Here is a 72089-nt window from a genome sequence, read left to right on the forward strand (position 1 = left end):
ATTAATTAATTAATTATTTAATTAATTAAATTTCACGGGTCTTAAATCTACGACCAGATTCAACGAACCTACCTTCCTCATTTCACCTTCCCAAGAGAACTATGAAAAAACACCAAAAAGAAGACTGAGATTTATTCCTTTTTCTTTAGGCAAGGTTTGAACTACAACCTCGATGTTCCATGCAACACTCCAAACCAATGAGACTATAACATTTATCTTATCAACCATATGCACAACAAACATTTCAATAATATCCACATAATAAAACATGTCAAATAAATTACAAATAATTAATAAATGGAAGCCACACCAAAGACACCCACAAATACATCCAAAATAATTATAAAGACAATATTTAAATATAAACACTCCAAATGCGCACATTAGGAATCAAACCCTTGGCCATCAACCCATGGCAAGGCTCTAACCCATTGTATTATACTTCACTTTTGTAAAATTGTTTATTTATTAATTTAAATAATATATCACGTCCAATTACCACCTTTGAATTAATAATTATTTTTCTCAGGTCTTACAAAAAACACAAGTGTATGAACTCAAAATTATCAACCCTTTTACAAGCTTATGAATACCCCTTATATAGAGAGTTTTAGGGACCTATAGGAAATAAACAAATGTTCTAAAAAGCACCTAAGCAAATACCTAACCTTAGTTTCTAGAAGAATCTTTTAAGAGTGGCACAAACTAAAGGATGGTGGGCAACCCTAACAAGATTCTCAGCCAAGATAAGGAATGTCTCTACAAAAGGCCAAAAATTACCAAAGGTGAAAAAGAGACAATAGGTACAAAGGTACATTTGCTTTATGTTTTACTCTCTTTATGTGTCATCTTCTTTTTACCACTAGGAATGTGCCACATCCTTCAAGCCTTCATAACCTAATTAAACCTACAAAACCCATAAACAGATTAGAATGTTGGTTTAAGTAAACTTAACTCTATTCAACAAGTCAAACATAATCAAAGGTCAACAAGTCAACTAAGGTTGAGTCAACTAAGTCAACTCAGGGAAATCACATAATGAAATGCAAAACAAGGATAAAGATGAAGGACTATAAGTTTCCCTTAAAGACATGCTCTTTGTTATCCATCTTGGGAGAGCCTCCATTGCAACTTGTGTGGTCAAACCTTCATCACTTGCCAATTGGTTTCTCGAGGGTTTTGGTTTGATGTTATTCTCAATGTTAATTAATTAACCAAATCAACTCGATATGAGTTCTTTTGTAGTTGGCTAACAAGCTTGTATTTTGAATCTAAATTAAAGTGTTTAAGTATTTATAAGTCCACTACCAAGATGAACTTGATGAACAATTCACTTACATTGTGAATTAGAGTTACAAACATTTTCAAATTACTTAATTATTTCTTAACATAAATCTTGATCAATGGTTTGTTCATTTCTCTCCAACAATCATATTTTTGGCACTCATTTTTTTTTTACAAGCGTAATGATGGATGAATCAGAAAGATAAATTGGAGGATACAAGATGAAGAAGAGAATGAATATGAAGGTTTTGCAAGAATGTAAATTGCAATAAAGTAAACTACTAAGCATTTAACAAGAACTTGTAAAGTAAATCAACAAAAGTGATAATCCAAATTTCAACAACAAACACTAGATTAATCATTTTTTTAGCTCGCGGTGTTATGAAACTATTTGAAATTGTATGGACAACTTGTCACCCTTTTCTTACATATTACCTATATATTTATATTTTTTTTCCTTTTTCTAACAATTAATAAAGAAATAAAATAAAGGAAAAATACATAAATGAAGTAACTGTCTTGAACTACCCATATCGCACAAGATGTTCTTGTTATTTCCATGCTTTGCAACCATTATTGTATATAACTTCTTTCTCGGTCTAACTTGATGTGACCCCACCAAGCTCAATTGCACCTTCAAGCCCAAGCCCAAGCCCAAGCCCATTAAAAGGTCCAATTACAAGATCAATGATGAAAAAGATTCAAAAGGGCCTCCCATTAGATGATCACAAATTCAATGGGCTTCTCACATTCTTTACATGGGCCAAAGAGATCACAAAGACTTGAAGAAGTGCATGTAAATCTAGTAGTGTAGATTTAAATTGGGCCATTGTTTGGGCTTTGCTTTCCAATAATACATAAGACATGAAAGGAACATAGGATGGGTTCAAATTGTGCTCGGCCCAATTCTCTTCATACATGGCCGAGATTATCAAGACAAGGAGGCTTCTTTGCTTCATGATTTGACTAAGGTTGGTCATCACATCTCTTATTCTTCAAGCCAAGATCCAAGGGACGTGATCTTGTCTCCTTCTCCAAGCTTGATCTAAGGGCCAAGATCAAGGCCCACTCCATCCAATGGCTCTCCTTTCTCATGTGTAAATGGCTTCATATAAAAGCCAAAATTTCACTCATTTGTAGACACTCTTGAAATTTTAAGCAATAGATGCAACTTGAGTTGAGAGCACTCCTCCCTCTATTGCCTTTGAGAGTCACCCCTTTCTAGAGATTTCCTCTCTCTACCTCTAGCCACCTTCCTTAGGCTAGCATAGATTAGGAAATCCTATCACCTCTCTCACCTTCCATTGCTTGCAAGTGGCTTCCAACTTGCCTCCATTCCTTCATCCATTTCCGCTGCCCATGGAGCTCTTCATGCACCTTTGGAGCTCCACCATAACTTCAGACCTTGTCCCAATTGTCATTTTCATGATGTTTTTTTGCCTAGATCAAGCTTTTCTCAATGTCTTTTTGCCTCAATCAGGTTTTTCTTGATGTCTTAATAAGACTTCCTCGATTCCTTTCCTCGATCCTACTTGTCTCGATACATTTCTTTTCACCATTTTCTTCGACCTCTATCTATCCGTTTACTTCTTTATTCCTTGGATTGATTTATTACTTGGTACACTCAATATAATCATTATATTTGAGATATAATTTGGTTTAAATATTTTAGATATTGTCTATTTTAAAGTCTAAAACTCTTTTATGCTTTTTAAAAATACTTGAAAAAATTAAAAAGAGAAATAGATATTTAAATTATCTTTTTTCCTCGGTCATCAACTAACGTGAAACTTTGAGATGTATAAGAAGATATGGTATTAGGATAACAAAGTGTTCCAATAAAAGGGAAACTAATGCTCAACATTGTGTTTCAATAAAAACACCATAGCTGGAAATGAGCAAGTGGCAGATAACTTACTCCTTTACGTGCTGACTTATTATCACAATCTGATGCACTATGGTTTTCACATATGTGTGGCTCTGTGCGATTTGTAAGTGTCAATTAACTGTGTAGTATTATAATTGTAAAGATGGGCCCAACTTGAAAATCATACTTTACCAACTACTATATACGGAATTAATTCTGTGCACTTGTTAACTGTTGAAGAAACTCAGTTGTTAGAACCCTGAATAGTATTTTTTTTTTAATTGCTTGGATTCACTAAAGTGAGACTATATAGAGAATCTTAAAAGGGATCATAGATTAATTAATCAAGGGAGGTGACTAGAAAATAAAGAAGAAAAAGGGAAAAGATGCGTCAAAAAAAGAATATTAATTTTTAGATTGTTAAAATTAGACATTAAAATGGATAGTTGCACACAACTTTCAGTTTGAAATATTATTAGGACCCATAAGATTACCAACTTCCTATCCTAATATTTTTTTTTCAACCTAACCATTATCAAAAACTTTTTTCAGTCAATTTTCATATATTTATTATGTGAAGAAGTATTTCGTATTATGAGAGTATATATTATAATTTCTTTTACTTTAACCTTTTTTCTCATCTTTAATCCTATCTTCTCTTTTCACTTCTACTCTCCTCTCATCATAGGTTTAACTAAGATTTCTTTTAACAACTTTTTTTTAAGATTATATAAATGTATAGCTATTTTTTAATAAAATTATATTAATTTTTTATCACAACATAAATTATAGTTAATACCAAATTGAATTAAAACAAATAATAATGTAATATCCCAATTTAGTAGATTTATACTACAAATTGAATTAATACAATTTAGAGATCAATTTTCTATTTAGGGATCGATTTCTTTGGTAGCCAAAACTTTGATAACTAATGTTAGTGACAAATTTAAAAGATCAATTCATAATAGACAAGATTTTAGTTATCAATTTAGAGACCACTTATAACTTTTTATTCATAATATAAACTATTTTAGTTACCAATAATTTGTAGTGTATAAACTGGTATCTAAATTAGTCACTATATTGATTAATTATTTTTTGGCACTAAAATTGGTAATTATTTAGGAATTTTCCTATAGCGATGTATTTAAAGTCCTCCTTGAAACTCAAGAAAATTCTCAAAATATATACAACACTAGTGCAGGGAAGGGAAATGACAGCGGTTATTTCCAATTTTTAGCTTCGGGTCCGCAACCGAGGCATATACAGCCGAGGTAAAAAGGTAGTTCTTTATGCCTCAGTTACAAACTCGAGGCATATTTAATACTTACTGCCTCGGTTAGTATGACAACTGAGGCATAAAAGGTCCCTTTTATTACAAAAATGCCACCGCGTTTTTATATCCAGCGGGTGCACAGGAACCGAGGCATATACTATGATGTAGAAACTCTAAAATGCACTAGTGCAACAACTATATACATACGCAAATGGCTATATTTAATTGTCCATTAGCAGTCTCACTCCTAGAGCTCTCGTTCTCAAAGGGTGTTCAAACTACCTACACATACATCATATCACATATCTAATCATATCATTACGATCACAACTAAAGAAAGATTCACTTTAAGTATTTTGAGTCATATGCATGGATCTTAGTACCATATGTGCCTCAAAACGCTAAACTAACTCTAAAAGATAAAACAAGAAGTGAATTTACACTGTTTTAGATTTTGATCAACCAAATGTGAAGACTTATTCATCATGAATTTATTGGTGTTCTCTGATATGAGAAACGAACTCAGAAAGTTAGAGAGAATAAGAGAGGAAGTACTAGAAATAGTTTGTATAGAGATAATGATTTTTATTAAAGGAAACTCTATTAACATCAAATCTATTTATATTTAACTTTTTATCAATAAAATAATTAAATGCCACCTTTAAAATCATTACCATTGTTGAACTATTTTTTAGGTACTTAAAAATAGTACTAAATTTATACACTTTCAAATGGATATTTCGAAACAAATACCAATTAAATAGATGAAATATTGAAAAATAAAAATATATAATAATGTCTAATACTTTAAGATTGGATTTCAAATAATAATTCTCTATTGTAATATTAGTGTCTTACTTGGTCTTTCATCAAAAATAAAAATCCCTTATATCATAATATTGTATAAAAATAATGTAAGATCGAACTTTAAAAATTTAATAGTTTAATTATATCAATATGATAGAAAACAAAATCAATAATATGGATTGATGTCAAAAATACAAAATTATTATTATAGAAGTATTAGAAAGTAAACAATAATAGGAAAAACATGTTGGTGTTATAAATTTTGTTCCGTTTTCTTTTATTAAGAAGTTATGTATGTCTTCTTAATTTATTCACTTGTTTTTTTTCTTATTCTTCTCATTTTCACTTTTTTTTTTGTCACAATTATATAATACTTAATTTAAATTACCCTACATATAAATTTAGATTGGTTAGTTCTTGATGCTGGAAAAAGTCAAAAGAACTCATTAAATCATTACGAAGTGCTCATTTATCTTAAATAAGAAATTATTTTTATATATGAAAATATTGGTAGATACGATTCTTTTTGCTACTTAATTATAATAACTTTTCAATGTTTTTGTCAGTAATATTCGTCATGAGAAAGTAAATATTAAAATAAGTGAGAAAATTAATAAACAAAACAAAATAGTATAACCATTGAATTGATACTATTTAAATATCAACTACTCTCTTTTATAATATATATATATATATATATATATATATATATATATATATATATATATATATATATATATATATATATAGTAAGCATTAGAAAATAATTTCGAATAATTATTATATACTTAGGCCTAATCACAAACTATAGAAGAACAGATAACTACTTATATATGTCTGACAAATTCCTGCAGATACTTCAACAATTAAAGATATATGTTTCAGCTCATTTTTGTAATGTATAATTTAATATAAAAAAAATATAATTTATAAAGTAAATTACGTTTTCATATTTTTCAATTTTTAATTGTTTTAAAAACCATACACAAACATATCTGAATTACAAAAAATTAACCGCAAAAGAATTGATGAAAGATATTCAATTTCTATGTAGGTAAAAAGTGAAGAAACAACAACAGAGATATTTAAGTTTTGTACTATCAATTAAACATGAACAATTACAGAGAGCCGCATAAGCATTTTAGTTCTATAGAGTTATAAAATTTCGTCTTCTGAAATACCAGCTGCAACACGAAGATTTCAGCATTATTTTTAAAAATTTGGCTCAACCTTTCATGTGTAACACTAGAAAGATTTGTATGAACAATTTTTTATATAACTTTTTAAAAATGTATTTTTAATTTATATTTAAGTTAAATTTAATTTTGAAAAAGTTTATATATATATATATATATATATATATATATATATATATATATATATATATATATATATATATATATCGTGAGAAATTGGTATAATCATATTTTTGTTTGGTAAAGTATATATCACTTAATTCTAGAATTCATTACCTGTTCCTGTTCCTGCAGAGAACAAACAAGATAAGTTAGGTACAAGCGTCACCTTACCCATATAGTTCGTTATCTTCTCAGTTGGCTTCTTCCCGGTTGGTACATGTCTGCTTGGACCCAGGAAGGGTTACCTGCAGAAGGGACTCCGAAGCTCAAGTGAGTCAAAACTCTCAAAAAGTCAAATCAGGTGATGAATGGAGTAATGAATGCGTACCTTTAATTACTGGGGTCCACGCGTATTTATAGAGTATTAATTATGTTTGGCCACGTCATGGGCTAGGCCCTAGTTTGGGCTGTAGGTTGGCCTGCACCCTGGCCCAAGCCCTTAGTTGGATTATTGTGGGCTTATTGGATATTAGGGGTTTTTAATTTTGCTAAGCCTTTTCGAATGGTCCGATCTAGTTACTTCTCTAGTTGGCTTATGGCATCTTTGTTTGTGTACTGTCCTAGGTTGGCCTATGGCGTCTTTGTCCGTGCACTGTTCCATGTTGGCCACTCCATTCGCAGCCTTTATTATGAGTTTAGGCTGGCTTAGGTCTATGCCGGCCTGAGGCGTGTACTTTAGCTGTTTCCGACATATATGTTGTTATTTATATGGTTAAGTTGGCCAGGTACGGTACACTAGTCCCCTAGCCTTTGTCGATATAGTATGTTGGTGAAGGATGATATGTGCTGATGTACTAGTCGTGACCGGCTAGGTGTGATACACCAGTCCCCCAACCTTTAAATGTGATGAACAATGTTAAGGCTAAAAGATATCAAGGAATTTCGAGTAGGTGAAGGGGTTTGGGGTAGCTGAAAGGATTTGTGGTAGGTGAAAGGGTTTGTGGCAGGTGAAAGGGTGTCAGAAGTTTGATTTAGGGAGGTTTGGCGCCACCATTTTGATACTTTGTGATGATTGAAATGAGTTTTTTGGCGGGAAAGGGTTATGACGTTTGAGATTCGTGTGTATAAATGAGGATAATGTTGGCAGTGCATTCACTTTGTCTCATTTGCAAAAAATCTGTTCGCGTGCGTTTTAGAGCTATCTGATATCTTCCTTTCCTCCTCCGTCATCTTTTCTAAAAGAATCAGGTATGTCTAGTAGTAGCGATAGGGTTTCGTTGTCAGATTTGTGTAGTGAGCGGTCTAGGGATAGTGGAAGTAGTCGAGATTATACTAGTGATAGGGAAGAGATGGGTAGTATAGGGAGAATTCCAATGGAGAGGGTGGTTGAAGTCAGGGAAGATCTGCCTGATGAGTTGGCGGAAAGCAATTGGCCAGCGAAGACCGGGTACGAATGGGTGGCGGCAGACGTGGGGACACAGCGATCGTTGTTCCGGTGGTCGCGTTTGTTAAGGTCGTGGTGGAACTGCACGACTGTTTTTGAGAAGGGGGTGCAGAGGGATATAGTTGCTCCAGAGCGGGTGACCGCTGTGGAATGTGTGTGCCATGGTCAAGAAGGATCAACCGAAGAATTCTTTTATATGTATATGTGCCATTTCTTGCAGTTGCACATCCGGCTACCGTTCGACGAATTCACCATGGGATTGTTGCGATTATTGAACGTCGCCCCTACTCACCTTCATCCGAACAGCTGGGCGTACTTACAAGCTTTCCGATTATTATGCATGGCGCTGTATTTGGAACCGTCTCCTCGAGCGTTCCTATACTTTTTTATTACGAGGCTGAAGAGTCCGATAACATGGTTGTCGCTAATCAGCCGGCCTGGTCTCAACAGATTAGACGCTTTCACTCAATCGTTCAAGCATTTTAAAGATGGATTCTTCAAGGTTGTAGTGAAACTAGCTGGTCAGTCACACTTCTACACAGCTGATGGTAATACTAAATTTCCGTTCTTCTGGACCGACAACCCTTGGAGATATAAGGTGATATCGAGGGAGGATCTGTCAGTGGTGGAGAAGGATGTGGTGGATACTTTGATGCAATTTAGCGATAAGATGCCCACTAAGGGCTTAGTTAGGGTGTATAATTCGGTTCACCCAATTATAGATATTGAAGGTATTTTTTTGAAACTTTGAGCATTGTTATACGTTCGAGTATTTTAACAATTTGTGTGTTGTGTACTTCAGGGCATATGGCGCAGCTGGGCAAGAAAAACTTGACATTTTTCCAAGCCTTGCACAAGGAAAAGGCCGTGAAGGCTAGAGCTGCAGGGAACACTGAGGTCCCTAATCTGCAAGATTCTTTGGTAGACGTCCACGTGCAGTGTGGTACCAAAAGAAAGGCAGAGTTGCCGACTAGGCCAGGAAAAGGTAAAGACGTGAAGAAAGTGCGAGCTGTTGTGATGGGAGTAGGCTCGGAAAGTGGGGTGAAGGGGTCAGAAGCTGGGTTGATTGAGCTTCCGGAGACTACCGTTTGAAAGGATATCGAGATTAATGTGCCGGAGTCGCTGATGGATTCCATTTTTAATATGGAGCCGAAAGCTTTGGTGAAGGCTATGGTGGAGTTTAGCAGTAAGACCTTGCTACTTAGTCGACGTGTGGGATCTTTATATGAGAAGGAGTTGAAGGAAGGAAACCAGACTAAGGTGGAAGAGTTGCAGGATAAGGTGGACAAGCACGCTGAAGAAAAAGAAGCTTGGAAGAAGGAAAAGGAGGAGTGGGAAGCGGAGAGGAAGAGACTTGCTACTTGGAAGGTGCGCTGCCTTGATTCTGAGGAAAAGCTGAAGGGTCGAATTGCAGATCTCGAGGCCGACTATGATGATATCAAGGAAAAACATGATGGGCTGGAGGGTGAACTAGAGGACTTGAAGAGTTGCATAATACAAGAACATATCAATGGCTTTCAAAAGAGTGTTCGACAAGCGTAATTTTTTTATGAGAATGTTGATGCTAGTGACGTTAGGTTTGATGTGAACAAGGATGTTGTCGATGGTGTGCTTATAGATGAGGCGAAATCTAGCCCAGAAGAGGCTGGGGAGAAGGAGGCAGTTGACGCTGATGCTGGTGGTAACGAGGTGGTGGCGGAGGACGTCGAGCAGAAGACAACTTAGGATTTTTAATTTAATATTTCCAATTTGGTTTAATGATTCTAAGTCTGTAATAACTCGTACATTGCTCTATTTTAATCTTTGCTATGGATGCTGGTTACTTGTGGGTTAATTGCTCTTTATATTTGTGTATGTATGGAATGTTTGCGTACGCTTATTTTATGTATAAGGGTGTTCGACCCAGGCCGCTTACTTGTGGTAAGGGTGGGGAACTTAAACGAGTAAACCAATAAGTTAAGGGTGTTCGACCCAGGACGCTTACTTATGGTAAGGGTGGGGAACTTAAATGAGTAAACCAATAAGTTAAGGGTGTTCGACCCAGGCCGCTTACTTGTGGTAAGGGTGGGGAATTTAAATGAATTAACAAACGTATTAAGGGTATTCGACCCAGGCCGCTTACTTGTGGTAAGGGTGGGGAACTTAAACGAATTAACCAACGTATTAAGGGTGTTCGACCCAGGCCACTTACTTTTGGTAAGGGTGGGGAACTTAAACGAATTAACCAACGTATTAAGGGTGTTCGACCCAGGCCGCTTACTTGTGGTAAGGGTGGGGAACTTAAACGAGTTAACATCAAGTTAAGGGTGTTCGACCGAGGCCGCTTAGTTCTAGTAAGGGTGGGGAACTTAAACGAATTAACCAACATATTAAGGGTGTTCGACCCAGGCCGCTTACTTGTGGTAAGGGTGGGGAACTTAAGCGAATTAACCAACGTATTAAGGGTGTTCGACCCAGGCCGCTTACTTATGGTAAGGATGGGGAACTTAAACAAGTTAACATCAAGTTAAGGGTGTTCGACCCAGGTCGCTTATTTTGTGTAAGGGTGGGGAATTTAAACGAGTTAACATCAAGTTAAGGGTGTTCGACATAGGCCGCTTATTTGTGGTAAGGGTGGGAAACTTAAATGAGTAATGAGAAGTTAAATAAAGAGTAGTCGTAAAGTTGGAAACCCTTTGTATTATTCATTGAATCTGGGGTGCCTCGTTAAAACCTCCCTGGCCAAAACCCTCCTTAGGGAAAAAAGACCAGGTGAGGAAAAGCAGTACACCCAGGGTTACAAGTGTTTTTATGTAATACAATACATGTTTAACTGAAGTAAAACTTAAGGTGGGACACATTCCATGTATTGGGTATTTCCTCCCTAGATAAATGCTTCAGGCGATATGCTCCTCCTCTTGCGTCTTCACGTATGCGATATGGGCCGTCCCAATTGGCGGAGAACTTGTCATCCTTCTTTCTTGCACTACTGGCCATTCTCCATACTAAGTCTCCGCTTACAAATGATCGTGGACATAGGTTTGCGTTATACTTTCTGGCAGCTCTTTGTTTGGTGGCTAAGTTGCGTATCTGGATTTTTTCTCTGAGTTCGGATAGGAGGTCTAGATGAGTGGCCATGTTTTGATGGTTACAGGTCGGGTCGTATAGTTCTCGGCGCAGGGATGGTTCACCAATTTTGACTGGTATCATGGCGTTTGCACCGTAAACTAGGCTGAATGGGAATTCGTTTGTTGATGACTGAGGGGTGCACCAGTAAGCCCATAGCACTTCTACCAGTTCTTCGGGCCATCGGCCTTTGGCGCTATCTAATCTCTTGCGGAGTTCTACTAGGATCACTTTGTTGGTCGCCTCTGCCTGTCCATTTGTTTGTGGGTGCTTTACGAAACTTGTTATGTGTTTGATGACCAGACCGGTGTAGAACTTGGCTAGCTCCGTATCTATAAATTGTCGGCCATTATCGGTGATGATGGTATGTGGAACACCATATCTGCATATGATATCTTTCCATACAAACTGCTGTACTTGTTAGGCTGTGATAGTGGTCAGTGGTTTGACTTTTATCCATTTGGTGAAATAATCAACGGCTACTGTCAGGAATTTCACCTTCCCCTTGTCGGGGTAGAAGGGGCCAAGGATATCCATTCCCCATTTAGCAAAGGGCCATGGGGATAGTATGGAATGAAGTTGTTCTTGTTTCTGGTGGATGAGGTTGCCATGTTTCTGGTAGGGTTTGCACTTTCTGACGTAGTCCTGGTAGTCTGCTTCTATTGTCAGCCAGAAGTAACCGGCTCGAAGGATTCTAGTGGACATAGTGCGTGCACCGGAATGGTAGCCGCAAATGCCTTCATGTAGCTCTTTAATGATATACTCCGCTTGTTCTGTAGTGACACATTTGAGGAGCGGTTGGCCGTATCCGCGTTTGTAGAGGTCATCGCCTATCATGTTATACCTGCCGGCCCTAGCAAGCCATGTTTTGTCAGCATCTTGTGGGGGGTTGCCGGTTTGGAGATATTGGATATAGGGGGTGGTCCAGTTGTGGATTTGAGGAGGGGTAGTATTGTTGGCTGGGGAGTGGGTTAGGTTGTGGCAGGTATTTGTGATGGAAGGTGTAGATAATGTTTGCTGTAATAGGGATCGGTGGCGGCTTTTTAATTTGGTGCTGGCTAATTTGGAGAGGATGTCTACTCTGATGTTGTCGGTCTTGGGGATGTGTTTGATGCGGACTTGTTCAAAGGCGGATTGAATGACTGGGTAGACCAGATGGTAATATTGTAGAAGGATGGGGTCTTTAGTATGGAATTCGTCATTTAGGTGTCCTACAGTGAGCTTAGAGTCGGTTTTGCACGTTAACGTTTTGACACCAACTTCGCGAGCAAGGGAAAGGCCAGCGAGGATGACTTCGTATTCAGCTTGGTTGTTTGATGTTTTGAAGGCAAAGTGGAGGGATTTCTCAATGAGGATATCGTTGGGCCCTTCTAAGATGATGCCAGCTTGGGCACCTTTCGGATTCGAGGAACCATCTACTTGAAGCGTCCACTGGTCCTCTATGGGTGTTTGCTGGAGGTCATTAACAAAATCTAGGAGGCATTGGGCTTTGATGGGGCCATGGGGTTCGTAACGAATGTTGAATTCCAACAGCTCGACGGCCCAGGATGACATTCGTCCTGCTAGGTCTGGTTTTTGCAATATTTTTTGGATTGGGTAGTCGGTTTTGACGGTGATACTGGGGTTTTGGAAGTGTGGGCGTAGGCGGCGAGCTGCATGGACCAAGGACAGGGCTAACTTCTCCATCATTTGATACCTGGTTTCAGGATTCTGCAGCATCCTGCTAACGAAGTAGACAGGATGATGCGTGCCCTCTATGTTCTGGACAAGCGCGGCGCTGACGGTGTGGTCGGTGGCGTGATGTATACTAGCAGGGGTTGGTGAGTGTCCGGCTTGTGGAGAATAGGTGGTGAGGTAAGAGTGGTTTTGGGTTTCTGAAATATTTGTTCACAGTCATCCGTCCATGTGAATCGGGCAGATTTCTTGAGGAGTTGGACTATGGTTGGGTTTGTTCAGCCAGTTTGGGCAGGAAGCGGGAAATGGCTGTAAGGCAGCCTATGAGGCGTTGGACCTCTTTGATGGTAGTGAGACTTCGCATTTCGATAATTGCCTTGCACTTTTCAAGATTGGCCTCTATACCGCGCTGGGTTAACATGAATCCGAGAAATTTGCCGCGGTCGACGCCGAATACACACTTGTCAGGGTTGAGGCCAAGGTTGTATTGGCATAATGCAGAGAAGACCGTCGAGAGGTCCTGGGCATGTTGGTGGTGGCTTGGAGACTTGACAACCATGTCGTCAACGTATACTTCGACACACTGTCCCATTAGATGGTTGAAAACTTTATCCATCAACCGGTTGTAGGTTGCTCTAGCATTCTTAAGACAAAAGGGCATAACTCTGTAAAAGTGGTTGGCGTCGTCTGTGATGAAGGCGGTCTTGTTCATGTCAGATGTGGCCATAGGGATCTGGTTGTATCCAGAATATGCATCCAAGAAACTAAGTACTTTATTCCCTGCCGCGACATCAACAAGTCGGTTGATATTGGGTAAGGGGTAGGCATCTCGAGGACATGCCTTGTTTAGATCTGTGTAGTTTACGCACATCCGCCATTTGCCATTGGCTTTCTTCACCAAGACTACATTAGAAAGCCAAGTGGTGTATTAAGCTTCTTCAATGAATCCTGTGCTCAGTAACTTGTCGGCCTCAGCCTTAGCTGCTAGGCGTCGTTCTTCGCTGAGTTTGCGTATTTTCTGGGAGATGTAGCGGACTTCTTTGTAGATGGATAGCTTGTGGGATGCTACTAGAGGGTCTACCTCAGGTAAGTCAGCGGGTGACCAAGCGAAAAGGTCCATGTTGTTGACAAGGATAGGTGTGATGATGGCACGCTCGTCAGAGTTCAAACCGGTGCCTAAGTTGATGGAGTGGCCATTGGGAAGTTCTAGAGGGGAGGTTTCTTCAACAGGTTCAAAACGAACATCCCGGTCCATGCTAGGGTCTAGATCTTCGCCTGATAGAGCGATGTCGGAGCCAGGTGGTCGCTCAATGTGGTTGATTTGCTGGATTGGGAGTTGTGGGCGTAGGCTGGCCATGTAGCATTCGCGTGCCAGTCGTTGGTCGCAATGGACGGTGCGGATGTCACTAGAAGGGGAAAGGAACTTCAAGGCCAGATGAGGAGTGGAAACGACAGCGCCGAGGGTGTTGAGCGAAGGGCGGCCAAGGAGGACATTGTAGGATGTGGGCGCGTCGATGATAAGGAAGCGGATGGGAATGGTTTTGGTTTGGATTCCATCGCGAAACACGGTGTGAAGGTCAATGTAGCCGCGGGTGGAAACTTGTTCGCCAGAGAAGCCATAGATTGGCTCGTCATATGGAACCATGGCAGTATCCGGGAGCTGGAGTTTTTGATAGGTGGCCCAGTATAGGATGTCGACAGAGCTGCCCTGGTCGACAAGGACTTTCTTAATGGCGTAGTTTTCGATTTCAACAATGATGACCATGGGGTCGTCTTGTTGGTGGTCGAGGCCGTGAAAGTCGTTATCTATGAAGATGATAGGAGACATGCGGCGTCTGTGATGGGAATGGGTAATGTGGTTGATGGATTGAATATGGCGGAGGTGTTTCTTCCTGGCAGAAGAGGTGGATCCTCCACTAGCGAAGCCATCAGAAATGATGTTGATAGTGCCACGTAGGGGAGGATCGGCGGGGTGATGTCGGTGCGGGCCGGTTGGGGATCCTAGTTAGCGGGTTGGGCGGGGCGTCTGTCGTGGTGAGAGTCGTGGTGAGAGTCGTGTGGGGGGCGTCTGTGGTCAGATTGAGGGGGTTACGGGATCGAGAGGGATGATCATCTCTATGGAAGAAGCGGCGAAAGTGACCAGCACGTACTATATTCGCTTTCTTCTTCTTTGGGCTGGAAGGCCTGGGACCTTGCAGCCTCAAATGCCTCCTTGGCTTTCCTTTCAGGTTGGGATCAGCTTCGATCTTTCGCCTGAGGCGAGAATTCTCTTACCGTAGCGCCTCCATCCCATCAGTGTTGCGTTTCATCAGATCTGCCAACTCTTGTTGCATTTTAGCCTAGCCGTCTAGGATGGCAGCTAGGTCAGGGGTGATGTTAGCGGGTCCTGAGGGACCAGCATCAACCTGCTTGTTCACTCCAGCTCTGCTGCGGGTTGAAACCATCTTCAGAGAAAAACGGGTACTAAGGTGTTGTCTCGTGCCCCACGGTGGGCGCCAAGTGTTCCTGCAGAGAACAAACAAGATAAGTTAGGCACAAGCGTCACCTTACCCATGCAGTCCGTTATCTCCTCAGTTGGCCTCTTCCCGGTTGGTACATGTCTGCTTGGACCAGGAGGGGTTACCTGCAGAAGGGACTCCGAAGCTCAAGTGAGTCAAAGCTCTCAAAAAGTCAAATCAGGTGATTAATGGAGTATTAAATGCGTACCTTTAATTACTGGGGTCCACGCGTATTTATAGAGTATTAATTATGTTTGGCCACGTCATGGGTTGGGCCCTAGTTTGGGCTGTAGGTGGGCCTAGACCCTGGCCCAGGCCCTTAGTTGGATTATTGTGGGCTTATTGGATATTAGGGGGTTTTGATTTCGCTAGTCTTTTGGAATGGTTCGATCTGGTTACTTCTCTAGTTGGCTTATGGCATCTTTGTCCGTGTACTGTCCTAGGTTGGCCTATGGCGTCTTTGTCCGTGCACTGTTCCATGTTGGCCGCTCCATTAGCAGCCTTTGTTATGAGTTTAGGCTGGCTTAGGTCTATGCCGGCCTGAGGCGTGTACTTTAGCTGTTTCCGGCATATATGTTGTTATTTATATGGTTAAGTTGGCCAGGTACGGTACATGACCCTTTGTTGGTTGTTGATTATTTCAATGTAGATGCAAAATTTGTTGGGACCCAAAACTTGGACCAAGTCATGTGGACTTAGGTTTTCATCATCTGAACTTAAGGTTTGTGGCTTTGCTCAAAGTTCCTATTCATTGACAGCATCTCCATATCTTTCATGCATGCTAATATGTGGTATCATTACTCTAGAAAAAAGAACAACTTTTAGTTAATATTAGTCAAAGATTGCAGCATTAAGTTTTCCATTCTTTATTCTATATTTATGGAGATCAGATGAGAACAATTTTGACCATTTTAAAATCTCCTAAAACATGGAGCATCAGAAAACATGACCTTGGGTGCCAAATCACATGCATATTTGTTTTTTCATTTATGTCTAAGTAAGAATTAAGTGCAGACATAACATAATCTTTTAAGTGAGAAAAAGCCTTAATAAATGTTTATTTATAGTTTTCAAGCTACTTTAATCACGTATGGACCATATTTTGTGATTAACTAGATGATCTTAGTTTGCCTCGGGATGAGATCATCTATATTCAATTTTTTTTTCTCTGCATAAGAAAATAGCACTAGTGCATAATGGGTTTTTTACAATGCCCTATATGCCTCGGTTCACTTCCAAACGAGACATATGAAGACGCGGTGGCACTTTTGTAATTTTTTCAAACTTTTATGCCTCGGTTGTACTTAGAACCGAGGCATAAACCCCTTAAAATTTTTATTTTTCCCGCTACATTGATATTTTTAAACTGGTGACAGACTTTTATGCCTCGGGTCAATTCTAACCGAGGCAGATAAATGTTTATGCCTCTGGTCTATTTTAACCGAGGCATATTTGACTGCTTTTCAAGTGGAATACGCCTCGGGTCACATCTAACCGAGGCAGATAGATGTTTATGCCTCGGTTTAAAATCAACCGAGGCCTTCTTAGGGTTTAAAATAAATCGTGCCAATGTTCATCTTCTTCGCGTGGAGTAACAACCATTTTTCTCTCTTCCATTTTCGAACGCCATTGTTCCAGATCACAAAGGTTCCTTCTTCCACGTAGTAGCAGTTTCGTCTCTCCACCACCGGTCCGCCGTTGAACGAGCCTCCTCCATTGTTGTCATCGCAGAGGTTGCAAAACCGCCTCCATTGTCGTCATTCAATCTCGCTTGTAGGTATGTGTTTCTCCTTTTTCAAATCGTAAGACTCTTCTCTGGGTTTTGAACGTCGATGTGTGTGTCGAAGTCGCGATTTGGCTCACGATGGTTAGTCGTGGGATGTTTCCGTTCAAATATGATAGTGAAGAGAGGGTGTTCTGCGTCGCCAGTGAGATGAATGAAGGCGTCGTGAAGTTGTTCCGGCGTGATGCAGTGGTCGAAGATGGTGGTCACGACACACTGACGACATTTAGGGTTTGAATGGTGGCTAGGGTTTCTGATTTGGGAGAAGGTTGAAGATGATGATGTGGCACACTGTGATTGGTGTAGGTGTGTGTACAAGGATCATGGCTACGTGTGATGCTGTTATTGGGTCAGAAAATACTTTTTTTTTAAATCTGCGATGCACATTAGGCCTCGGTTCCCTCTAGAACCGAGGCAGTAACCCTCGCATATGCCTCGGTTCATAACCGAGGCATAAACATGTCTTTTTTTACCTCGCCAACATATGTCTCGGGTGTAAAACCGAAGCCAAAAAGTCAAAATAACCGTGGCATAATCTATTTCCTGCACTAGTGTAGACATGGTTAAAATTTATATCTGCATAATATGCAGCAACTCTTGTATATTTGTTCATATCTTGATGCTTGGATGAATATTCCTTATGTAATAAAACATTAATACATGTCATTTATAATTTAGTTAATAATTATTTGTAGCATAATCCAATCTTAAAATATTCAACTTTTTTTTTAAAAAAAAATTATAATTATAATCATTAAAAACATTATTAATAATCATTCTATAGACAATACATGTATTTAAACAGAACCCAACTTTACACTGTTTAACACTCCTAATAAGACATTATGTTTTATCAATGTCATTTTTTATTTTCAGTTATAGAAAAAAGTCACATATTACTAATATTAATGATGACTAATGTTAACATCTATTTTCCTCTTAATACCATACTTTTCATTTAATTACCTTTTAAAACCCTCCATGGTTGGAATCAAATAAAGGAAATCCAAACTAAACTTGAATTTTGTTGGTCTATATCTTTGAGAAAATTATAGGGATTTTAGCATACAAGAACTTTGTTGTTATCTTTCTGTAAAATGGTTAAAGCACCAAGTGCTTTCTATTAATTTATTTTTTGCTAAAAAAAATACTTGGCTTTTGTGTTCTTATTTGATATTGTGGATGATTGAATCTTGTGTTTTGATACCAGAAAAATCTTTGACATATATTTATAGAAAATTTGGATGAAGTATTTGTTTTGTATATGTTACAAGTTGAACTATATTATATAAAATATTGTTCTATTTAGTCATGTTAAATAGAAATAATAACATCAATAACATATAAAAGGAACTATTCATAAACTTATTGAATTTTAGGAATTTTAATTGTTGGTAACAATTATATAATAGTATTAATGTTAAAGAAGACTCAAGTTAACATTTATGTGTTAATGGTGTTCGAACCCGACCCAAGTTCGTTTGGCAGCCATCATTAGCAACAACCACTGCATCTTCGAGGTATTGTCTGCTTTGGAGAGTGGAGCTCCGTTACGGTTTTGTCCTTAAAAGGCATCTTAAGAGGGTAGAAGGAGGAAGGAGTATTTAAATTACGCTTGACCTCGACTCCTAATCGATGTTGGACTTATTAGGTATATCAGAACAAGCACCCTAGTCGACGACAAGGAGAATTATCATTTCCACAGACGGTGCCAATGTTCCAACCCGACCCAAGTTCCTCCAGCAGCATCGTTAGGAACAACCATTGTGTTCCCAAGCATGAGAAAATGATGTTGCTAGCGTAGGGGACAAGGGGGGGGGGGTACAAACAACCCAAGGTACAATCGACCCAGGACACAGTCAGCCTAGTGACACATGAGAAAACGATGTTGCTACATAGGGGCAAAAAAGGTGATGAGGTCGGCAATGCCGTTAATCGGCAGGAACTTGCTGCAATTGACGGTGAATCATCGGAACGACCTCTGATGTTGATTCCTTCGGTGGAATCAATTGAAACTGTAGCGGAAACTCTCAATTGGAATGAATCACTCTCGTTCTCACACGGAACTCACACACTCACGGTGTTTGGGGCAACCTGACGAGATGAAATCTCAACTAGGGTTTAGGGTTTGAGCCAGACGAAGATTGGGGGAGAAAACTGAACTACTCTAATATTCATCAAAGCTACCATACATGAAGTTGGTTTGCCTTTATATAGGTGGAAAGGCAGCCGAGAAGCAAAGACAAAGAGGAAGCCATTTAACAGATTCCTAACGACAACAAAAGGAAAAACGTGACAAGCATTCCTATCTAATGGTGGAAGGATCGCGTGATGGATGAAAGGAAAAACTCTAGCAGCTAATAGAATTGGGTTTGGACAGAAACCTAAAGAAAGGGGCGCAACCCTCTCATGAACCCTAGCGATTGGTGATGAAACCTAGCTGCGGTGTGGGTGGGTTTTAGGCGGATAGGAATAGAGCGCGAGGTAGAATCTTGATTGCATTTGATGGTTGTTGTAATGGACACATAATGGGCTTTAAACAATCCATTCGTGGCTTGGTCCAATATAGGCTGAGTGGTAGAACGTGGTAGAAGGAACAACGTTAGTGTACGCTGCCAATCTAGCTACAATTTGGTTGGTGTGCTGAATGGGTTGCCCGAGGCCCAATTAGGAGGGATGTGTTCGTGTTGGTATGGAGAAGAGTTAGGCTACAGGCCCAATGCAAAATACTTCATTTATTGGTAGCTTGAAAAATGGGTTGTATTTAACAAAAACAAACCAAATTAGACGATATTTATTCAATTAATAAAAATAAAGAAAATAAAAGAAACTATAATGAATGGGCCTAGGTGTTGGCTCAATGCTATAAGCCTTGTTTGGGTCACATCAAGAGGGTACATACGACTCAAAGTATAGTCGGCTTAGTGGCACATGAGAAAGCAATGTTGCTAGCGTAGGGGGAAAAAGGGGTACAGACAACCCATGGTACAGTCAGCCCAGGGTATAGTCGGCCTAGTGGCACATAAGAAAATGATGTTGCTAATGTATGGAGAAAACAGGTACAGATGACCTAGAGTGCAATTGGCCAAAGGCATAGTTGGTCCAGGGTATAGTTGGGCCGTTTTGGCATATGAAGGACCTAAGTTGATGGTGGAAAGAGTGGCTGGTGTAGTGAAGGATTGGGAACATCTCAACCCATAGAGATCGAGTACATCTATGACCACGAAGGCTGAGTGCATCTCGGCCGAGTAATGGGCAGGCACATCTAGTGGCGGAGGATGCAAAGGGCATACAGGGGCCATGGCCCCCCCTCCCCTAATTTTTTTTTAATTTTTTTTTCATTATTTTATATTTATTTTTTTTAAAATTATATAAATTTTTAAAATTTTTAAAATTATTTGTATTTTTTTAAATTAAATAATATTATATTCAAAATTAATAAAAATTAAATTAAGTATTTTTATATATTTTATAAAGTACAATAATAAATAATAAATAATAAAATATAAAATTAAATATATAAAAAAATAAAATTATTAAGATATTTTTTTTCTCTCCCATTGTCTTTTGAGTTTTTCATATGTTGTATTCTTCTTCCATGCTTATTTATTTTCTTATCTTACTGAGAAAAAGTTAGACATAAACTCAGTATTTATATCCTTATTTTTTTTCATATTTTCTCTTTCATTATTAAATAAACAAATAAGGTAACTTTCTCTTGTCTTAGTTGATAGTGAACTATTTGTTTAACATTTAGCATTATTTTTTATCTCATGACCTTTTTGTATATTCATTATTTACTTATATAGAAGAAGAAACAATGTACTATGTGATTTTTCATAGTCGAATTTTAATTATAACTTGATTATCATAATTTTTTTAGTAAATATGTCTCTCAACTTTTGATTAGATTATGATAAATTATTGTTTAGTCTTAAACTTATTTTTTAAATAGGTATATTAATGAAAAACAAAAGAATAAATTTATTTTAAAAAATTGATAGAGAAACTACTGGTGAAGATGAAAACATGATAATATGGTTATTTATCGCATAACACTGAAATGAAAGTTTGTGAATATTTTTTGAATCAAATGCATGTTAATAAAATGGAAGATGAATATTTTGCAGATAATATGGTTATTTACATCGAAAAAAAGTTAACTGAAAATTTTAATTATAATTCAACATGAGTTCAAAAATATGAAAAAATGATAGACATTCTTTTAGATATGTGTAATTTCTTTGATAATTATAAATTTACTAGATTATTTATTCATTTTTATTGAATTAGTCACAATAATATTAAATATATAAATTTTTAGTATATTATTTTGACTCCCCAAAAATTTTAGTGAGGATCCTTCGTTGGACACACCTTAACGTTGTTGTGCTTTGTAGGTATATCTTTCTATACTATATATATATATATATATATATATATATATATATATATATATATATATATATATATATATATAATATTAAGGAAATTATGGAATATATAAAGTTATACTTAGGTTTCTATAACCATATATTTGTTTAGATATTTTAAAATTTATTATTATTTGTTGAGTTTATTTACGTATGCTTATGCTCTTTTTTTCTCCTAAAGTATTTATTAACGAAATATGATTTTTTGGTATCCTTAATTCGTTATGCAATTAATTATTTTTTCAATTTATATAGATCATAGAAAGGTATTGAAATATCTTCATTAATATATTATTTGAATATGAAGATGATGTTTTTAAAATTTATTTAAATTCCAATGTGATCCTTTATTTTCTTAATTTTAATTTTTATTATAATTAAAATAGTTTTCAATTATTTTAAATATATGTTCTTATACTGCACGTATAATACATAAGCGTTATCATTAATTTAAATTATAACACACTAATAGTATAAATATTTGTCATGACATCTTTTTTTTTAATGAATTGTGATATACTTAAAAGCTTTGGATTGATTGCTTTAAAATTTATGTAAACAGTATTTGCAGATAATTTTTAGTAAGAAATTCATCATATTTATAATGAATGAGTGTTTGTTTATCTTACGAGGCTAATTAAAAATAAACCCTAATCTTGTAAGAGGTAGTGAATCATAATTCAAAACTCTTTTATGTATTCGCGTTTGATTTGTGTTTAAAATAGTTGTTTATGTAAGGCCCACTATTTGTACTGTCCTAATTTAAGAAGGGGCTGCCTCAAATTAGTTGGGCCTAGGACTGGCCCATAGGGTGTCCAAAGCCCCTAAAATAGCCTAACCCCTCTCATTTTGCCACACTTTGCAAAGACAATGCTTTTACCCTCTCTTTTCCTCCCAACAGAAGCTCTTCTAGGGTTTGGACGTTTCCCTCTTCGAGCTCACTCAACTCCATTGTTTCTGCTCACGTAAGTATTTTTTTCCCCTTCGTGTCTTCTTCGTTTTCAGCTCTGTAGTCTTGAGTCTAACTAGGGTTCACCTTGGTAAACCATTTTGAATGGTTCCACTATTTTCCAGCTCCCTAACTTGTTCTTGGAGCTACCGTACTCACTACTGTGGTGTCAGAATCCTCTGCTAAACCCTTTCCAGGTAAGGGAAGTTAGGGTTTTGAGTTTAAATGATTTTTGGCCTATTTTTGAATCTGTTTGGTGTTGTATGAGCTATATGTTGCTGTGAATATGTGAAGTGCTTTGTATTGTTGTTTGGGTGCGAAGATGTGGTTGTTGCAGGGAGAACAGTGGCAAGGTCTCTTACTCTCGCCCAAGCGATGCTGACTCGCTCAAGCGAGACTTGCAGAAGCAGACTAGGGTCACATTCGAACTCTCGCTCATGCGGAGAGCTCTGGTTTTGAGTGAGGCACCATCTCGCTCGGGTGAGAGATGCTCGCTTAAGCGAGAACGCGTGGGAGTCTTGGTTTGTTGCTGTTGTCCTAGCCCAGGCGAGGAACCTCACCTTTGGGCGAGGGTTGGTCTCTCTCACAAGCCTTTGGGTGAGTATGCGAAAAACCTCCCATGGCCTTTGTCACGATCTCGCCTAAGCGAGAGTCTGCAGCTTGAGCGAGAGCATTCCTCTCGCCTGAGCGAGGGCTTCTGGCTTGAGCGAGATCCGCTACAGGCCACGCTGTTTTCTTTACTTGGTTGTTATGGATTGTTTGATTGATTGATTTGCTCTATTTAAAGTGTTAGGCTTGTGAAATGCATGGAAAAATATGTGGGTATGAATTGTATTAATGTGTTAGTGTGACCTTGGTATGTAAAACAAATGAGATGGTTGGTAATTAAAGAGGCATGGTGTTGGTATGAAATACACGTCTATATTCATGATCTGGGAAGGATGAGTTGGTATGGATTCAACATGGAATATGAATGAGGATTGGTTATAAAGGTTGGCATGAGATTTATATGCATGATAAATATTACTCGATTGGTTGAATATGATTTGTGTGTGGTTAGGACGTAATTCCTTGAATCTTTAGGTGAGATTTCAGGGTGATGCCTCAGTTGGTCGGGACGTAATTTCATGATCCCTATTAGTGGGAGTTCATGGTGGTGCCGCATCTATATAATTTAGTAAGGATTCAAGGTAAGGTTGCATCCTGACGCTCTAAGGAGTCAGTTAGTCTCACATAGAGCGGAGTGACTCTTGTGGTGAGAGTAGCAGGAGGCCTGAAACTCATTAAGGGCTAACCTTGTGTGTGGGGGATTGAGACATTGTAACACTTAGCTCGAGGGTGAGCAGCTCGAGGGTGAGCAAGAAATTCCACCGCAAGTGCAAGCATCCGCTGAATCCGACTAAATTATACATATCTGGATGAGTCGTGTCGAGTCTTAGTGTACTGTTTGCAAGTCATAACATGATTGGTTGACATATATTCATTGGTCGGTGAAATAACATGTATCTGTATGATAAACTGTTTTATACTCTAGCTTACCCTTTTGCTTGTTTGGTTGCGTTGTATGTGGTTCTTCTCATTTTGCGATGATCATCAATTTATTGGTGTGAGCAGATGCGAGAAACACTCGTGGTCAACAGGGAGGTGATGGTTCTACTGCGTAGCCCACCTGGGCTGGATTCTACTGTGTTGGACTTTGTTATAGGGCCATGGCCCATGTATTGGCTTATCCTTTTAAATTTAAATTGATTTACTGTTGAACCTTGTATTCTGTTTTGTTTTGACATCGTTGTGTGCCTCAAATATTATAAGAAGTATGCTCCAAGACCGCGTTACTATGTTATTCTGTATGACGTTTCCTTTGATTAAGATTATTGATTAAATGAGACGTTACAGTTTTCATCCGAGAAATTTTGATGGGCAGTTTTGATAGTGCAACAAGTTATAATTCTAATTTGAAACATATTTTTAATTCTTAAACTTTGAAATTCCACTTTGAAATGGAATTGAAACTTATTTTTATCTCAAACTTAAATACAATTTAATCTTTGTCTTAAAAATAAATATATATTAATTTTCCTAACTCAACTAAATTACACTCTTTTTTATGTTAAATAATATTTTAAGATAGTATTTAAATTATTTATACTTGAAATTTTAGTTTAAATATCAATAAAAAAATTAATTTATAAAAAAGATATATCAAAATTCTAAGTTCTAACAAAAATATATCGCTTAAATGAATAAATTCTAATTTTGAGTAAAAAATTAATCCTAATTTCTTGAAGTCAAAACTGTTATAGAAACTAGATACTTCAGTATTTTGACTTCTTTTTATGTATAGTCATTATTATTAATATTATTTCTTATAAACACAAGTAAAATTCCAAGCGTAGCAATTTTTCTCGTACAAGGCTCACATTTTTCATGATCACATGCTATGGCAATAATGTATAGATAATAATCAAAAGCTAATGTTAGGTAGCCTAATTATAATTTCTTAGGAATAATTGTCGCAACCAAAATCGCGACGGGACAACAAATAAAAAATAAAATTTGAAAAAATAGAGTTTGTAGTCGTCACTATAGTTTATTCTGGAAAACTACAAAAAAACCAAAAAGATAAGACAAAGTCCGCTAAAAAATAGATTTTGGATCCTAAAGTCGGTTATACAGGGGAAGGTATTAGCACCCCACAACGTCCGTCATAAAACGATACTTCTAATTAAATGTGCAAAAGTTATGTGGTTTTTCAAAATATTTATTTTCCCCAAAAATAATAATAAATGAATTTACAAAAGAAACAATTTTTTTTTTTGGTTTTTTGGGCCCGACAAGGATTAATCCTTGCTCCTACGTATCTCCATTTACAATAAAGAATCATGGTTACGTAGTTCTTTACGAAAAACTATTCTGAAAACTATTTAAAAGAATGGTTTGAATTTTTTTATATTTTTGGAAACCTTTTTATTTACTTTTTTTGTGTTTTGAATTATTTTAAAATTAATATCACGCCACGTGAGTGACCGAACAAACACTTGAAATAAATTCTTTTTTTTTTATCTTTTATTTTTTTCATTTTTTTAATCATTTATAAATTCTTAATAATTTTTTTAAATTATTTAAAAGTGGATGTGGATGTCGTGAGCAACAAGATAGAGATATCAAGAAGTAAACAAAAAAAGCTATTTTTTTTTATTTTTAGATCATATATATATATATATATATATATATATATATATATATATATATATATATATATATATATATATGTATATATATATTTAGAAAAAAAAACAAAAGTTAAATTGGATGTCATGTGACGTGAGCGACCGGACAGATACTAAATATAGGAAAAAATATTTTTTATGATTAGAAAAAAAATAAAAATTGGAAAAACTAAATCAAAAGATGAAATAATTGAGAGTGACATACCTTACAAAAATTTCAATAACTCCTCACCTTTTTTCTTGCTTCCTTTTCTAATATTTTTGCGTTTGTTTTTCCAATAGAAATAAAAATGAGAGGTATCTATGTGGGTGGTAATGGGAAAGAATTAGAGAAGTATAGAGAATATTTTCTTCTCGTTTTTCTACCTCCTTCAATGTTTTATTTTTTAAAGAGAGATAAAAAAGGAGGTGTGTAAGTGGGAGTGATGACGGGGAAGAATTAAAGAAGTGTAGAGAATATATTTTTCTTTATTTTTCATCTCTCTTTTTTTCTTTTTTCTTTCTAAAATTAAAGTTTAAAAATCTTTGAAGAAAATTTTGTTTCACATTTTTTATATTTTCCATTAACTAAAAAACTTTATTTTTTATTATTTTTTTTTGAAAATAAATTTATTTATCCGGACGAAATTGGATATTGACAATAATAAAGAAAACATTGGCAAAATCAAGGTTTAAAACAATGGTTTTATTTTAATTTGGAATTTTCCAAACTCAGTTTAGAAAAATAAACGACGTGACATATTTAAATAAATAAAAAAATATATTTAAAAGCTAAATTTTGTCTGAAAAAAAATTCTGAAAGCAAAATTGGATTGTTTTTGTGAAATTAATTTTAACTCAATTAAGTTTGTAAACTTTAATCATTGGTTATGAGAAAGGCACAAAGGTGCATATGTAGGGTTCACATGGTGTAGTGGAAATATCTGTATATGATGTTTTAGTGGCCAGCTAGGAGGTCCTAATGGCCAGAACGGAGAAGCAAAACTAATTACATGTGAAACGTGCTTCAAACCTTCCACAATTATTATATAACCGAACTTTCACTCAATTAAACCGTGACTATTGTGGGTTTGTGTTCCACTAGTTGCGTATACATATAGCAATTGCAGCTTACGACAAATACTGATTTTTTTTTCTTCTTTACCTACTAATAAAAAAAACCTTTTAATGATGGATAAATGTTGCTAAACTTTCTATTTTTAAGACACTTCCAATTATTTGATTATTTTTCTTTTATAAAACTAATATTAGCAACATTTACTAATGGCTTGACCTTTTTAAAATGAACAAATAAGCAATTATTGTTATAAATTGTAATAATGTATAAAGAATTATATTCTATCAATATAAGCTGAGTTGACATTAGTTATAATCAACTTTCAAAAGTCGATTCATATACATGTGATACAACCGATGCTAATAACTATTTAGTGTTAACTTTTTGCTTATTAGCGTCCATTTTTAGCTTATACTAAATATTAAATTTTTTATAGTGATATGACATGATACTATTTCGAATGAAATGCTTTTTTTAAAAAAAAGGTAAATTAAGTTAAAAAAACTCTAGATCCATTTTTATTATGTGTTCTTATCGAGATGAACTGCATCCTACGAGACCACATTTTTTTCTTATTTTTTCCAAATTCTTTTACCATTTTTTTTTTTGCTATTACTTTGAAAGATATCTTTTTTTTTTTCTTGTCCAAAAAGATGTAGGGAGATGTCTATAAAGACACTTTACACTTAAGTTAGTAAATAATTTAGGTGTGGTCATAAATATGCAATAAGTGTGTCTTGTAAATGCATAAAATTGCCATGTATTTATAGTATTTTAATCAATATTTTGTGTAAATGCACATAGGTTAACTAAATTCATTCGTCATCCCAACTAGAATTTTTCATATTTTATGTGATTTTTCTTCAAAATTTATTATAAAATTTTGTAACAAAAAAATTGTTTTTACTATTTTTTATAAGATTTTTAATTGGTAGGTAATTTCTTTGTGGATAATTATTTCCTAAAAAATTATAAAATTTGTAAGTATTTCTTACAAAATCTTGTGTGTAAAATGTTTTTGTGCAAAACATTTTGAAAAAAAAATGGTAGCAAATTCTTGCAAATCATTATTTATACAAATCATTATTTATAACAAAAATTTGTAAGTGTTTCCTAACAAAAAGTTTTCAAAAGGAAAATGGCAGGAAATGTGTGTGGTTTTTGTAGTGATCATTCTTTATCGGTACTTCATTTTCTTATTGCGTTCTTAATGTTATTTATGTCCTTAATTTGAGTATATTTTGTTTTAGGTGCCCAACATTTCTCGACATTAGTATTATCCTGACCTCTCAAGCTTGAGTGTGTCATCAAGAGTATACTAAAACAAATTCATAATATTTGGTTGAGGAAGTAATACCAATGTAGCTAGCACAAGGTTGGTGGAAAAGCTTAGCTTAGAGACCATTCCTCATGCTACGCCCAACAAACTTGCTTGGATAAGTAAAGAGGGAGAAATAGATGTCAATCAACAAGTCCTAATTAACTTCTCTATAGGAAGCTAAAAGGATGAGGTCCTATGTTATGTTGTTCCCATGGAAGTCACACATATCTTACTAGGTAGGTCATGGCAATTTGATAAACAAACTTTACATGATGGTCATACCAACCAATACATTTTCTTTAAAAATGGGAAAAAGACCACTTTACTACCTCTATCACTTCAATAAGTTAATAAGGATAGAAATATAATAAGAAAAGATAAAGAAGAAAAAGAAAAGGAGCAAGCTTTCACCAAGGTGTTACTTGCCTACAAAAAATTCTTCCAAAGCAAGATGTGCATCACCCTTCCTTCTCTTCCCAAGCCAAAAAGGAAGGCCCAAAGCACAAGCAAGAGAGGAAGAGTACTCTAGAAAATAAAGATGGCCTCACCAAAGCTAGGTGTAATACCCTTAGAAAGGATGAAACATGAGCTCATAAAAGGAAGACGAAAATTCTCCCCCAAATCAAGTCAAGCTCCATCTACAAAGGCTTAAAGAATTTGTGGTCAAATTCTCTCCAAGGAGGAGAGGGTGATGAAGGATTGACCCCAACCAAGGATGGAGGCACATGCTTAAGAAGACTAAGCATGTTTAGAAAGGAAGTTCACTAATCCTTCATGTCTTTCATTTGTGTTTATTATTTTTGAATTCCTAAGTTGACTTAGTTGAATCAACTTTAGTTGACTTGTTGACCATTGACTAGGTTTGACTTGTTGACTATAGTTGACTTGACTTAAGCCAATATGCTAATCTATGTTTATTTGCTTGGTAGGTAAATTAGGAGTAAGAAAGCAATGTTAGGTGGCACATGGTGATTGGGGAGCATAAATGATGTGGAGGAGAGAGTAAAGCAATGGCATAAAGCATAAAGTAAAAGGCATGAAGTAATTGTACCTATGTACCTTTGGTCTCCTTTGTTTTTAGCACACTTTGGCCACTTTTTGGAGACATATGAGACACATTCTTTGTCTCCTTTTGTGCTAGAACGAAATTAGCCCTACACACACCATAGTTAGCTCTTTTGTCTCTCATTTTCGTAACCTTATTTGACCTAGTTTCTAGAAGCTAGGATTAGGTTTTTGTAGAGACATCCTTAGGTATCTTTTATTTGCTTAGAGGCCCCTAAACTCTTCTATATAAGGGGTGCTCCTAGACATGTAAAAAGGTTGAAGATTTTGAAGTAAAAACACTCTTGTGTGTCAACCATTTGTGAGAGTTTCCTCCCTTGGGAGTGAATACTTTTAAGTCTTATCTTGCATAGCATGTGACGGCACACATCCACTCATCTTCAAGGTTGCCATGGCTTCTAGCCTAGCCTTGTAGTGGCGTGCTTCTCGCATTTTTACCATTCCTTTCCTTTTCATTTTATGTTTTCTTCTTCCTTTAATTTATTCTTGGTTTTCTATGGTTTATGTGCTTTCCATTTCCTTTTTGTTTTGAATCAATCCATTATCTTCTTCTCTTGAGCTTTGTGAACGGAATCTTCACGTCTAGATATCTTGCTATCTTAATGCTTAGTGGGGGATTTCACTTAACTTTTTTAATCAACTCACACCATATTCAATAATCTTAAAAGGGAATAAGATAATCCTTCATCAAATGGTCAGGAGAGAATATGCCTAAAAATAAATGCACATTACAACACAAACAGAAATATGAAAACTGAATTATAGTGATCAAGCTAGGATTATTTTGCACTCTAAAAGACATCTCGTGACTTTGGGGTCACTTGGTTCCCAAGAGGAAACATTGAATTGTGCATATTGAACCATGCTTAAATCATTATCATAACAACGTGAAACTCAATTGAAAATTAAAAGTACAATAAAAAAGATTTAAATAACTTAGAATATAAAAGCTAAAAGGCATAAAATGTATGCAAGATTAAAGAAGAATGACTGTAAATTGGAAATCAGAAGTGGGATTGAATCAATTCATTTCATTGCAAATTCAAATGGATTACACGAGATCAAGAAGAGTACTGGATTACTCTCACGCACAGTCCCGACCACTTTGTGCTCGTGATTGACCAAGTGGAGCTACCTATACATTGGAGAAAAATCTCAATCTCTAAAAGCCGCTTTGTGCTTGTCAAAGAAGAGGAAACCCTATTACAATTTGAATCTCTCTCTCTCTCTTGCACACCTAACACACTCAAACCCTAGCTCTCAAAACATTACTCTCTTTCATACAAACCTAGGCTTCCCTATGAAAAACCTAATTCTCTCTTAAAAACTCCCTTCAGAACATTGAGTCCTTCTTTATGGCACCTTGATTTGTTTGACTTCTCGTTCGTTCGTCCATCTCAAATCTACCTCAATCTCCTCATGAATCGTCCTTGCTCTCTCTCATATTAGAATATCACCCATCAAATTGCTACATTAGGCTTGCTCTCTCTTGATCATGTATCGTCCTCGCTCTTTTCATGCTTGGTAGTGCATCAACCTCGATCTCGAACATAGGCTACAATATCAGGATTGGTTCTAAAAGAAATACATTTGTGCCTCCCTTGATCAACATCCAATGGATCTACCACTTAAGTAAAACGCACATTTTGATGGATTGATCAAACAATGTAATTGACCAAGGTAGGGACTAATTTGCAAATAAGATAAGAATAAAGTAAAAGGTTTAAAACTTAAAATAGCAAAAAAAGAAAGGACCTCCTTGAAAACTGATTTTACTAAAAAGTGAGTAAAAAAAGAACAAAATTAAATACAACAAAATACTCTTAAAATTAACCTTTTTATCACATTTTTTTTTAAAACTCTATTTTTCTAAACTTTCAACAAAAACTAATTAATTAAAGATATAAACATATTTATTTTAACTAAAACAAAACTTTTAGAAAGGAAAAAAACTACAACATAAGCTTGTGGTGACCCATTTTTGATAATAAACCAGTCCCTAAGTTAATTTCATAATGTATTTAATATAATTTTTATACTTCAAAATATGTCAATATCTTGGTTACTTTATGAAAGTACTTAGCAAGGAAGAGATCTTTCACTTGAAATTCTCCTGTTAAATGACCGAGCATGAGTGGTTAATCACTCCGGCATAAAATTTAGTTGGTTCCCATGTCATAAGTTGGCAACAATTAAGCTATAAATACCATATATTTTGCTTGATTGTTTGATGTTTTGAAGTCAAAACGAATATAGTATTCCAATAGTAGGTTTTGGGTCTTAAATTCACTAGTGCAGAGAATCCTTTTTTTCTCATCGGTTCCTCCATCATCTCTATTTGCCAAACTTCCGGCATTGTCAGATTCAAACGCGGTCAAAAGTCTCTCCCTTCATAAATGGCCCTCTAAAGACTCTATTATTGCTTACTCTCCCACAGATTCAACGATTTCACGGAAAACAATGACCTTGTTTTACATATTAGCTCCATCGACAACATCAAAACTAATAACCTCAGCTACACACCATTTCACCCCAACCCATCTCCCAGCTACATGCCATTTCAACAATACAGGTGGTATTGTTGAATGTAGTGATATAGGATTATGATGAAGTTTGGTGGTTTGGGTTGTGTGTGTGTGCTAGAGATTTTTTTTATGGAGTTTAGAGAAGATTAAGAAGAAGAGAGTATGGAGAACATAACCCGAGGAGAACTACAACCCCAAAAGAGTTTGGGGTATACTATTCCGGTTTTAGGTCTGAATGATATAGAAAGTCTTATAATTTATTTCAAAAGTTCACCACTCAAACTTTCTATGCCGAGTCTAGGTACAACCAGTATAGAGAGTCTTCTAATTTATTACAAAAATGTCATCATGTCCACTTTTTACACATGTTCTAGTGATAATTGACATAGAAAGTCTTACCATAATTTCAACTCTGCTACCACATTACTTTTTAGGTTTTGTGGATTATAATCAGCATAATAAGTCGTCATAAAAATCTGTTTTTACACCGGTGATTGTTAGAAGAGTTGTCCACGTAAAATATCCATCAATGTGCCTCAATTCTAACCTCAGCTTTTCTGAGACCTCTCAATTCGCACTTAATGCAATACTAAAAGGGTTACCGATCACTTATCATTTTAACCGGGTCAAACTTCTTGTATACTCTATTAATTTGTGTCCAAACTCGTTACTTTAAGACAATTAAAATTATCTTTTTATTTCGAAGAATATTTTTGTTACGGATTTTTGATACACTATTTCTACAGTTGATTTCTTTAATTGTGGAAGAAACGATGATTATCCCATTAATTTCGGTGTCTTCCTGAACTAGTGGAATGGTGATATAAGCTTAATTTTGTTTTTCCTTTGAAAACAAGAGCCCCTTTTTATCTTTAGGATGAAGTTAACGACTTAACAAAGTTTCAAGCAAAATAACATGTGCAAACATAAGCAAATTTACATAGTTGCTTTAAGTGGCAACTAATTTCACCATTATATCCTACACTATTTCCAGCCAAAACAAGCAACTTACGCTAAAATCTCCAAAGGTGACGCGTAAGAAGAGGTTGACTTTAAATCATTCCTTCGCTATGTTGAACAGAGTGAGTGTTGAACAAGGGGGAAGAATTTAATAAAGGAACTGTCAGTGACTTTATTAACTGACAACGTCACTTCACATTCACATTCCTAGGCCCAATAAACATCACAGTTACTAAGTTTTTATATGAAAGAAACTTTAAACAAAGACGCGTCGGGTTAAGGAAAATCGGTAGCTGCTTAACTTTAGGCATACACTAGCATGTGAGGTGAGTCATGGTCTAGGACCTTGTGGCATGGCTTTTGCACATAATTGTAGTTTCAATAGATATCCAATAATAACAATAAAAACATATTTTAGTGTTTGTTCGTGAGAGTGAGTGAAGAGAAACAAAAGGGTGATGCATGTTGATTTGAGGGAAGCAATAGGGGCATCCCTCGGTACACGCCGAAAATGGAGCTGCCACATGACGTTAAGACATGATTTGTTACACTGATTCATGGCAAGTTTTTTTCATCAAAAATCATATACGTGTTTTGGGTCAGAGATTTCTCAGAACTGAGGTTCAGTGCTTGTTCCAATTCATGTGGCTCCTCGTAGCCCACTTACTTCCTCTTTACTTCCCTCTTTGTATGTGAATGCTAATAACATGCAACAATGTTAATGTGTCGTGTATGATTGCCAACTTTGTCATCTTCCTACCGTAGTTCTCGTTTGAGTTAGATCATACTCAAAATCTCTCCCTTCTTTTTCTCTTAAAGAAATTGTTTCTTCTCCTTTATCTGTTATTTAATCACTCCTAACATGTTCTAATCATTATTTCTTGGATTAAATATATTTTCAATTTTTGAACTTTGATATGAAATTCAAATTCATCCCTCTCTTAAGAGACTAAAAGCATATTTTACATCAATGAACATATGCTGCTCTCAACTTTAATTGAAAGAAAATGATTTCGCTTATGGTACTATATAGTTAGTACGATAAATTTTGCAGACAGTGGAGATTGAAAAAAGCTTCTGACTATGCTTTACTTTTTAGACTTTGTACATCAACCCAAATAACGGTAACTAATACTATATTAGAAACAATAATTGTGTTTAAAGTTGACTACAATCTCTATCTGTCTCTCGTTAACAGGGAATCAAACATTTTGTGTGCACATGGTTACGGATCTGCCACCAAAAAATCATATTACGTCTTTCAGTGCTAACAGAAAACGGTCACAATGTGCACTGAACAGCTAGGGACATGTGGGAGTCAGAGATGGAATATATCCTCTTGAAGAAGCACGTGGTCCATTCTCTATAATCCCCATTGTTGTGTCGTATTACAACCAAATATTACTATGGTTTGATCCTTTTCTCCCTATAAAAAATTTCACCAACTTGCATTGGATTTCAGACCTTGATTGATTTCACAATTTTAAATATTTTGTAGCTTGCGTTTCTTGCGCTGGCACCCTAGCCCAGACACCACACATATATATAAGATATAGGATTTTGGCAAATCTGATTCGGTTGTGTTGAAAAGTTTCAAATTAAAAATAAGAACCTTTTCAGCACTTACAATTTCAACAATCATCAGCAATAATAGCTGCATTTAACATATTCATAGGTACTAAGTAAGATATATCATACGAGAGTTGGCAGTGTAATTGCCGTATATACAGTTAGAAATTCAAGGTGAATCTGAAGTTCCGGGTAAAAATCATTATGAAGACTACTATATATATATATAAAAAGTAGAATGATCTATAAATTTATTATCTGAAGAAGTAGTGGCTCGATCTCTTATTATCTGAAGAAGTAGTGGCTCGATCTCTTATTTGAACATGTTCACAACTCATTGCTACCGAATTTCCTATTACCTCCAACTTGAAACTTCACATTTGATTGATAAAACTTGTTGCAGAAGTAGCAATTTTGATTTACTAATAGATACGTATTTCAAGATTGAAATCATGTAGGCTAGGTTGTTAGCCATGTGGCATGTCTATTTGGGAAATTCTTTATAATACTATGGAGGTCCCTTAACTTGTGTAGCTGTGCCTCCTCATAAAATCATGCTTAGAAATGACCAGTTGATGGCTTGAGCTTCATTATCCACAGAAGTGCACAACAAAATTCTGGAGAAAAAGAAAATTTTCACCACACCTGTATCATATTCTTAATTTGACATTTTCTGAACTGTTAGCGAAAGTAATTTTTGAAATAAGGAGAAAATAATATAGATATATAATGGAAGGAATTGATAAAAGCACTGAAAATTTATTGCAAAATCTGACTGGACAATTAGAATAGGAAGGGAATTATATAATGAGAGTGTTTTTGGTCCCAATGATGGTTGATCACACAATGCTGTCGCAAGTCTTACATATATATAGCAGCTTAGGATGGTCCTTGAGCCAAAAGGTGTGAATTTAATTCGAGAATCCTCTCAGTAATAGTGCCTCTTATCCTCTCTTCCCACTTGGTTCCGTGCAAATTGGTGCAGCAATGGGGTCTGGTCCTTGTAGAGAGAATTTATTGCGCCTAAATGAAACAACTGGTGACTACAAACTACTAGCTAAGGGAATTTAAAGGCATAATGGGATAACAGTAATACCCAAATTTCATTTCCCATCAGTCCATTCAATGCTACAACCTGCCATAACATCACCTTGATTAGTCATGGTGGGTGATGAGAACATTTTGAAATTTTACTTCAATTTATGTGGCCATCACTAGCCTTTCAATTTTCCCTTTCAAACTATTGAGGGTACATTAGGTTGTTAAAGGTCCATTACCTTAAGGAATAAGAGTGTCTTGTAATTATTTTGATTGAGGAAAGCCCAATCAGAATTTTCTGTAGTCAAAGTGAGGCCTTTGTCAAACTGTGGCCTAATGGATGGTGGGGTACCCTATGAGGACCCATTTTGGGCACTATAATATACAAAGTGGGTACCACTTAGATATGGAAGATAAGGGCAATTTTGGAGTTAATGCCTTCCAACAATTCATCTTCACTCACTCTCAACCTATAGTTGGGTCCATCAAGCTTAGCTGTGGTATGAATGGATAGCATCATAACCCTAGCACAGGACCCATTACCAATTAGTGATTCAATTAATTTACCAAAGCATTAGATATATATATATATAGTGCTAAAGATAATTCCATAAGGGTTCCATCCACCTATGTGTTTGTGCATTTAATGTTATGCAGGAGAAGCAATTTCATAGTTTGGAAAATTTGACATCCACCTATGTGTTTGAGAGAGGCTATGTAAGATGGTTATTGATTGATTAAAAATTTGGAGGGATCGAAGACAGACATTCGTGGGGGACCCGTGAGCATCACGTGACCCCATTTGTAAGACAAAAGACAGGTGCCCAACAAACCACCGTCTTCTTCACACATACATACCCACTCCCTTCCTTTGTTGCATGCACTTCTTCATCTTCTCACATGACCTTGTTCTCACTTTTCACAGGTTCTTTGCATGAATTTCGATCTTTGTAGGACCTTTTCTCCATACCAAGCTCATGTTACCCACGTCAATCATACTCTTGTTCCACAGGTTTTAACTGGACAACTTCCAAGTCCCTTTTGCTTTGTAAATCATTAATTCATGTTGCATTTTCTAGTGCCTATGCTGGCTGTGACTTGGATAATCTTTTCAACACTTTGATTAGATATCAAGAACTTGATTAACTGTAAATGTCATCGACCACATCGATTATTCCAAACAAATGTCACTTCTTGTTTCCAATTCAACAAATAATTGACTCATCTTCTGTCTTTATTTGTTTTCGTTAATCACATCAAATTTTTAATTATATATAATCCTAACAATAATAATGCTGTAAAATTCAGTGCTGCTATATGAATATTTGATAAAACACGATGAGAGAAAGTTTGAAGAGAATAATTGTATTAAAAGCATGAGAAGAATTATTTTACAGAAATTAATATGTTTGAATATAAAAGAAAACTTCAAACAACAAAAAATCTAACAAAAGATCATAATAGAAAACCTAATAGAAAATTTAACAGAAAACTCAAACAAAATATAAAAAATATATCTCTAATACACTCGCAGATTTTAACAACGAGCTTGAGTGGAACTATTCATGTATGTGTTTATATTTCACAATTATTTATAATTTGCAATGATTTTATGGTCTACGTTTTCTGAAAAGTAAATGAAAGTTTTCGTTATCTCTTAACACTTGACGAATAACAACATTATAGGCTTTACCTTTCATTTCATGTTACTTTATTTTCTTTACCCGTTTTTGCTAACAGGTTTTCTTGTTCTTTCTGTGCTTTCTGTTAGCTCTTAACACTTGTTCTTTTTGTTGCTTTCTGTGCCTATGATGCGTAGCTTCGGCACTATTTGATTATGCCCTACCCGAAATAGCAACCTCACTTTTAATTACTTCAAGGAAATTTCTATTACATATGTTATATATGTTGAACAAATGTCTCTTGTTACCAATAGAAAAAAATTAATTGCTCGTCAGACTTATTTCTGAGAGTAGTTTTTATTTATGAATTAAGATATATTTAATTGTTTGTATAATATTATTATATATTAATTGGACTACAGAATGCGAGTTTATCTGTTAGAGCCTTCAATGTTCATGCATATTGTTAGTATAGACTTTTAATATTTATACAAGTGGTTTTTTTTTTAATTAAAACAAGCTATATCCAATGTTAATGACTTCTCTACTTCAGGAACTGATAAAGTTTTCCACATCTAATCGACCTTTCTCGAGCAACATCTTATTGCAAACCAGGTTTTAACTATTAAAAGAGTGAAAAAAAAGAAAAAGAAGAAAATATTTTCAATTATTCCATATGAAGGATCAAAAGATTTTGCCACTAGATTCCATTTTCCATTACTAGTTGGGAGGGATTGGAGAGGTTGTTTGTAAATAAATGTGGTCAACCTTGAGAGTCGTTTGCATAAAAAAAAAAACAAACTAGTGACAATATATTACTTGATAGATATAGTCTTTGACAGTATTGGGAGAGATTTAAGATATTATGTGCAAGTTGTCCGCATTATCAAATTAGTGAGTAGCTTCTAATCTAATAATTTTGTGAAGATAGATCATTATAAATAAGATGCACAAAGTGGAAAGGCTCTTGTGAACAAAATTCCAACAACGAGAAGGAGTTTGATTGAAATCATCGCAACCAAATCACAATAATTCACCATGAAATACACTAGTAAGAAGTATTCTTTAGGTATAAATTAACTTTGCTTTGGTGCACCAACAACAACGACAAAATAAAATTGATAATTTAACCTCATTGTTGAGTAATGATCCAACCACAACATGTACTTCACCAAAATCATCAACAACCACAAACTTCCAATTAGTTGTCACGTCTCTTTGTGGAGTATGTACTTCACCTAATCATGCTACACATGAATTTTCACAAGGCATAGGGAGATACCTCAAGTTTTTGTTGGAAATCCCACAAAAGTTGGTCTAGTTCTTCTCAAAAAAATCAAGTAGTTGATTTGTCCACCAACAAATACTATTCTAATCGGAGAAATCACCCTAACCTATGGTGAGGAATCTAGCTACAATAAAACACTTTTCAACAACCTTATATGCAACAATTTAAGCCCAATTTTCAATATTGTTGGACTCTTAAACAACCCAATGTATGATAATCATAAACAACACCTTTTCAATCAAAAGTTTCTAAAAATCAATAACTTTTTCAAGACCATTTGAGCCTTAGATGGTCTAACCATCTAAGCTCCGCTATGAGTTTTGATATTAACGAATACTTTTTGTGATTTACTTACTTGAATGTGAATTCATTATTTGAACATACTAATATGTGTTTTATGATAATTGAATGATTCATAAGATCACCTAGTCGTATAAGCAAGTCTTATGACATACGGGTATATCTTGCGTGATCATAATGACAAACTAAATAATAATTAATTTGTAATGAAGGAATGATTTCTAGATATGTTCAAAATATTATCTTCAACTTCTATATTCTCTATGTATGGAAAATGATTTATGAAAAACGGTCAAATAAATATACACTTAAGGAAACAAATTAATCTACGTGTTCATATTCAAATTGTGGTTAGTTATCATATTTTCATATCATTTTTTGAACGCTTTCTATAATAAAATAAAGACAAAAGCGCTTTGAAAATTCACATAAGAACTTTTAGGATGCTTCTAGACCAAATGTAAATCAAGATTATCATCGAAGTATTAGAAGTACTGAGGCAAGAAAACTTATATGTCAATAAGAAAAAATACATTTTTTGTATACATGAAGTTGTTTTCCTTGGGTTTGTAGTTAGTTCTAAAAGGGTAGAATTTTATTACGAAAAAATCAAAGTCATTAGGCACTGGCCCATTCCTAAAAATGTAAGTGAAGTAAGAAGTTTTCATAGCTTGACGAATTTCTATATGAGGTTTGTCAAGGATTTCAGCACGATAGCATCCCCATTAAGTGAAATTTTTAAGATGTGAAAATTTAAGTGGGGAAAAGAACAAAATGAGGCTTGTAATAGTCTCAAATACAAACTCACATATATGCACCTATCTTAGCATTTTCAAATTTTGAAAAATTATTTAAGATAAAATGTGATGCCTCAAATGTGGACATAAGAGGTGTAATCATGAAAGAAGTGATGAAGGATTATCTTGTTCCTTTTTAATATTATTGAATATGGTGTGAGTTGATTAAGAAAGCTAAGCGAAATCTCCACTGGACATTAAGATAGCAAGCTATCTAGATGTGAAGGTTCCTTTCACAAAGCTCAAGAGAAGAAGATGATGGATTGATTCAAAACAAAAAGGAAATGGAAAGCACATAAACCATAGAAAACCAAGAACAATTAAAGGAAGAAGAAAACATAAAATGGAAAGGGAAGAAATGGTAAAAATGTGAGAAGCACGCCACTACAAGGCTAGGCTAGAAGCCATGGCAACCTTGAAGATGAGTGGATGTGTGCCGCCACTTGCTATGCAAGATAAGGCTTAAAAGTTTCACTCCCAAGGGAGGAAACTCTCACAAATGGTTGAGACACAAGAGTGTTTTTACTTCAAAATGTTCAACCCTTTTACATGTCTAGGAGCACCCCTTATATAGAAGAGTTTAGGGGCCTCTAAGCAAATAAAAGATACCTAAGGATGTCTCTACAAAAACCTAACCCTAGCTTCTAGAAACTAGGTCAAATAATGTTACAAAAATGAGAGACAAAAGAGCCAACTATGGTGTGTGCAAGGCTAATTTCGTTCTAGCACAAAAGGAGACAAAGAATGTGTCTCATATGTCTCCAAAAAGTGGCCAAAGTGTGCTAAAAACAAAGGAGACCAAAGGTACATAGGTACACTTGTTTTATGCCTTTTACTTTATGCTTTATGCCTTTGCTTTACTCTCTCCTCCACATCATTTATGCTCCCCAATCACCATGCGCCACCTAGCATTGCTTTCTTACTCCTAATTAACCTACAAAGCAAATGAACATAGATTAGCATGTTGGCTTAAGTCAAGTCAACTATAGTCAACAAGTCAAACCTAGTCAAAGGTCAACAAGTCAACTAAATTTGATTCAACTAAGCCAACTTAGGGAATCAAAAAATAACAAACACAAATGAAAGGGATGAAGGATTAATGAACTTCCTTTCTAAACATGCTTAGTCTTCTTAAGCATGTGCCTCCATCCTTGGTTGGGGTTAATCCTTCATCAAGAAGGATATCCTATAGCCTATACTAGTGAAAAGTTGAAAGGGGCAGTGGGAAACTATTCCGCTTATGACAAGTAGTTATAAGCCCTAGCTAGAGCTTTGCATACTTGGTAACATTATTTGCTTCCTAAGAAATTTGTGATTTGTAGTGATATGAATCCTTTTAATATCTTAAGATCCAAGGTAAACTCAATAAAAGACATGCCAAATGGTTAGAATTTATTGAACAATTTCCTTATGTTGTTAAGCATAAAGAAGGTAAGGCAAATGTTGTGACTGATACATTATCTAAGAGGCATCCATTATTATTTGTGGTTGAAACATAATACTTGGTTATGAACTGTTTAAGGAATTATATGATGATGATCATGATTTTGGTGAAATCTATAACAGTTGTGAAAATGGAGCTTTTAAAGATTTTTACAGGCATGATGATCTCTTTTTTAAAGGAACTAAGTTATGTGTGCCTAAAAGTTCAATGAGGAAATCTTTTGTAAAGGAAGCTCATGAAGGGGGATTAATAAGACATTTTGGGATTCAAAAGACCTTAGATATATAGCATGATCATTTCTTTTGGCCTCACGTGAAACATGATGAGCGCTCCTTTTGTGATAAATGTGTTACGTGTAAGCATGCTAAATCTAAGTTTATGCATCATGGGATGTTTATGCCTTTACCTGTTCCTAACTCTCTTTGGACCAATATTTCTATGGATTTTGTTTTGGGTCATCCAAGGTCCAAAGGGGGAAAATATTATGTTTTAGATGTGGTTGATAGGTTCTCAAAGATGGCCCACTTCATTCATTGCCACAAGGATTGAGGGCATTTTTAAATGCCACAAGGTCTAAAAGGGGAAAAGATATGCACTAACAACATCGATCGTTGTCCCTATGTAAACTAGTAACATCTATGAGGTATCTGATTTGCATAGAATTGGGGGGATGTGAGGATTTGTTTTAGGTGTTCAAACTTTTCCTGGCATAAGTCATCCCAAACAAACTTGGTTGAAATTTTCAATAGCTTGATTAGCTTTGTCTTATCTTCCAACCTCGGTAGGAAACATGATATTGTTGTCAACTAGCCTTTGAGACATTGTACCTCCTTCACATTCTTAGAACTTCTCATTTCGATTATGGCTTAGTGCTTCTCTAGGTTGGCCTCAAGGCCTCTATATGTCAACATAAATTCTAGGAACTTGCCACCATCTACTCCAAACACGCACTTTTTAGGATTAAGGCGCAGGTTGTAGGCGTGCAAGGCTGAAAAGACCTTGGATAGGTCTTGAGAATGTTGGGCGAGGGACAGTGACTTAACTACATTGTTGTCAATGTATACTTCAATGTTCTTACCAATCATATTTTTGAACACCTTATCTATCAGCCTTTGAAATATGGCTTTGGCTTTTTTAAGGTCGAAAGACATGACCTCACGGTAGTAGTTGGCTTCTTCCATGATGAAGGCCATCTACAACTTGTCATCTTTCGCTACAGAGATCTGATTGTAGCCCGAGTAGGCATTCAAAAAACTCAAAAGATTATTATCGGTTGCACCATCCATCAGTTGATTAATGTTCGGTAGTAGGCATCCTTAAGGCATGCCTTGTTGAGGTTCGTATAGTCCACACACATACGCCATTTTCGACTAGCTTTTTTCACCAACATAACACTGGCTAGCCATTTCGTGTCACGTGCTTCTTTCGTTTCCTATCTCATTTTTATGCCTTTATAGTGTAGGTAAAAGAACATAATCAACCATGCATACTTCTTTTGCAAATTTGAAACACTTTTTGCAAACTCCAATACTTCTTTTGCAAATTTGAAACACTTTTTGCAAACTCCAAGTGGTTGTCTCAAACAGAAGGCAAAATTTTGAAACCATAATGCAAATCCATATTGCCCTCCTCAAATCACAAAACCCAATCCATATCACTAATCCAAAGGTCTCTTTTATGATGCTTTCTATGTTTGTGCAGGAAGGGGAATTGAGTAAGACATATTCGTTTGCAAAATGAGCATGATTCATTGACAAATGTAGCCATGTTGTAACTATTCTTTATGCTTCATGATCTATTATAGTCTTTTATTATATGAAGAGCCTAAATATTTACTTTTTACAAGACAATGTCATGAGTGATGATGACCTTCCCACCTATAAAGCATCTCCACATGTGATGATGGCCTAATTATGTTGGATTTTAAGTCATTTTATTCTATGATCCACTTAAAAATATTCCTCAATGTAGTCATTTTATTCCTTCTCTTATGATATGGACTAGGAGTAGTTTTTAAGTCTAAAAACTTTTCTTTTAAATTTAGAACTTATACATGTAAAGATTCTCCAAAAGCAAAGATGATCAATGCCACATAAAAGTTCTAAAGTGCCTTTCTTCTCGAAAAATTTCCTAGAGAAGAAATGTGATGACAAACGCCAGCCTTGGCCAAATGCAGACAAGAAGAGTGGTCCTCAACTGTTGAGAGGGCCTAAGCTCTTATCTTTTGGGCCAAAATTGTTTAAATATTAGATTAGAATTTAACTTTTGGGCTTTGTATTTTGGGCCCAGTAGAATAGGGTTTTCTTTGGGTCATGTATTGGGCCTTAGAGGAAATTGGGCTTTAGAAGTAATTTTGGACCAAAAAGGGGAATTGGGCCAAATGGGCAAAGAGTAGTGTGTCTACTCTAGAAAAGCCTAGAAGCTTCTCAAACTTGCTCTCCAAGGATGAGAGTTAGCTTCCCATGGTAAGACAAGTGTGACTTGCTTAGGTGGCAAGTCACACCTCCTACATGCTCATTTTTGGCTCCAAAATTCAACTTTCTAGACTCCTTTTTCCCTCCACTTTTTGGAGACCCCTTGGTCTCATTTTAGCCTATAAATAGAAGGCTTAGGAGATGTATTTTTCAGCTTGAAATTGAGTAATGAATTGCTGCCCAGATTTGTGCACAAATCTCTTTTGAGCTCACCTTTGAGTAAACTCTTCTCTAGTTTACTCTAGTCTTCTTCCTTAGGAGTTGGCCTCACCTCTCTTAAGAATCCTTTCACCTACACCAAACCAAACACCTTAAGCTTCTTTCCTTCATGCTTCCGCATCCAACACCATCCATGGAGCCTCCATTCTTCATGCAAGCGTCAATGGAGACAAGAAGAAGCCATCAAAATGCAATGGATGTTATATCAGAAATCTGACATATAACATCAAAATCATAAAGTTTGACGCCTTGTTCTGCTAGGTATGACTGTTTGTTGTCGCAACAGAAATCATGACGGGACAACAAACAAAAAAGAAATTAGTTTAAAAAGAGGTTTCACAATCTCAACTATATAGTTTATTATGAAACACTATGGAAAACTATAGGATAAGACATGATCTGCAAAAAACTGAATTTTGGGTCTGAGACTCGCACTACAAGAAATTAGCTTATTATCTACGCCAATTTTTTGTAGGTAATATGCTTTTTTCGTAGGTAATGTACTGTTATCTATGAATTACCTACGAAACAAATTTCGTAGGTAGCTGGTAGGTAATTTTATCTACGAAAATATGTTTCATCGATAACTTATCTACAAATATTATCTACAAACTTGGAACGTCCATAATTATCTACGAAAATATTCGTCAATAAAATTGTTATCCAGTATTCGAGTTACCTACAAAATATTTCGTAGGTAAATTACGTACAAACTTTTCATAGATAATTTACCTACGAAAACCTGCATAGGTAAATTACCAATGAAAAATTTTATAGATAACTAAAATATAAAAAGTAATAAAAAAAATTAAAACATTCTAAAATCCTTTGAAATATATACATACATACATATATATATATATATATATATATATATATATATATATATATATATATATATATATTTATATATTTCAAAAATCCTTTTAAAAACATATAGTGTTTAACTAAGTGGTAAAGCATTTGCTTAACCCAATTGGCCACTTTTTATTTAGCACCATAATAAAATATCCACAATATGAAAAAAAAATCAAATAACAACTAACTCTCATGATCCCATAAATCCCACGTGCTTCATTAAAGACCAAACACAATGATACAGTACAACAATATCTATAAACATGCTTAAATATACAAAGCTCAAGTTCAATGATCCGGCTCGACCAAAATGGATTTTTGTTCAAGAATGAAATCTTATTGGAACTGTCCAGTTCATCCTTTGGAACTGTCCAGTTCATCCTTTGGAACCATATCACATCCTCATGAGCATTGTTCTTCAATAATGACAATCAAAGATATTACTTGATGGCATTGAGAAACTTGTACCGTGTAAAAGAAAAATATAGGTGTCATGACAATATTATTATCAATAATATTGAAAAAGAAAAAGAGATCTTATATTATATATATTATGTGAACCAAAGCTATTACAAAACATAGAAAACCCAAGGCATTCAAGAGACTTAACAAACACATCCATTAATTATTTATATTCAAGAGTATTACAAAAGTTATTTAATGCCAAAACAACTTAAAAGAGAATAGTTTAAGTACCATTACATTCTAAGAAGTAATGAACCTAGCTATTCCAATTATGTAGGCCATTTGGACAAAATAAACTTTAAAGAAACTCTTATCTTCTACAATATTCCTATCTCCAACATTTATTCAAATTTCGAAAAGCAAGTAGGGCCACAAAAATTAGACAACCATCTCTTGCATGAAGTGGAAGTCCACCTTTATGTGTTGTGTGCTTTTATGTAAAACTGAATTGGAGGCAATCTAAGGATTGTTTGACTATCACGTTTATTCACATTGCATAAGTTTTATTTCTCAAAAACTCGGGCTCTAAAAACATACGAGTATAGAGCTAAAAGATGCCATGGATCAATATTAGCTTTTGGACTTCAATAGGGAAAATATCCTGCTTGTCATAGAATTATATAAGGAAAAGTGGGAAGGAAAAATGGATTTTTAGCCCATTGATAGCATGATGTACTAATGGCTTATACAACCATAACATACATGATATTATCTTTAACTGCCCCAAAAATATTTTTTGGTTTTTGGGCTCGACTTGGATTGACCTTGTATACATATTCTCGTTCAAAATGAGAAATCAAGGTTACATAGTTCTTTATGAAAAGACTATTCGGAAAACTATTTGCAAAATGATTTGGATTTTTTGAGGTGAACCTGACCAAGGTTGACCTTGCCTCCATGTATCTCCATTCACAATGGAGAATCAAGGATCACGTAGTTTTTAAGAATGATTTGTTAGAAAGTGTCAACGTTTTTCTTTATTTTTGAAATTCATAATTTTTTTTGTGTTTTTGAATTGTTTGAAAATTAGTGTCACACGATGTGAGGGCCAGACAAACACTAAAAGCAAAAGAAAAAAAATATTTTTCATTTTTAAATTTTTTGTATTTTTATAAAAATAGTGAATGTGTGAGAAGAGAATGCAATTACAAGCAGGGGAAAATAGTGAAAAATATAAAATAAGGATGTAACATATAAAAGTGTAGTGAAGGAAATATATACATAGCCCAACCCAAGAAATAAGATGTGTGGTGTACATAGTGTCGCAACCTAAATCGTGACGGGACGACGAATTAAAAATAAATTGATTTGGAAAAAAAGATTTAAAGTAGCCACCATAATTTATTCTGAAAAACTATGGAAAACCAATAAAATAAAATAAAGTTTGCGAAAACCAAATTTAGGGTCCGGGAGTCGGTTACACGTAGGGAAAGGGAAGGTATTAACACCCTACAGCGCTCGTCCAAAGGCGGTACCTTTAATTAAATTTGAAAAAGAGATGTGTATATTTTAAATATTTATTTTTCCCAAAAGTAAGAACATAAATTGAACAAATATATTTTTGAGTGAAAAGGACCCGACAAGGATAAACCTTGGTCCTACGTATTCTCATTAAAATGAGAAATCAAAGCTACGTAGTTCTTTATAAAATTATTTGATTAAATGATTTAATTTTTGAAAGTTATCTTTTGACATGTTTGAAAAGGAGTGTCGTGCGACGCGAGCGGCCGATTAGACACCAAACACATTTTTTATAACTTATTTATTGAAAAAAGAGTGTCGTGTGATGCGAGCGGTGAATTAGACACCAAATACAATTTCTAATATTTTTTGCATTTTAAAACAAAGTGTTGTGCAACGCGAGCGACCGATTAGACACCAAACACATTTTTTATAATTTTTTATTTTAAAAAGAAGTGTCATGCGACGCGAACGGTCAATTAGACACTAAAAGAAAAAACAATTTTAAATTTTTATTTATACTTATTTTTATCATTTTTGAAAATTATTTTAATTTTTATTTCAATTTAAAATACTTTTATTATTTTTGAAAATGATATGATTGAAATGTGATATTTAATTAAAAAAAGATAAATGAGAAAGAAAAAAAAAGATACACGGAAACGTGGTGCATAGAGAGAAACACAGGGTGCATAAAGTAAATACGGGGTGCATTAAAGTAAACGCGGGGTGCATAAAGTAAATGCATCTTAGCCTAAGAAGAAAATAAGGAGTGAGGTGTGTGCTTAATAAAAATGTAGGTACATAAAGTAAAATAAAACTTAATGTAAGGGATTGGGGGTTATTACATTGGGGAGTGCATGAAGTAAATAAATAAACAGAATCCAAATTAAAAGCAAGGGGTGCACAAACTACAATATAGAGGTGCGTGAAGAAAAAGAATTTGCTACCCTAATTAAAAATAGGGGTCGTGCATGAATGAATTGTGGTGGTGCATGAAGAAAAATTAAACCTGTTAATCCTAATAAAAATAGAGGTGTTGCGTGAATGAATTGTGGTGGTGCATGAAGCAAAAACTTAAACTTGCTAACCTTAATAAAAGAACAAGGGTGGTGCGTGAATGAATTGTGGTGGTGCATGAAGCAAAAACTTAAACCTGCTAACCTTAATAAAAGAACATGGGTGGTGCGTGAATGAACTGTGGTGGTGCATGAGCAAAAAACTTAAACCCTAAACCTTAATAAAAGAACAGGGGTGGTGCACAAATGAACTGTGGTGGTGCATGAAGAAAAAGATAAAAAACGCAGCATCTAAACTTCAACCCTTAAACTTCGTCTCCTTCCTTCCGCAAACGACCACCACACAAACACCATAGTTGCCCCTGCTCGAGACCCACAACCAGACCACCACTGGCGGCGAACAACCAACAACGACGACAACGCCTAATGTCGTCAACGACGTCACCAATGCCAACACATTCTCACATTCATCGCATCATCCCAGAATTAATCACTAGTTCAACCGTGACTCACCATCTCTCTTGTCGCGACAACCACAGCAACGCCGGTGACCACCGTGAATCAACACACTAGCATTATACACTACCAAAGCCGACATCAGAGTTGTCTCAAACGCTACAACACACTTTGAACGTAGCATCACCCATCATGAACGAGTTTCACTCCTTTGTCAAGACTAAAACCCAAAGGTTTCCTCTCCAATACCTTTACTAAATGATTCCAAAATGAACCATGGCTGCCCCACGATTTCCCGGAATGACAATGTTCACTACCGAATTCTTATTTGCTAGCGGCAAATCCACTCCTTTCTATTTCTTTTCTATTTCATTGTTAATTGGATTGCCACTGTAATAAAAAAAAACAGAGAAATGTTTTTGTGACATGAAATTCGTTTCAATTGTTTTTACCGGCATATAATCAACAATTAAGAGCCTCAACTCAGAACATCATACAACATTAAAAAAGGTTTGAAGATAGAAAAATGCATATCTATTTTGAACCTCGATTTTTGATTCCAAATGTTGTTGGTTTATGATTGGTTCTCCTTTGTTGCAATTCCGAATGCAATGATTGAATGAAGATTGTTGCATAGAAGTGGTACTCAAGGATATGAAGAGGATGTTTGATGATGGATTAACGTGTGTGCCCCAACCTCCCGGTGCTTGTGCCAACTTAATTAACAAATCGGGTGAGCAACAGTTGGAGGAAGTTAAGATAGAAGAAAAAAAATTGTTCCCTCCAATCATGCAAACAATTTTTATTTTCAATTTTAATTTTTAATTTCTAAATTTATTAATTAATTAAAAATGAAAAAATATTTTTATTATATAAAAAACAAAAATTATTTTACTCAACGCTTAAAGAACTTTTATTAATTAATTTTTATTATTATTTTTTTAACAATTTATTTTGTATCCTTTTTTATTTAACACTTATTTTTTAATATATATATATATATATATATATATATATTATTTTATTTTATTATTTATCATTTATTTCATTTTTTTTACTATTCTTTTTATTTGTAAAACAATGTTATTCATCTGGATGAAATTCGGTGTTGACATATAAGAATGTGATGGGTGCAGCGATTTGAATAAGAAACAAATGTGGTAGGGGTGTGAGGATTTAAACCGGAGGGTTCAACAGGAAATAGGTTCAAAAATGAGTCCAGTAGAGGTGTGAAAAATAATCATGGAGGTGCCAAGGGGAAAGTTGGATTCAACTAAACTCTTTCACTGTATTAGAAGACAACCAAGCTCTCCATTTTCTTTTTGGCGAAAACATAAAGGCTTAAATACCTTTTTGGTCCTCATTTTCTAGTTAATCATCATCAACGAGGTAAGTGGGTTCAGGGTTTTCTAGGTTGTGCTTGCTTGTGGGTTAGGGTTTTCGTAATTCTATTTTTGGGTTTATTTGTCTTTCGATTGTTGTGATGTTCTGCATGGTTTCTAAATTACTTCCATTTTTTATCTGTTTAATTTACTTTAGGGCAATGATTGATGATAGGTTCAATGTTATTGTCCACCACGGTGGTGAAGTAGAGGCCCATGAAGAGGCTGCTGAAGTAGAGATTAGGGATGCCAGTGGTTTGAATAGTGATGTTGAAGTGGAAGTGAAATTGAAGTGGAAACTATGCCTGAAAGTGATGATTCTAGCAGAGGTAAATTTGAAAATAGAGCACTTCATTTAATCGAGTTATCTGATGATGAATGGCATTCAGAAGAATTACTTAGTGGGCCAGATAACGAGAGTGAAACAACTGGGGATGAAGAAAACAATGATGAAAGGACAGGATGTGTTGAGTGTTGTGGGTAGAGATGCTAATGATCAGTTACTGCCCTTAGCGTATGCTGTTGTGGAAGTTAAAAATAAAGAAACTTGGACATGGTTCTTGGAATTGCTTATTGGTGATCTTGGAGGTATTGACGTGTGTAGGACAATGACCTTTATGTCTGACCAACAAAAGGTATGTTTAATATATGTTCAATTTATTAATTTTTGTTTAATGTTGTAAGTACTAATAATTTTATCATTGCACAAAGATTAGTGCCTGCCATTCAGGACCTATTACCCAATGCTGAGCACAGGTTTTGCATGAGGCATCAGTATGCAAATTTCAGAAAAAGATTCTCTAGCCAAAAATTAAAGATACTCATGTGGAAGGCTGCTAGGAGCACACACCTAGCAATTTGGGAAAGATTGATGTTAACAATTAAATAGTTAAATATTGATGCTTACAGATACCTTATTGTTATACCTCCAAGGTATCTCTACTGTACAAATACCTGATTTCTGTACAAATACCTGATATCAATACTGACGCTATTATTTATGCAGGTTCTGGTCCAAGTCTAGATTTAGTGGTCGAGCCATATGCGACACAATTGTCAACAATATGAGTGAAGCTTTTAAGATTGTCATAGTGGATGCAAGAGGCAAAACCATAATCACCATGCTCGAGGAAATCAGAGTTTATTTAATGGAAAGGTGGGTCACCAAGAGAAAAAAGGTTACAACTTTTGAAGAAAACATTTGCCCAAAGGTCCTTAACAGACTACATAAGGAAAAGGAGTTAACCAAATATTGGATCCCAAGGTTAGGTTTTTGTCTTTTTTTAACACAATCAACTTATTGGTGTACTAATATGTGTAATGATATTTGCAGCTGGTCAGGAGAAAAGATATTTGAAGTGAGGCACATATCCATGGTTGGAAATAAGTACACAGTGAATGTGGATGCTCAACATTGCAGCTGTAGGAAATGGCTTCTGACTGCTATCCCTTGCTGCCATGCTATTGCAGTAATGAATTTCATCAATGTCAATGCTGAGGACTTCATACCAATCTGTTTCAGGAGATCAACATATGAAGAAATATATCAATCCATCATCTTTCCAATCAATGGTGAAGTCTTATGGGAAAGAACTCCCTACCCTAACGTCCATCCACCACATAAGAGAATCTTACCAAGAAGACCCAAGAAAAAAAAGAAGGTTGGAAGAGTGGGAGTTGAGAAAGGATAACACACAAATCAGCAAAGGAGGTCATAGAAAAAAATGTAGCATATGCCGTCAGATTGGACATAACAGGAACAATTGCCCCTATAAGCCTGTGGATGAGCAGACTGCAACACCTGCTAAGACTGCACCAGATGCCCAAACTGCTGAGAATGCACCAATTGCTGAAACTCAAACAACTCAACTACCAAGGAATGAAGTGGAGAGTCAAGCAACACCACTACCAACACCAGAAGAACCATCTCAGCAGTTTATGATGAAATTACAGATTAGGAGGAGGCCATGATAGCAACTACAAACGTCTTAGTTATTTTTTAGAATTTCTTATGTAGAATTCATTATTGATGTACTACATTTTGACTTTCCTTAAACTTCGTTCAGTTTCACTTTTGCCAAACATTGATGTAGTGCATTTTGATGAGGATGAATTAATGTTATGAATTTAACTTCTTCCAGACTTATATCAATTTAATTTTTCCCAAACTTAAATCAATTTCACTTACTTCAATGCTCAGATTAAGATGTTATTTTGAACATGTTGGGACTAATATCAACATAATCAAACTAATTCATTTCTTCATTTAACAATAGTACAAAACAGATTGGACTTTAAAAGATTACACACAATAACAGTACGAATAATACAATAACAACTCAAGTGAACTATTACTAATTGCAGCCTCTTCTCAGCAACCTTCAATGACTTCTCCAAATCATTAATCTGCCTCATTTGTGTCATGATGATGACATCCTTTTCATCAACACCACCATTTCAAAAAGTTACAGCCCACATTATTGGAACCACCACTCTGTAAATCAATAAACCAAAAATTAAAATCAATTTATTATTAACACAAAAATAAAAATAGATTGTACCCAAAATTTTCTACCAATATTCTTTGGAGTTCTTGCCATCCTCAAAGTAGCCATCTCTCTGTAACTACAAATCGGGGTTAATTCGTTTCTCGTTGAACCACCAATAGTGCACGAAGTGATACAACACGGTTGCCTCCAACGATTACAACCAGAGGTAAAGGAAGAAGACTGGGACCGTAACATACCTATATAATGGGATTGTAGGAAGAAGAAGATTGCAGCAATACCAATTGGGAATGGAGGAACAAGATTGTCAAAACTCACCAACTGCCCAAAGATTCCCTACCAAAACCCTAGCTCACTTATTTATCCCCAAATATCTAATTAAGCCACCTGTACAGTACACGTAACACACCCTAATACAAACTGTGCCACCTGTACAATGTTCCGTTAATGATTTAACGGCGTTACAGAAAAGGACCAAATAAAACACGAATTGCAAAAATGAGGACCATTCTAAACATTCGGTAAAAATGAGGATCATTTTAAACATTCTGTGAAAATGAGGACCATTCGCAACAAACACTACGAAAATGAGGACCAAAAAGGTATTTAAGCCAAACATAAATGACCAGGGCTCCATCTTCTTTCTTCACGCGTGGAACCAGGGTTTTCTTCTATGCTCTCATCTGCGACAACCTTTGCCCTCAACATGACCAACGTCGTTGCTCCTCCCCATGGCCGGTTAAGAGCATTGCCGACAAAGTCGCCAACATCGCAAGCACCACCTCCATTTCTTTCTTCTTCTCCCACGAGCAACACCAGGTCTTAGAGCTACGTGATGTACACCACACCGTTGTCGCGCCCTTAACCGCAACCAGAGTCGTAAACGCCAACCCTCGGTTCTTCCTCTAATCAACGTGATTGAAACCTAACCCCATTCGTGCGCAGGTTCCCGAGACGAAGCTACGACTAACCAACGACAATGCCGAAAGAGTTTATTTCTCCTTTTCATCTTTATACTTCTCTTTTCGATTCTCGGCAATTCTTTGTTGTATATGGGTGCTAAAAATTGAGTTTGTTCTATTTTTGATTTTGTGCAGGTGGAAGATGAAGGAGGTGATGATCGAAAGAAACGAAAACAAAGATGGTGGTCAAGAAGGGTTTTTAAAAATGTGGCCACTACCTTTGGTGCTCTATGTGTGTGGGTTATGGTTTGGCAGTTTCTTACAGGTGAAAGGTGCAGGTGATGACAAAGGTGAATCGGCGAATGACATTGGTATTTTTAGAAAAGGATGAAGCAGATGAAGGTATAGTGGTAAGACCTTGTCCATGGTGATTGCGTTGTCCGAGGATGGGTGAATGGAAGTTCACTATTTTGGTTATTTTGTCCAGGTTGGAGATGATTGGAGGAATGAGGGATGATGATGTTGGACGTTGGAGAAGATGAAGAAATGAGGTTGCGGTTTGGTGGTGATGGAAAATGTGGTGGAGTGCGCTCATTGTGTAAGTATTGAAATGGTTGAAATGCCAATAAGAGGGGTTGAATTGGCTAGTTAAAAAATATGTTGATTTTTAAAAGCCTAAAATAATTTTCAATTGAATCAAATCAACCACCAAGTATGGATGCAAACTCTCATGGACCGAACACTTTCAATCGATAAAAATAGAGATAATTCACAATATTAGCAAACCAAGGTGAGGAAAAAGAAGCAGAGAGTGTCAACAAACTTTCATCAGGAAAGTCATCCCGGAACGGTGAAACATCCATCTAATTAGCCAAGGCTTGGGTTCTACCTTCTTCAACAGGTACCTAAGAGTTGCATGGTCACAACAACAGGAGAGTCAAGCAGATAAGATCTAAACTTTTCAAGTGCAAACACAACCGCAAGAAGCTCCTTTTCTGTTGTGGTGTAGTTTGCTTGGGCAACATCCAATGTCTTGGAGGCGTAGTAGATTACCCTCGGCTGCTTGTCAATCCTTTGAGCCAGAACAACCGCAATGCATAATTGGATGCATCGCACATCAGTTCAAACCGGGTTGTGCAATCGGGCGCCTGAATGATCTGAATGGTGGTCAGGGCCTTCTTGAGGCAATAAAAAACCTCTCTGCATTCGTCACTGAAGATGAACTCAACATCGTTTTGCAGCAAGTTGGACAATGGAAGGGCCTTCTTACTGAAGTCCTGGATGAAGCACCTGTAAAACCCTGCATGACCAAGAAAAGAACGAACCTCTCGTACAAAAGAGGGGTAAGGCAATTGTGAAATAATTGAAATCTTGACAGGGTCAACTTCAATGCCCTTACTCAAAATTATGTGCCCAAAACTATGCCTTGTTCTACCATGAAATGACACTTTTCAAAATTGAGAACAAGGTTAGATTGGATGCACCTATTCAAAACTTTGTCCAGTCTGTCTAAACATGCATCAAAGGAGGATCCATACACAGTAAAATCATCCATAAATACCTCTATGCATTTTTCAAGAAAATTACTGAAAATGCTTAGCATGCACCACTGCAATGTGCCAGGGGCATTGCATAGGCCAAAGGGCATCCTCCTATAGGCAAAAGTGCCAAAGGGGCAGGTGAATATGGTTTTCTCTTAGTCCTTAGGTGCAATGTGAATTTGAAAGTAACCAGAAAAACCATCAAGAAAGCAATAGTGGGACTTACCTGCCAAGCGCTCAAGCATTTGATCAATAAAGGGCAGGAGGAGTGGTCTTTCGTAGTTTCTTGATTTAGCCTTCTATAGTCGGTGCAAACTCTCTAATTGTTTTGCACCCATGTTGGAATTAGCTCTTCTTTTTCATTCTTGACTACATTGAGGCCTGTCTTTTTGGGAACAACATGGATAGGGCTGACCCACTGATTGTCTGAAATGGGGTAGGTGATCCCATCTTGTAGAAGCTTGGTCACTTCCTTCTTGATAACATATGAGATGATAGGGTTGAGTCGCCTTTGTGGCTGTCTCACTGGCTTTGCTCCATCTTCCAATAATATTCTATGCATGCATGTTGATGGGCTAATACTAGAAATGTCAGCCAATGTCCATTCAATCACCTTCTTGTGCTTTTTAAGAACATGCAACAACCTCTACTCTTGTTCAACAGTGAGGGAGGTGGAAATGTTGACGGGCAGTTTGTCCTCCTTCTCTAAATAGACATACTTGAGGTTGTTTGATAGGGGTTTCAACTCTAGAGTGCTGGATGGTAGCTAAATATCAGGAACCAGAGGGGAGGGAGAAATGGGTTCCACAACCTGTACCCCAGCATAATAATTAGATGCATATGTACTTCCTGCAACATGGTTAGTGCAATATGATTGTATAACATCAAAGTCAATAGGTACAACACCCAGAGAGTCAAACTCAACAGATTTGACATTATCCACATCATATTCAGTATAAGAATTAGAATCAAGAACATCAATGCATGCAAACTCAGATAACTCAGACACAAATGAATATTTTAATACATGCAAATAGTAGAAATTAGAAATATGTCCATCAACAACATGATCAATGTAAGACCCGAGAAATTTAAATAATTAAATAAATAATTATTTAATAAATGCGGGTAGTAGAAGCCTTTAAGGCATTTAATGCGGAGTGCTATGATGTGGAAAAGTACTAGCTCAAGTGGTTGAGAGTACTTTGATTGTGTGAGAGGACTTGTGTTCAAGTCCTATGTATGCCCATTGTATGTTAATTAATTTATGCATTTTTCTGAGATGAAATTTTCTATTTTAATTATTTATTTAAGTAATATTCCTTAGAGATGTTACAATCAATGATATCAACGTGAAAAACAGAGTGATCTCAAAAAGATGTCATCACACTCCATGGATAAAGTGCCAGCATGGACATCAATCTTGGTTCAAGTTGTCTTTGAAAATGGTCTCCCTAAAATGAATGGCGTAGAACCATGGGAAAATCCCTCTTCCATATCAAGAATGTAAAAATCAGCAGGAAAAATCAGTTCACCAACCCAAACTAAAACATCCTCAATGAAACCGTCAGGGTGTGCAACACTTCTATTTGCCAATTGAATGACCCCAAACTAAAACATCCTCAATGAAACTGGTAGGGTGGGCAACACTTCTATTTGCCAATTGAATGACCACACTTGTTGGTTGCAATGGTCCAAGAGATAGAGAATTGAAAATAGACAAAGGCATGACATTAATCGAAGCACCCAGATCAAGCATAACATTCTCAAACTTATTATTACAATTAATGCAGGGAACACAGAATGTACCTGGGTCTTTACACTTTTCAGGGATTTGAGGAACATATTTACCTATCAATGCAGATACATTTCTCCCCATGTTGATCCTCTCATTTCCCTTCAGCCTCCTCTTGTGCGTGCACAACTCCTTCAAGAATTTTGCATATCTAGGGATCTATTTAATGACATCCAATAGAGGTATGTTCACCTCCACCTTCTTGAATGTTTCTAAGATCTCCATGTCAACCTCTTCCATCTACTTGCTTGGAATGGCTCTTGGAGGGAAAGGAAGAGGTATGAAAGGTGCAACACTAGAGGTGGAAGGTGTAGGAGTCACACCAGATGTGGAAGGATCGACTACATGAGCATCACGTTTTCTTTGAAGTGTGGTGGGGTCGACTTCCTTTTCAGATGCAAGTTGAGCAGTGGGAACTTCAATGTTTTTCCAAGATCTCAATGTGATGGCACTCACATTTCTCGGATTCTTCACCGTTTGTGATGGCAACTTATCAGAATTTCGAGCTTGTGCTTGATTAAGTTGCGTAGCCATCTGCCCCATTTGATTTTTCAAAGTCTGGATTGAGGCTCTAGTTTCCTACTGGAATTGCATATTTTGAAGTGTCATCATTCTGACCAACTCCTCCAATGAAGTAGATAAATAAGTTGCAGGTGCAACAATAGCTGGTGGGGGTACAGGTGGAACAGGAGCAACTTGTGTAGGTGCAACCCTTTGTTGAGGAGGTGACTGCACGTTTTGAAACTGTTGGTTTTGCTGTTGTTGATTGCCTTGGTTTCCCCATCTTAGATTAGGGTGATTCCTCCATCCTGGATTATATCTATTTGTTGACAAATCATGGTTTTTTTTTGTGGTATTGGGGCCTATTGTTGAAAATATTAGTTGCATACGCTTGAAAAGTATTCATAGGTGTAGAAGAAGAAGTAGCCCGTTGTTGCAATGTAGGGCAAGAGTCTGTGAAATGATCAACAAATGTACAAAGGCCATAAACTCTTGCAGCTGGAACTCTCTGATTGGAAGCAAGTCAATTGACTAGTGTGGTAAGAGCATTAATCTTATTCTCCAACTTATTGGTGTATTCGGCTGCCCCTACATCATGAACTCCTCTAACAACTATGGCATCACTCCTTGTGCCAAATTGTTGAGAATTTGAAGCCATATTCTCGCTTATTTGCCTAGCTGCAGCTGGGGTCATGTTACCAAGAGCGCCACCACTTGCGACATCAATCATGTTTCTATCCATATGGTGCAGGCCTTCATAAAAATATTGTAGAAAGAGATGTTCAAAGATTTGAAGGTGGGGGCAACTTGAACAAAGATTCTTGAACCTCTCCCAGTATTCGTGGAGGCTCTCCCCAGATTGCTGCTTAATGCCAGAAATTTCCTTTCTTATGGTTGTTGTCCTTGAAGCAGGGAAGAATTTGGCAACAAACAATCTCTTTAAGTCATCCCAGCTTGTGATGGACCTGGGTGCAAGGTAATACAACCAGTCTTTTGCATTGCCCTCCAACGAATGAGGAAAAGCGTTCAAGTATACATGATCTTCTTGGACATTTGCAGGCTTCATTGTGGAACACATGACATAGAACTACTTCAAGTGTTTGAAACAGGTCCTCACCTGCAAGGCCATGAAACCTTGGCAACAAGTGTATTAATCTAGTTTTTAAAACATAGGGAACTTCCTCCACATGATATTGAATGCATAAATTGTCATAAGTGAACTCTGGTGCAATGAGCTCACTCATTGTCCTCTCATGAGGTGGAGGAGGTTGAGCCATATTATCAGTATGAAAATCAGAATGATAAGAATAAACAGTATGCTCAAAATGCAAAGAATGCACAAAATAAGGAGTGTCAGGAGTATGAGGAGAATCAGGAAAAGTCACATAATATTCAGCATGCAAAGATGGATTCCTAAGATGCCTATGTCCTCTGTGGAAGGTCCTATCAATCTCAGGGTCAATAAGTCGTTATTCACTTGGGTATCCCCTAGTCATGCACCAACATACATTAATTCTAGTGGTATTGGCATAACAAAGGGTAAAATTACAAGTATAATCAAACGAACTCCAAATGACTTGAAAATTGGTACGATTGTCCTTTGAGAGATCAAACAATACCACAAAAAAAATCAGCTCAAAACTCAAAGTGCAAGTATTTTTAAAAAAATTTCAAAAGTGAGAAAAATGAAGAAAAATCACAAAAAACATTGTTGAAAGATAGAAAATGGCATTTTCTGGAGAATCTGAGTTTGATAACTGCGGAGCAAGTTTCAACAAGGTAGGAAATTCAATTCCACCCCAAATGAATATAAAATAACATTGATTCTGATAACCAAAGCAAAAGTTATAGAAGTGGGGAGAAAAAATTTCAAGTCAAAACAAGCACCATAGCTACCAGAACAAAAATCCACAAGTTAAATGCCATAATTGGACATAATTCAACATTATTCACTACTCTAGAATTGACACTATTCGTGTGTCGCGACATTGTTCACTCTACTACACAAACAACACGCACATTATACAAAACACATAGAAACATTATCACAATGAACATATACCAACTCAACCACACTTGAACTACACAAACACCAAAACACTGAACACAAAGACACTGAAAATTTTAGTTCGAACAAAAATTTTGGTCCTCGGCAACGGTGCCAAATTTGATAGAGGTCGTACCCCACCAAATTAAAACAGATTAAATGTAATATTTGAAAGTTGAACCAAGTCGTCTCCCAACGACCAATGTTCTTGTTTAGAGCTTCAATTTCCATATTCAAACACAACACTATAACACAAGGGCAGGGGGTTTGGCAGATTCAATTTCAACACAAAATTTAATTCACAAAATTGCAGAGAAATTTAACAATGATATGAAAACGCAATGATTCCTTGATTCGATTGAAAGTCCACCAATCACAGATCACCAAATTAATTGTTCTATTCGAATTTGCTCTCATGAACCCTAAGTAATCAACTAAGCGAAAATTACCATGGATTCATTATGTCATTAAGCACAACAAGTTTCAGCAGTTAACACCCACAAATTGAAGCAAGTTGTGATCGGACCATAAACATTAACCATGAATACGAGCCATTGATGTGCACACACAAATTTGAGATTAAGCATGCATAAAAAACATGTTTATCATCAAAACGCAACCTGAAAACATATGTAATTCCGAATACAACCCAAAAACGACCAACAATCTCACGGTTTCAATTCAATTTCGTCAAGGAATCAATGCAAAAAGCTTAGCTAGACATGGAAATGGAGCACACAAGCCCTTCAAAATGGGATTCACAAAAATAGGGCATCAAACCCTAACTTACAAATTATTCAAACGCAAATTTTAAGACCAAAAGAGAAATTTAAAGCTTCAATGGAATGAAAAATGTTGTGATATATAAATCTGAAAACCCCATCAATGGGTGTTGTTCCAAGTCAATAAAATCCACAAAATGAGATGCCCAAGCTACCAAATGCATTCAAAACGTAAATCCTGCATTGGGAGCTATCAAATGCGCATGAAAATGGTAAAAACGAGTGCCAAAACATCAAAAACGAAAAGACCACTTCCATGGACACCCACCAAAGCTTGAAAACGTGAAAATGAAGGTTGGAGAAGAAGACATGCGGTTGCCCATACTAAATGACCTAAAATCTCGTGGTCAAATCAACTATGCCACCAGTATTTACAAAAATGTCATTATGCCACTAAGAATTACAAAAATGCCACTACTAGGCCTCAAATGTTGGCTCATTCACTTAGATGACGGGCAATGTTGTGGTAACTCTCTTAAACTGAACATTAATGTCCAAGCTCCAAAATTTGTTTCACCCAAATACCTAAAAATAATTAAAAACAAAATTTAGGCCAAATAATGTGAAATTAACCCAAATTCGGAACAGTGGCCTAATAAAGCCCAACAGATGAAAACACACTAAAGATAAATAATTAAGCATTGAAAAATTGTCAAATGGGTACACAAAGGCTAATGGAATGGAGGAAAATAATGACTCATCAAAATCCAAATAGAGAGCACTCATACAAGGCTTGATCAAATGTGATACATCAAATCTCCATATTTACATCAATGTAAGCATGGTTCCAACATGTTCCAAGACAATAACTTCAAGTACCTTCACCAAATCTTCAAGCACCAAATCAGCTAGGCTATTTATGCCAACAGATTGTGGTTCTGTTTCCCGAGACTAATTGATGTTGAGTTCATAATAATGGAGTAGTAATGAAGGTGAAGTAATGAAGTGTGTGAAGCATAAAGGTGATGATGATTCACAGTGGTGTTGATAGGATAATGTTAAGATATTGTTGTATCTGGGTTCCTATTTTTTCTATTTTGTGTAGCAAAGATGATGAGGCTCCTCCGTCGCGATACTCGCCAGAAAGCCTTTTCAATCGATGTTCTACCAATTGAAACTCGCAGAGTGCGAGGGAAACGCAGCAGAAGACTTGGATTTGGAGCTTAACACTCGAGTTGCTCTCGTATCTCACTGGTTTCGGAAACCCTAGGCATAAAACCTAATCTTGGGTTTAGGGTGAGCTGATGAATGGGGGAGTGATCTCAACCGAATGTTTCATTCATCAAAGCTGTCTTACAACAAAATGGCATGCACCTTTTATAGATGAAGGGCAACCGTGAGAAAGCAAACGGAAGAAAAGAAGGGGAACGTTGTCTAACAGGTTCCTAACGGCGTGTGGTGGTGAACGGAAGCCCTATAAGCTAAGGGTTGTTAAACGGATCAGACTCTACAAAGAAAGGTGTGAGACGCGTGAAAGTGTTGACGGTAGGCACACACATTATGAGAGAAAAGGGAAACCCTAGTTGCATGAGGCTGAAATGATGTGGGCTGCGTTATTGGCTCTTTTCTAACGCGAAGGATAAAAGCAAACCCAACAGAGGAGCCTCACGTGAATGCAGTTGTTGGGGCTCTAGAAGATGGAGCATGGAGCGCTGGATTTCTTAGTCACGCATATGAACCCTAGCGGCTAGGGAATGTAAAGGTTTGAACCCTAGCAAAATGGATGAGAGATTGGGCTGAAACACGGATGGAGAGAGAACTGAGCTTTCCCTTCTATTTGGGCTCGCTGGATGAAATGGAATGTTGGCTGCTGTGAAGGAATTGGACGCGTGAGGTATGGGATAATTGGGCTCGGGCCCAATTAAAAGTGCTGCTGCGTAGAAGCAAGTGTTTGCTTCAGCTAATCCAACATACACGCTTCATTCCACACATCATCACATTTTGAATAGATTGATTGTGAATAGGGCCGTAGGCCCAATGGCAACATTTAAAGAATTTGCCAGCATGAAAGATAGGCTGCAATTAGTAAAGCAACCCAATTAGAACAAGTTTTATTTAATTAACAACATGAAAGCACATTTTCATAATGAACCATCAACATCATCAACAGATAAAATGTTGTTGCCCCATTACAAAAGTAGTTATGTCCATGCAAGCATAATGCTTACCTCTTGCAGTTCTTCTTAATGGTGCTACTTTGCTTCTTCTTCAATTTCCCAACAACTTTGGTGCTAATTTTCTCTTTTGGTGATGTCTCTACTCTAAAGGACCCTCCCTCATCATCTTAGTTTCTATCTAGTATATATTGTTCTTCTCATGATTCCCCCACAAAATTTAATTTTTAGGTTAAATTACTCTTTTGGTCCCTCTATTTGTCATGAAATTTCAGTTTGGTCCTCAAGTTTTTCGTTGTCTCAATTTGGTCCTCATTTTCTTAAAAATGACTCAATTCGGTCTTCACCGTTAACTTTGACCAAACGGTGTTAAAGTCAACACCATGTGTCAATTTCTGGTTTTTTTGAATTTTTTTAATATTTTTTTTGACACGTGTCACTTCACAGTTGTGCCACGTGTCAAAGTGACTCAATTTGTTCCCTATATTTATTTTTAGTCTCAATTTAGTCCCAATTTTTGTAAAAATGAAGCAATATTGTCCTTCCTTAAATTGACACTAAATTTAATTTTTTATAAATTTTATGGTGATATTCTTACTAAAATTAACGTTTTTATTAAATATTTCTATAAATATTTCAAATTAACTTTAAATTCTACACAAAACATTAAACTTTGGTTTTGCTTTGAACTTAAAATTTAGTTCCTAAACTTATGTGTGACAAGTTATTTGATTTTTAATCTTTACTAAGTTTGTATAATGTGATACACTTGATGCTTTTATATATCATGACAAAATTGTTAATTGAGTGTTAATCTAAGGAGGGACAATATTGCTTCATTTTTAAAAAAATTAGGACTAAATTGAAACTAAAAACAAATATAGGGACCAAATTGAGTCACTTTGACACGTGACACAACTGTGAAGTGACACGTGTGAAAAATAAAAAAAAATTTTAAAAAAATTTTAAAAAATTTAAAAAAATTCAAAAAATTCAAAAAAAAAAATCAGAAATTGACACGTGGCGTTGACTTTAACACCGTCTGGTCAAAGTGAACGGTGAGGACCAAATTGAGTCATTTTTAAGAAAATGAGGACCAAATTGAGACAACGAAAAACTTGAGGACCAAACTGAAATTTCATGACAAATAGAGGGACCAAAAGAGTAATTTAACCTAATATTTATATACTTTACAACGGTATTTTCAAAAAAACTTAATCTTGTTAAAAATATCATTGTGACATTTCTATAAAGGTTAAATTTTGTCTCAATTTGAATAAGCATGAAATTACTTCAGTTTTAAAAAAAATGGGACCAAATTAAAACAAAAGAATAAATATAAGGACTACATTGAGAATTTTTACATCAATAGTGACACGTGGCACTATGACATCGCACCACCTCTTCTACATCGTACAACGTCAACTTGACACATGACAATTTTTATTATTTTTTAAAAAAATTAAAAAATAAATTAAAAAAATCAAAAGAACCACGTGTAGACACGTGACACATAGTTAACGTTGTTAGTGCAGTACTAACGGAAATGACTTAATTGCAACAAAGTTTAAATAATTGGTACCTAATTGAGACATTAAAATGATTTTACTTTTATTATTATTATTATTATTTTTCTTTAAAATCAAATAAAAATAAAAGTAGAATAAGATAAAATAAAATACAATAGAATAAATTAAAATATTATATAATATAATAAAATAAACTAAACGAAAATGAACAAAATAATAAAAAATAAAATGATTAAAACAAAATATAAATATAAATATGAATAGGCATATTCTTTTTGAAATTATTACATGTTTTTTATTATATTTTTTAAGTTTTTTTTTCAAGTTAATTCTATTCCTTATTTTTATCGTTGTTATTTAGTTGTTTGTATATTTATTTATTGAAATATTTATTTTAGGCAAGATATAGCCAGCATATTGCTAGAGCATCTTTGAATGCTTTCATGTGTACTTATATGAGGGTGCCACAAGAGCAAAAGTATCATCTACTACAAACCGAGATGTTGCTTCATTTTCATAACTTGAATCATTGAACTGTTAGTAAGTATAAAGCCTGAAGTTAGGGAGGTGTGTGGGGTGGGATTGTGGGGGTGGTATTTTGAAAGCAAAGGATCTGTGACTCTTTATATTGCATTTGGCCTCACTTTTTTTTTTTTTGTTTTCTTTAAACGTTCTTATCTGTATGAAATGGCTAAGATAACAACTCATGATTGTTGGAAGAAGTTTTCCATCGTTAAATATATCAATAGCACACTTAACAGTGTTGTAGGGCTGTAACTTCCAATATCACTCAACATATTTGCTCTTAGACGTTGGAGTTTCATAATGGTTTCAAGAACTCTCAATTTGGACTTATACGACATATTTCCTGGACATCAAACGATTTATATTAGTAATAGTTTGCTGAGATTTTGGGATAGTAAATTTGGAGTTAATGATGCTGAATTAATCAGGATGTTATTGGATGAACTGATGAAAGCTAACTTCTTTCTTTATGCTAGTTCATTACTTAATTGTAATATGTCCTACTTTATATTTGTTAGCAAATAAACTTTTTGTGAATAAACATATTCACTTCCATGTATATTTTATGTAAACAAAACATTAGAATTTATAAACTCTATTTTGGCTTTTCATTTCCAAGCCTTAAATTTAGTCATCGAGATATAATTATTATCTATTAATCAATACAATAAATCCATGATAATACTAGAATTTTTTATATTCCGTAAGGTTTTTCCTACATAATTGTTATAAAATTTTGCAGGAAAAGACTTTTTTTATTATTTTTCCTACAAATTTTAATTGGCAAGTAATTCCTTCAGAGATAATTATTTCTTAGAAAATAATAAAATTTGCAAGTATTTCCTACAAAATTTTATGCTTAAAACGTTTTTTGCATAATATTTTACAAAAAAATTAGTAGCAAATTCTTGCAAACAACTATTCATAACAAAATTTGCAACTATTTAGTGAGAAATATTTCTTAAAAGAAAATTGGCAAGAAATATGTAGTTTTTTAGTAGTGTGACCTTTGCAATCTAAAACATACAAAACTCCTAAACAAATTAACTACCAAAAACAACCCGTTTACTTTTATTCCATATAAGTTTACCTAGCAATATTCCTTTCTTATCTCATATCATAGATTTATCCGTGCTTCACAACAAATACTGATGAATGATTATGTTGTTTTCTTTTAAGATTATTGAATATGGTGTGAGTTGATTAAGAAAGCTAAGTGAAATCTCCACTGGACATTAAGATAGCAAGCTATCTAGATGTGAAGGTTCCTTTCACAAAGCTCAAGAGAAGAAGATGATGGATTGATTCAAAACAAAAAGGAAATGGAAAGCACATAAACCATAGAAAACCAAGAACAATTAAAGGAAGAAAAAAACATAAAATGGAAAGGAAAGAAATGTTAAAAATGTTAGAAACACGCCACTACAAGGCTAGGCTACAAGCCATGGCAACCTTGAAGATGAGTGGATGTGTGTCGTCACTTGCTATGCAAGATAAGGCTTAAAAAAAGTATTCACTCCTAAGGGAGGAAACTCTCACAAATGGTTGAGACACAAAAGTGTTTTTACTTCAAAATGTTCAACCCTTTTACATGTCTAGGAGCATCCCTTATATAGAAGAGTTTAGGGGCCTCTAAGCAAATAAAAGATACTTAAGAATGTCTCTACAAAAACCTAATCCTAACTTCTAGAAACTAGGTCAAATAAGGTTACAAAAAATGAGAGACAAAAGAGCTAACTATGGTGTGTGCAAGGCTAATTTCGTTCTAGCACAAAAGGAGACAGAATGTGTCTCATATGTCTCTAAAAAGTGGCCAAAGTGTGCTAAAAACAAAGGAGACCGAAGGTACATAGGTATACTTGCTTCATGCCTTTTACTTTATGCTTTATGTCTTTGTTTTACTCTCTCTTCCACATCATTTATGCTCCCCAATAACCATGTGCCACCTAGCATTGCTTTCTTACTCCTAATTAACCTACAAAGAAAATAAACATAGATTAGCATGTTGGCTTAAGTCAAGTCAACTATAGTCAACAAGTCAAACCTAGTCAAAGGTCAACAAGTCAACTAAAGTTGATTCAACTAAGTCAACTTTGGGAATCAAAAATAACAAACACAAATGAAAGGGATGAAGGATTAGTGAACTTCTTTTCTAAACATGCTTAGTCTTCTTAAGCATGTGTCTCCATCCTTGGTTGGGGTCAATCCTTCATCATCCTCCCCTCCTTGGAGAGAATTTGACCACAAATTCTTTAAGCCTTTGTAGATGCAGCTTGACTTGATTTGGGGGAGGATTTGCACCTCCCTTTTATGAGCTCTTGTTCCATCCTTTCTAAGGGTATTACCCTTAGCTTTGGTTAGGTCATCCCTCTTTTCTAGACCATTCTTCCTCTCATGCTTGCGCATTGGGTCTTCCTTTTGAGCCTTGGAAGAGAAGGAAGAATGGTGATGTCCATCTTGCTTTGGAAATCTTTTTCTGGAGGCAAGTAACACTTTGGAGGTAACTTGCTCTTTTTCTTTTTCATCTTTTCTCTTATCTTTCACTTTATTTTGGTCCTCATTTGCTTGATTGGGTTTTAGCTGACAGTTTGAGCACTGTGTCGATTCATGAAAGGATTGCAGTATATGGGTTCCGAGGTTGTGGCAATGAACTTTGTCAAGATTGATGATGGAAGGTAAGCACTCCAAAAGTTTGATTTTGTGGTACAAACAAATGAACAACATTATTTTTTTTCTACATAGTTCTCTAAGGTAAAGTAAGAGTGCTTATAACTGTCTACCCTCTCTAGACCCTAATGAGTCATGGTTAATGAAAGAAGATTTCTATACCTGTTTTATATGGCAATGCTAAATTTCAGTATAATACGCATGAAATCTTGTTTCATAATGCTTCCATTGCCATATATTGTTCCTAACTTGAAATGTGTTATATATTACCATTCCTAATACTATTTACTAGTCTCCTTTGTTCATGTTAGGTTTTCAATAAATCCTTTAATATTGCCTAGAGTTGAATGATCTCTCATTCTTTGTGTAACTCCCTTAAATAAAAGTTGCAAAGCCTTGCTACAATGTATCTGCAAGTTTTGACTAATATGAATTTCAGGGAGTACATTGTCGACCAATGGCAGCTCCTGGAGAACTCATTCCATCTGATGCTACTGCATCACACATTGAATGCGATGGATCTCCTTTGTGGCCAATGTAGCATCATTCAGTAGCGGGGTTGGAAGTTCATCTTGAAGAAGCTTCAGACTATGGAGGGAAAGAATCTGGTTTGAGTGGGCTTGCTACAGGTAAGGAAGATTGAAAGAAACCATCCAATGAATCCAAAAGCACCCGCTATGCAGAGAAGATCAGAGTGAAGGAATCTTTCATTAGTCCTAACTATCCATACATGCATGGAAGATCTCCTTCTTGGACTGAGGGCTTCAGTTCTTTTGCAGCACATAGAATGAAAGTAAAAGATGTTTCAGACAATTTGTATAAAAAGTTGGGTTAATTATGTTTTTCGTCCCTCAAGTATGGGTAATTTTTGTTTTTAGTCCCCCACGTAACGTTTACTCATATTCAGTCCTCCACGTTTTAAATCTAATGGAATTGGTCCCCAATTTTAAACTCCGTTAATTTTAATTCACACGTGTCTAACGGATGGCCACGTAAGGATCCCGTTTTCAACTGAGAGGAATTGATGAACAACATGTGGTCTTGATATTTTAGGACCGTTTTAAAAGAGGGATTTGGGGTCTTTCTGAAACCCTAAAATTGGAGTGTTCGTGTTGGTTTGGGGGGGTATCGTATTGAATTCATTGGCAGCCAAAATTGAAGTTTGAAGATCGTTTTAGGGTGATGAAAAGTGGGAGCAGAGGGATTCATTGTACGTAGAGGAGTAGTGGTTCGAAAATTTCGCAGACCTGTTCATCGTCTTCGGATATGACATCCAAACTGTGTGGGTGTGGGGAAAGATTACTGCTCCTAAAGGCAACGACTGTAAAGAACAATGGGAAATTATTTTGGAGATAAAAAAACTGGGCTGTAAGTGACAAATTTGATATTTATTGGGCGAACTTGATTTCGTTTGATGTCTTATTGGTTTTGTTTTATTTATGCAGTCCAATTCTCATTGCAATTTCTTTGAATGGTTTAATGAAGAGGATTCTAAATATGAAGGGAACGCACCAGACTTTCAAGACAGTGGTAGAACACGAACTGAAGAAAATGAAGTGTGTTTGGAGAAGGAGAAAGTTATAGTGAAGTTGATAAAGAAAAATGAGAAATTGAAGGCGAAATTGCAAGAAGAGAAAAAGTTTGGGAGATTCCTGCAAGTTTTTTTCCTTTTGTTGTGGACATTAACAGTTGTCTTTGTTTTTATGTTGTTGTTCAAGTTCAATTGCAACTAGTTTTTTAGTAACTACTATTTAGCAGTGATTAGTTATGTATGAAACTTTAATGGTTAAGTATGTTTGAGGTAACTTCTTGTGGGGAAGTGTTTTGTATTTGTAATATGGCAGTAATGAATGAAATGAGAAGTTCAATTGTGTTTTACATGGTGGTGTTTTAAAGTAAGAAGTTCATGCGTAGAAAGAAGTCTGCTGTAATTTATGAGATAATTTTTACTTAACAACTGTGTTGTAATTTAATTCATTGTTAAATAGCAGTGGTTATTTGTTGTGACTTTTATCCTGTAAGGTTTCCTTTGATGTTAACAGGATATACATTCAATTGATTTCATCAAATTAATCCATACACGAAGTTTTACTGCATTACCACAAAACACAAGTAATCCATACACAAAGTTTTACTGCATTATCACAAAACACAAATAATCCATACACAAAGTTTTACTGCATTCACAAAACACAAGTAATTCATACACAAGTTTTAATGGACACCAGACATGTGGTCCATAAATGTGAATAAAATAAGTTTAACTACATTCAATAAAGTATTGGACACCAGACATGTGGTCCATACATCTGAATACAATATTCCTTTAATCCAAAAAGTTGTCCACTATGATATTGCCCACTGCTACAAAAAGTGGTCCACCATTAAAAGCAACCAAAACAGTTTGATTCCTCCTTGTATTTCACGTGGGTTGAGCAGAGGTTGCAGTACTTGCTTGAGACCCTATCACTTGTGCAACCATGCTTCTGGTTTGGGTTGTTGGTGGTCTTTCTCCCTGGTTCACGTTTGCAGCAATCCTTAGTCTGGATCTTCTTCTACTACTACAGCTTTGGGTAGATGGTCCTGCAGCGCTGCTAGGTGCACTAACACTTGGAGTTCCTTGTGATTGTGCCTGTGAATTGGGTATGTTTTACAACTCCAGTTTGTTTGAATGAAAAAAAATTGAATCAGAGGTCCATTTTGTGTTCTTAGCTTTCTGTGCCTGATTCCCCTTCTACAACTCCTAATGTTGTGTCCCATCTGCTTACACCTGCTTGGAATGACTTGGAATGACTGACTTGGAATGAAAACAAAAGATAAGATTTTTCTTTGATAGCTTGGAACGACTGACATGTTCATCAGCTTCCCTTCTTCTCAGTTTTTTGGGTCTCCCAGGTGGTGTTTTATAAATTGGTGGGAGTAGTTCAGGTTGAGTGCTTTTAGGCCACAATTGTTGTCCATTGATTGGGGTTATTTCTGGGCTATAGCATGCCTCATATGCAGCTCTTTTGTAATATGGATGCAGATAAGCTTCAGAGTTTTCCACCTTATAATTAATTGCTGCTACAGCATGTCTACAAGGTATGCCTATCAAATCCCAAAAATAACACGTGCAAGTATGGTTACTCAGATCTACCACAAACTTCTCCATGGTGAACCCTTGTGTTACTTCAAACTTTGCACCCTCTGCCCACACTGGAAGCCAATTGCCACTTTTCTCCACTTCCCTATCAAGCCTTTTCTGTGGCTTAGGCATAACATTACCAGGATATGCATTTAATTTTTCTCTTAGTGTTGCAAATCTACTCATTGTGTATGACCTAATCCATTCCATCATACTAATAATTGGTTTATCCCTAGCTAATAAGATAGTACTATTGAATGACTCAGACAGGTTATTCATTAAAACATCACATCTAGGATATATGCTGAATGCATGCTTACACCATGAGCTTCTAGGTATGCCAATTAACCAGTTATATGCTTCAGGGTTAATGTTTCTTAACTCACCCATTTTTTTTCCCAACCTGCGTAGAATGTTGACTTTGCTACCCCATCATAAGATCTCTGATAACTATCCCACCACCAAATTTCTTCTTGAAATTACTATAAAGATGCTTCAAGCAGAAACGGTGCTCCACCCCATTCAGAATTTCATCAAATACTGTCATAAGTCCCTGCAAAAGTTAATTGTTGTGTGTTAGAATATAGTCTGAATGAATGCTATATAAATTGAATGGAAGTAAGTTGTTTACCTTTTGTTGATCTGAGATGAAAACCCAATGATGGTTTTCAATGTCCCCAATATCTTCTAGCAGTAGTGAAAGAAACCACCTCCATGTCTCCTTACATTCGTTTTCTACAACAGCAAATGCAAGTGGAAAGTATTGATCATTAGGGTCGCTACCCACCGCAACCAAAAGTTGACCACCATAAGCTATTTTCAAGTGGCATCCATCAACCCCTATAAAGGGCCTGCACCCAGCCAAAAACCCATTCTTACAGCCTTCTAAGCACATGTAGAAACAACCAAACCTTGGTGGCAGACTTGGATGAGGCTGATTGATCTTAATTTTTAATGTTCCAGCCTTTACTCTAACCAATTCAGCTACATAATCATGTAAGCGACTGTACTGTTTTTGTCCATCCCCAACCAAACAGTCCATTGCTATTTGCTTAGCTTTTCCAGCCCTCCAAGGGGTTATACCCACATTGTATGTCTTCTTCATCTCCTCAATAATTTGACTCACTGTCATTACACCCACATTCATAAATCTGTCTATTAAGACTTGTGTTATCTAATCACAGTTAGCATTTTTGTTCCCAAATACCCTGCCACATCTATGACGCCCAACCAAGATCTGAAAAGTTTCCCTACCACCAACCTTGCTAGCCATCATTAAGAAACCACATTTTTTTTACATACAGCCCTGACTCTCTTCTGATCATTTTTTACAAATTGAACCTCTTTACCATTTAAAACACTATGCTCCATTAATGCTTGCTTGAAATCTTTCAAAGACAAAAATTCCATTCCTAATTTGAACTTGAAGTCCTTTGTCATATCTTCAGCCCTATATCTGGAAAATTTTGGCCCATCACGACGAACACCATCTTCATTATCAACATCTGAATCCAACTCATCAGTATCATATTCATCACTCATGTCATGTTGTCCAACTTCCTCATTAGTCACAAATGAACCAGGTCCCACATCTTTTTTACTCCTCACAGTGCTTGGATTTCGTTTCATTGCCCTCCACCTATCCAAAACAGGCCCAAGTTTTCTAACCTCAGACTCAGTGTGCATCCCAAAACCATTATCATCATCTGCCACCCTTTCTTCTTCACTCTCATCTAGTTTATCTGCAGCAAAACCTTCATCCTTATCAGACACATCCTCAACTACCACATCCTCATCGCCCCTCACTTGTGCTGCCTCAACCTCTTGTTCTGCCTCAACCCTCTCTTCTGGCTCAACCCTCTGTTCTGGCTCACCATCTTCTGCCTCAACTCCTGTGTCTGTCTCACCAACCGGACCACCATCAACTCCTATTTCTGTCTCACACCTCTATGCCTCAACCCCTTGTTCAACCTCAACCTCTTGTTCTACCTGAACCTCTTGATCACCCTCTACTCCTGTGTCTGTCTCACCAACCGGACCACCATTAACTCCTATTTCTGTCTCACACCTCTGTGCCTCAACCCCAACTTCTTCCTGACCGACTTCTTCATCCATTCCAGGACCAGTAATAAAATGAACTACCTCAGGCTGACAAGGAATGTGCTGGACATATATATCTACTTCTTCATTCCTATCCTCCGCATACTTAGCCAACGCCAATGCCTCCTTATTGTCACTCAACAATCTTAGGTTGTTCAACAACGTTTCCTTCGAGCCCTTCCACCAAAGTCTAACATCTCCAGTGTATTTGAACTCCTTCACGATGCCTAATGCTTCAAAGAATGACCAGAAATCTGGATTGATACCCGATACCACATGGATTTCACCCCCCACATACTTCAATCCCCTATTCCGTTCAAACCTACCAATGTGATGGAACGCAACCGCGAACCCCATTTCCAGCCCTACATTTGAAATCGCATCACAAACCAACCCAATCCAACATTCAACCACATAAACGGTGAAGAGAAAAGTGAACATTCAACCAAAGAAATTCAAAATGCATAAACGACTAACCTCACTTCTTCCCACGAAATGCGAGCAGTTACCACCACCTTCTTCGTCGTTTAAAGCTTGCTTCGTCGTGCCTAGGGACTGTCTTCTTCGTCGTGCCTAGGGTTCTTCCAAATCTCCTCAGCTGAGATTTTTTACAAATGAATACAGCTTAATCACTTTCTAACATAACCCACATTCAGCAGCTAAGTTGTTTTAGTGAAGTTAATGACATTTTAATGCTAACAAAAACCTCAGCTAAGTTCTTTTAATCACATTAATGACATGTGCCTTATTAATGAGTAACTAAAATGTGCAAAAAAATTCCTCTCAGCTGAAAACGGGATCCTTACGTGGCCATCCGTTAGACACGTGTGAATTAAAATTAATGGAGTTTAAAATTGGGGACCAATTCCATTAGATTTAAAACGTGGAGGACTGAATATGACCAAACGTTACGTAGGGGACTAAAACCAAAAGTTACCCATACTTGAGGGATGAAAAACATAATTAACCCTAAAAAGTTTTATC

The 72089-nt window shown here is 36.0% G+C and overlaps 1 protein-coding gene, 2 long non-coding RNA genes, 1 other non-coding gene and 1 pseudogene across 4 annotated transcripts; 2 read left to right on the forward strand and 3 right to left on the reverse strand.

Annotated features, from left to right (window-relative positions):
• Nucleotides 1-34334: 34334 nt before the first annotated feature.
• LOC114167682 (uncharacterized) lies at nt 34335-35189 on the reverse strand. The gene is made up of 2 exons (XR_003600296.2): nt 35014-35189; nt 34335-34765 (listed from the first exon to the last, which is right to left on the reverse strand). It is a non-coding gene; the product is annotated as an uncharacterized LOC114167682 (long non-coding RNA).
• On the forward strand, nt 35177-37251 carry LOC114165762 (uncharacterized). Its single transcript, XR_003599774.2, has 2 exons — nt 35177-36006; nt 36112-37251. It is a non-coding gene; the product is annotated as an uncharacterized LOC114165762 (long non-coding RNA).
• A 19754-nt stretch (nt 37252-57005) lies between these two features.
• On the forward strand, nt 57006-57112 carry LOC146882385 (small nucleolar RNA R71). Its single transcript, XR_014985676.1, has one exon. It is a non-coding gene; the product is annotated as a small nucleolar RNA R71 (small nucleolar RNA).
• Nucleotides 57113-68303: 11191 nt separating this feature from the next.
• Nucleotides 68304-69395, reverse strand: LOC146882386 (uncharacterized). Its single transcript, XM_085667383.1, has 2 exons — nt 68733-69395; nt 68304-68513 (listed from the first exon to the last, which is right to left on the reverse strand). The coding sequence occupies exons 1-2, from the start codon at nt 69393-69395 to the stop codon at nt 68304-68306; spliced, it is 873 nt and encodes a 290-aa protein (XP_085523509.1).
• Nucleotides 69396-69429: 34 nt separating this feature from the next.
• Nucleotides 69430-71462, reverse strand: LOC114184361 (uncharacterized; annotated as a pseudogene).
• Between the last annotated feature and the right edge of the window lie 627 nt (nt 71463-72089).

The sequence above is a fragment of the Vigna unguiculata genome, chromosome 10 (genome assembly GCF_037176805.1).
Source record: "Vigna unguiculata cultivar grain cowpea cultivar isolate G323 ecotype 2 chromosome 10, ASM3717680v1, whole genome shotgun sequence".
In the NCBI taxonomy this organism is placed as follows: Eukaryota; Viridiplantae; Streptophyta; class Magnoliopsida; order Fabales; family Fabaceae; genus Vigna; species Vigna unguiculata.

Excerpts from the sequence above, each read along its gene's own strand:
- LOC146882386 (XM_085667383.1), bottom strand. The coding sequence starts at position 69,395 with ATGGGTGAGTTAAGAAACATTAACCCTGAAGCATATAACTGGTTAATT. Across the intron at positions 68,514-68,732 it reads GAAGGGAAGCTGATGAACAT|GCACAATCACAAGGAACTCC; the intron begins GTCAGTCGTTCC and ends CCCAATTCACAG.